The 71,653-nt window shown below is 43.7% G+C and overlaps 1 protein-coding gene across 1 annotated transcript; it reads left to right on the top strand.

The window, feature by feature from the left end:
• The first annotated feature begins 24,223 nt into the window (after nucleotides 1-24,223).
• On the top strand, nucleotides 24,224-62,683 carry ADAMTS5 (ADAM metallopeptidase with thrombospondin type 1 motif 5). The gene is made up of 8 exons (XM_058043475.1): nucleotides 24,224-25,075; nucleotides 34,181-34,313; nucleotides 45,820-45,987; nucleotides 49,623-49,906; nucleotides 51,027-51,210; nucleotides 51,758-51,933; nucleotides 52,592-52,767; nucleotides 56,092-62,683. Exons 1-8 carry the CDS (start codon nucleotides 24,224-24,226, stop codon nucleotides 56,654-56,656), a joined length of 2,538 nt encoding a protein of 845 aa, XP_057899458.1. The 3' UTR covers nucleotides 56,657-62,683.
• Nucleotides 62,684-71,653: the final 8,970 nt, after the last annotated feature.

Genomic DNA, 71,653 nt, shown 5'->3' with positions numbered 1-71,653 from the left:
GATGATAGAGCCACACTCCTAAGGCTCTGTCTATGCTGAAGGCAAGAGAAAAATATATGAAGAATAAGGCCATGCAGATCTGATTTAACTGTTTTGGTCAGAAATGTGATTTGTGGTTGTAAGAGCTACTCCTTTCCCAGCCCACCATGTTCCCCAGCACAATCCAAATTTAAAGTAGTTTTTGTAATAGAAAAGCTGATAATGCTGCCCTCAAAAGCAATGCCATCTTGGTAACTTTATTTCTTCTTGGAGTTAGGCAGGCTGGCAATTTGAGAAATTCCTTTTAATGGAAGTTATTTTTTAAACAGTAAGCGTTGTCTCCAGTGCAGCTTCACACAGCATTTTTTGCTCATTTTTAGTTTGGTTTATGATTAGTTTTATATTTTTGGTACCTACTTCATTTTCTTGCTCAACGGGTTTTGGTTTTTTTTTAATGATTCTCATCTTCTCTGCAACTAAAAACACTCTCAGAGATTAGATTACCATCAAATGCCCCTTCTTTGTCAGGGCCACCTGTCTGATAAAAAGATTTCTTGATACAAGCCCTGGCAGCAAGGCAGGAGTTAGAAAGTTAGGGGGTTTTCTGGGCCTCCTTGGCAGTCTCCATGCAGCCTGTTTTTAATTTTGATTCATTGAAAAAAAAAATATTCTTTCAGCTTTTTAAAATGCTCTTAAAAGTTTATGTTGTTCTGACTTTCCAGTTCCACAAGTATCCTCGATAATAATTGAAATAATCTGAAATAATCAGAATTACAAGTGATTATTTACTAGACCTACTTTCACTCCAACAGTCATTTATTTGCATATGACTTATAGGCAATAAAACCTGGAATAAAGTTTTAACAAAACCTCCATAACAAATGCAAGCTTTCCTGAAAATCATGTTCTAACACATCCAGTTCTTCTAAGTGTTGAGCTGTACGAAGTCAGGTTTAATCAGGACAGCTCCAGGGTTGCAAAGATTTGTGGGCTTTTTTGAATGTTTCACATTGGAAGTTTTGCAATTATTATTTTTTAAACCTCTGTCTCCTAAAACCATGCATGTCCTGGAGCACCAACAGTAAACAAAGAAAAGTTTCCAAGCATTTAGAATTGTAGAAAAGCTGGAAAACACAGCAAGAATGCCTTAACACATTAGAAACAAACCCAAGAAATTAGAACAAGATTGTCAGTTGATTTTTATAAAATATAATGATTTCAAAGAAGTGAGGTTGCTGCATATATTTAGAAATCTGGTGAATTTTTTTTTTCTCTTTTCAGAGTAGTTCTTTACAGCCTGAGGTTGAAGAACTGGTCCTTATCTGCTAAGCTGTATCAGGAGTGGCATCAGTGTCTGTTTAATGAGGAACAGCGATCTGGAATGGGAGTGCTGCCCTTCAGGTGCCAAAACACCGAAAACACAGGTGTGTGTGTGTGTGGGGACACCTGAGCTGCCCTGGGGATCCCACCTGGGCCCTCTCTGCTGATCCAGGAGGACACAGATTCCCCAAAGGGCCTTGGCTGGTGCTGCCAGCCCTGCAGAGCTGTCCCAGCCACCCAAAGCATTTCCAGTGGCACAGAGGTGCAGCTACTCCTAAAGGTTTGGTTTGGTTTTTTTTTTTTCATTTTCAATGTCATTAATTGGTGTTTGAATTAATCCAGTGATGTGCACATAGCTCCAGGCATTTTATTGTCCAGGTTTATGTGGTTTTTTGGGATGCACTTCTCTGCAAGAAGGAATATGACCTTGTTTCCCCAGGACAGTGGTTGGTGTTGGCCACTCTCTGTCACAAGGAGGGCCACAGTGCCTTTATGTTTTTAATTAATTGCTAACTGCAAAGAAATCCAGAGGAGGAAAAAAGGAATAACAAGAGGAGAACATTTGGAGCTGGAAGGGATGGTGAGAGGAAAGACTTGCAGAAGTAGAGAGGTGAAGGAAGAGAAATTATTCAAATCTCAGGCTCCTCTGGAAGGCACAGCAGAGCAAAGGCTCCCTCTCAGCCATGGGATGCCTGGTGCAACACAACTGCCTCGAGAAAATGTGGAGGTGAAAGGAAGGCAGTGGAAGGAAACAGATAATGCACAGGAAAATGTACCCTTGACAAGGATTTTAGTCAGATTTTAGAAAGTTTTAGAGTTTAGAAAGTGCTTTATTGGGTAATAAGTGCTCAGTAGCAAGCTTAAAATAAAAATAACAGGGCTTTAATAACAGTGATCGTGGAATTGTTATTAAAGGGTTTAAATTGAAAGCTTAAACTCCCCAGCAGAGAAGAAATTCTTCGGCCAATTCTGCAAATACATTTTAATGCTTTTTAAAAAACATTTTTAATGCTTTTTGGCTACTTAACATTAGCTTGGCTCTGTAAGGGAAGGGTTTCTCACTCTCTACATGTATATTGTGGGTGATAGAGGGGTTTTATTTGAACTAAAACTAGGCTGGGTTTCTGGGAAAAAATAAAAAATAAAAGAAGGAAATAAAGGGAAGATGCTGGCAGCCATAAAGAAAACATAGACAGTTTAAATCTGTGGAAACCATACAAAAATGAGTTCTCAGCTGAAAGCATTTGGGGTTTTTGAGAACTTTTTTTGTTGTTATTTTTTTGGAAGGCAAGCACATGTTCTCAGGGTTTGGGTGTTTTCTGTGAAAACTCACAACTTTCTGAAGGGATGGAGGTGTGGGAAACCAAAAACAAAGAGATGCGCTGGTAAATCTTGAGAGATTTCTCAGTGACCTATGTAAATGTTATCTTATACAGCGTGGTGCCTACATTAGATGATTTGGTGACATTTTTTCTCCCACAAAAAGCTCAGGGAGGTAATTTCCAAGTCAGATTAAATGTCAGGACTTATTCTTTGGTCTTGAACAATCTCTTGCAAGGACAACAGATTTGTTTGCAAGCAACTGGAAATTTGAAAGGTAAAGCTGAGCATGATAAACACCATGTCTGCTTCCATTTAAATGTAAAAATTTCTTATTTCTGTGCTTGTATTACCTCTAGTTTGTATTTCTGTGCTTGCTCCTGCCCAGAGCTGCAGCACCAAGGGGTTCTCCTGTCTGCAGATGTCAGGAGCGCCTTGAGCTGTCGGGATATTTGTGATGTTCATCTGCAAAGGGCTGGGTTCCAGCACTCTCCCAGCACCTCAAGCAGTGCCATGGCTGTGCAGGTACTGGAAATCATGTGCTTGGCAGGGACCACGTGCAGAATCCCAGAAGGGGCCGAGCACTCTCCTTTATTGCCTTCCGGGAGTTTCGGGTCACCGAGGACCAGGCAGAGCTGAACCCTTCAGCAGATGTAATAATGATTTTTTTTTATTTTTCTTTTTAAATTATGGAGTCAAAAGAAGTAGCAACACATGTGCTGGCTCCAACATTTCCATTTCAATCCAGCTGAGCTTCTGAGGGTGTTGAGAGCGTGGCCTCTTTTGGACCTTGGAATTAAAAAGAGTATCCGAATAAAGCTTCCTTTTATTAGAGAAGAGAAGCATTCTTTTGAAAGGGTCTCAAATATCATCCTTGGCTGCCAGCACATTTTGGGAAAGACAGGTGAGAAGTGAAACACATTCCTTCCATTATGCCTTTTGCCACAGCGTCCAGCTTTATCATCTGGGCAATTACAAGTCTTTGAAAAAAGAGCTCAAATGCCATTACACTTCTGACTTAAACCAAGAGAGGAGGGGAAAAAAAAATAGAAAAGGTATTTTAAGCTGCACTTTGATAGGACCAGAATAGTATTAAAGGAAAGCAGCAGATATTTTATCACTATTTGTGGCCTGAGTTTCTTTTAGATGATCCTTAACACGCCACAATTTCAGTACAAGAGGGTGAGAGAGGGGAGGAATTCCTGGGGTCTGTTTCAAGTGCAAATAGTTACTTTCAGCTGGGTTTTGCACATCAAAGATGTGCAATTATTTTCTCTAATTATTAAAAGCATGAGATGGGTACATGTGAAAAAAACATGGCATTGGAACATGCTTTGGGAGGAGTCTTAGGGACACAAAATTCCAGTGCTGAAGATAGAGGGAACCTTGAGGAGGATTAGGATCACTCCTGCTATTCTAATCCACATTTTTGAGTGGTTTTTTTTTACTGTTTGCAAGGTTTCACTGTCCCACCATCCCATGGGTATTTGCACAGCCCAGTGCATGTTTCAGTGGTGTTTTTTATGGTTCTCATGCTGTTCCTGGTGCTCAGTGCCCCAGCAGGGATTACCAGGCTCTTCAGGAGGGAGTTCCTGTAAGGGGAGAAGACCTAGGACTGTTCCACGCTGGATGAACAATGCTTACATTGCATACCAGCTGTTCCTCAGGCTTTGCAAGGAGCTTAGACACATCTTAAACCCCACTTTAGCCCTACGATGATTTTTTTTTGCCTGAAAACTGACAGTGACATCTCTGTGCAGGAGCTGGTCACTTTATCTGAGAAATGCTAATATCTGTGTATTAGGGACCTGCTTTTTTAAAGGTTTGTGGTAGAAATGTAATAACCTCAGGACTCTGAAAATGCTCTCCTTTACTGTTACTTAAACCAGTCCTCCCTCCACTTAATTTTGCTGTTCTCCTGCTTATGTTGCATAGATAACAAGTTCCTGTCTGCATTCTTCTTAATTACCACCTCATAGCACCACAAGTCTTGTCTCCTGTGGGGAAAGTTTCTTCTCAGATGAAAAATGAGTCTGTGGCATGGAGTATCTGCTGCTTTTATAGCCTGCCCTTGAGAGCTGTCCCTGCATTGCTTGCAAAACCAAAGCCTTGAACTGGGGAACCTCCTGGCAATGAAGCCAACAGAAGAAAAGTAGGATGGGTGATTATAGTTTTCCTAGCAAAATCCAGCTACTGAGTGGCAGTAGCCTATACTTTTCATTTTCAAGACAAATATCAAGAGTTTTTAAAGCTGTGGCTGTGCCAAGCCCATGCTTTGCAATCTCTCCTCTCTCATCCCCAGGAGATGTAGATGAAACCAAAGGGGATGAGAGGCTTAGGGGCAGGTTGAGGCTGTTGGCCTTTTTTCATTTTAGTAGATTGTAGTTTTATAGTTTTATCTACATTTACACTTATTCAGAAAAGCAATTACATTTGGGGCTGTTTCTCAAATTAGAACTTGAAAAATATAACATCCTTTCAGTTCATAAATAGCTGTGTCTTCTTTAACCAAACTTTACCAAAGTTTCTGTGAAGTTTCTGTGGATCATTTTCGAGGCGCATACCTTTGGTCTGTAGGATTTCTCCTGATTGTTGACAGATATTCCTGGTACAGTGTAACAATATCTGCAAGAATTTTCAAACCTCCACCTCCTTATGTCTGTCAACAAACAGCTTGTGCACCAAAGCCCTTTGGCACATGCAGCCCAGGAACGAGGCAGGGAGCTTGGATGCCTGACTTTCAGTCATGCCTGCATGTGCAGCTGTGTTCATTCTGTCCATAAACAACACAGGGAAGACCTGGGGGAAAATTGCCATAAAAGGGGAAAAAGATTCCCTGACAGATTCAATTGAAATTGAGAAGGAATAAGAACAGAAGTCTGTGTTAGCTGTGCAGGAGTTATTCTTGCCATTGGAATAAAGAGTGACAAAAAGATAGGGGAGAGATAAGAATGACTGCTGGGTCAAGTTTGATGTTGATATTTCTCATTAATTCACATTAATTGTAGCTCCTGTAGGCACTGGAAGGCCACAATTAAGTCACTGCAAAGCTTCTCTTCTCCAGGCTGACCAGTCCCAAAGTGAAGCACACAGGTGTGTATACCTTGGATATAGAATAACTTGTGAGATGTGGCTGTAAAAAGAAAACTAGCATGACATTTTCTGCAGGACATTCCCAGTTGACATTCCTTTAATTTTATTTTTTCTTGGTAGTCATATGGTTTAGTTTTAGGCAGTCCTGTGTTGGACTCTGCGATGGGTCCCTTCCAGCTTGAGATATTCTATGAATTTATGGTTCCATGCCAGGCTGGATGCAAAGAGAGAGAGGTTTTTTCTCCAAAGCACAGCCACAGAGCTGCCTAGTAGGCAGATAACAGAGCAGAGGGGAAGTGCAGGTTCCCAATTACTTCTAGTACAATTAACTGGAAGGAGAAAATTCTCCTGTGCATGCCTAAGGTTTTTTTTACACAGAAGGAGAATTCTCTTGAAGAGGCTTTGCTGGGAGGAGTTGATGTGGGCTCCCAGTGGAGCTGAAAGCTGTTCCACCTGCTCCCTGGCAGAAAGGCAACGTGCATAATTAAAAGCAGACATTTCAAAGGCTAGCAATACCCAGCAGGGTTTGGAATACTGAGAGTAGTGAGGGGTTCTACCTCATCTACACACTGTTTCCACCATTTAAGGACTCTGGAGAAATTAACTGGCCATGTTTGGTTGTTATTAATCCTTTTTACAATGGAAAGAGCATCTCAAGGAAGGTCTGGTGCCAAGAATCTGTTGTTTCAAGCAGCCTCAGACACTGCAAGCCCTCCCCAGTTAAAATTTTGAGGGTTTAATTTATTCCAGAGTCTGGATCAGCACGGGTGGGAAGGTGAAAATCCTGTGTTTCAGTATTCACTTGAGTGGAGCGAGACTCTGTTTTTCTTTCCAGGCTCAGAAGAGAAGCTGATTGCCACAGAATTAGCTCTTCCTTGGGAAAAGGGTTTTATTGGTATCAGAGACAAATTTGTGCTTAAGGTTACTAATTCCAAATTACTTCTTCTTCAACAAAGCCATATTATTAGATTTATGGTTATTTCATCCCAAATGTAATCTGTGCTGGCTCATAAATTACCTGCTTAGAAGAGCTGATAACATTTCTGTGTGAGGGAGTCTAACTTTTTTAATAAAATAAGGGGAAGCAATCAAAAATAAATGAAAATACAATTGCCCACCCACTCTAAGTTTTCTGTACTGGGATTACCAGTCGACAGGAATTATCCTTATTCAGAAATGGAAAGATATTTTAAAAGAAATATATTTAAAGAAATCATATGCTGATGACATCCTTTATCAGACACCTAGTGACAGACCTGTCCTTTTCTCCTAAAAATGTGAGAACTAATCACCAACTAGTAAAGTGTGGTTTATGTTAATTTAATTAATTACCACCAGACAAAGTTCTTCTCTCATTGTTTCTCCTCTCAAGCCAGTCCTCTACAGAGACATGGAACAGATGAGGACTTCACATCTCTCCAAGACTCTGTTTTATGCATCTAAATTAAAGTGAGCATTTTTTGGACATTTTTCCTCTCCATGTAGAAAAATTATACAAAATACGCTTTCCCCATGTGAGAGAAATTAATATTGAACTTCCCATTAGGTCATTTGAACATAAGGAACACTTTGCTTGTTTGTCTGCAAACAATACCATCTTTTCCTCAGAAGGTCTCATTCTGAAATGTGTATAACATGGAGTAAAAGATATTGATTTGAAACAGTTATTAATGTGAATATCTGTATTTCCCTGTGAATAGGGCTGTAGGATCAGGCCAGAACCATGCAAGTCACCATGGAAGGATGGATTATAGGATTGGAGAGGGATAACTGCAGGAACTTGCAAACCCCATTGTATTCTTGATTGCGTTTTGAATCTCCTTTTGTATTAAAGGTTTACAAGTTATAGACACCCTATGAGAATTGCCAGACCGTGCTTTAATAAACAGATATCCTGCTTGAGCAGCCCTTCTACCCAGGCATAAACCCAACTCATTTCCGCTGGGGTCTGATTTCAGCTGAAGTTGGAACCTGTCAGGACAAGGAACAAGACAACCAGGACAGGAGCAATGAAGCAGAGCTGAGAGCTGAGATACTCATGAATAAATGAAGTATACAGGTAATGGATTAAGTGGGTGGCATTCCCGAATGGGGCTTCCCTACTTGCTCCTTTTTCTCTCCACCATCCTGAGTGACTGCTAAAGGCATGTTTGTCTCCATAGTGCCAAACTGAAAATCACACATGTCTGGATACTGCCCAAAGGGCAGCACAGCTTTAGAGCTTGCAGGGATTCACAGAGTGCTGGAGCTCACCCTGCTAAAGCAGCTTCACCCAGAGCAGCTCACACAGATCCAGGCAGGTTTGGAAATTCTCCAGAGGAGCAGACTCCGGTTTCTCTGGGCAGCCTGTTCCAAGTGCTCTGTCACCCTCACAGTAAAGGTTTTCCCCATAATCAGGTGAAACCTTCTGTGTTTCAATTTGTGCCTCCTGGATAAATTCTCCTCTCTCCATCACTTGTATCTAGCTCCAAAGCAGAGAGGAGTTTTCTGTAGCTGCACAAGTGGGGAGAGCACTGATGTTTCTTTCATGGGGCGCTCTAAATGTTGGGACTTATTGCAAAAGTGTTCTTTGGATTTAAATACATCAATAGCAAGGTTCATTTTTTTGTAAATAGCAGGCAAAAATAGGTGGCTGGCTAAGGGGAGTGTTCCTGAGTTTTATGGGATCAATAAAAGTTGTTGTTGTGCAGAGCACTTGGCTTTCTCCAGAGCTCTCTTACAACAGGTTTAATCAGGTTCCTCCCTGCACCAGGATGCACTATGAGTTTGCTTGGCAGCTGTTCCACAAAATCCACTCAAAATCCAGGCTTCCCACTGGAGTGAACAGAGCTTATGGATGCACTTGAGTGCTTTGCTGAAGCAGGGCCAGCCTGGGTGAAAACATCTCACCCAGGAGCCAGTCTCACCTTCTCTGGAGACATTTTCAAGGTATGAGATTTGTATTTTCCTATCAAATGTTGTTTGGTTTGTTTATTTTTTGAGGTTGGGTTGGTTTGGGTTGGGTTTTGCTTGTTGTTTTTTTTGGGGGGGATTTTTGGGGTTTTTTGTTTTTTTTTTTTTTTCAATCAAGAATGATCGCCCCAGAATGAAAATGTATTATATACTCTTGTATATGAAAAATTATATAAATAAGAACAGATGCTTCCAGTGCAGAGGCCTGAGAAAGGCATTTCTTTTGAAAAGAGCAGTCAGAGGCTCTTCATAACTCTCCCCTTTTTGGCTGATGATATGGTTGAGCACGGAGACCTGGGCTGGGAAGCCCCACCAGGCAGTTCCTTCCTCTATAAAACAGACACAGAAGAGGAATTTGATCCAGATCCCTCCTGCACGTTCCACCACACACCTTGGGTCTGAGCTCCAAACCACTGAGGGCAGCTGGATGACTCCACTGCAGTTCAGGTAATTTCCTACCTGGGGTAGGCTTGGAAAATGTCAGAGCAGCATTCCTGGCTTTGCTAAGGATGTGGGCTGCTCCCATTTGTCAGGGCCTTAGAAACAGACAATCAGGGCTGCATTTACACTAAAAATGTAGAGGAAAAATAGGAAAGAAGATGAGGATAAATAATGGGCCCATGTGTATTCAGGTCCCATTCTTCACATCACCAAAATAGAAAGCGGAGCCTAGAAGGAAACAAGATTTATTGCTGGCTTCCTTCTAACAAAGCTAGGACTAATGGCATCCTACCTTTTGATCCTGTTTCTTTAAACCAAGACTGAAATGAGGGAAAAGGAGGAAAGAATCCTTCCAAAGAGAGGTCCCTTGTGCTGATGGGCTCTCAGGCAGCGAGCACACTGAATGCCTCCCTCACTCCTGTGCCTCCAGTTCACACAAAGACTGCTGCACCCTCTGGCATCTTTGGACTGAGGGGATTGCATTTTCCCACTCTTTGGGAACCTGGACACAACTCCACACCTCCTGCAAAACACAGAAAACCCTCATAAACCTGATCATACAACCCTGCTCATACAGCATTTGAATTGGTTGGAGTTGATGGGTAGCAACATTTGCTGCATTATAAAATAAAGCCTAGCTCAAGACTGATTGTAGCAAATTACCCTCCCTTCCACCAAAACTAAAACTTACATTTTGATGTATGTAGAATTCTTTTAAATTGTAATTGACCTTTTCAATTACCTCATTCAGCTGGGTAAAAACTGTTTGAGTGGAAACCCTGGTTTAGGTGAGTCAGTAAATATTTGTCCAACTAACAGCAGTAAAGGAAAAACTAGGCAAGTTTGCTTTTGTTTAGGCAAACAGAATGATAAAAATAAAATTGTGTCATGTAGGATTAATGGTTGGTGAAATCTTACTTCTTCAAGGTGAGGCAGCAGATCTGTCAGCACTGTCCTAATATCAAATGCATGAAAGAAAACATTTCAGTATCAGAGCAATAATATTAATAGGTTCAAGATGCTTTCAGACTTGTCATTTGATCTGCAAGAAAACTCTTCTTGAATGGCTCAGGCACGAAACGTTCTTTTGTTCCAAGATTTGGAACAAATTGAGGCAGAGATGCGGGAGAAGATAAAATGTGATAGCTGAGATCTTCCAGGACAACAAAACAGACTCTCCTTTTCACAGGTTTGCCATAGTTGTCTCTAATTTGTAATGATAAATCCCCATTGCTGGGATTTTCCAAAGCATGCCATTTCAAGGGATTACCAAACCTGTTCCTAAATTATTTAGGAGTTATACAAAACTCCACATCCATTTGTCAGTGACTTCCAAGGGCATTTAGGATTTAGGAATGGCCTCAGGCACTTCTCTGGAATGCAAGTGTGGAACCTGTGGGGATGGTTTTGCTGCCATTTCACAATTCCTGGAGGTCATTTGTAGGTGCTCCAGCTCCCTGCAAGTTTGGATGCTTATGGCATTTGGATGAGGATCTGCCAGATCCAGCTCATCCAGAATAAGCCCAAACCCCAAATTTTTCTGTACATACAAGAGACACTGGACATTTCATGACCACTTTGCTGTGTGACTTCAGCTTGGAGACTTGGCTGGTTTTCCAGAAAATCTCTCATCAAGAGTTTCACTCTTTTAAATTTATGTAAGCAGCCGTGAATCTTTTCAGGTACCAAATCCGTATTTATTTTTAACTGACAAACTTTTATTGCTATCGTGCTAAAAAGCAAGAAAAAGAACCAGCCCTTAAAAAACCGAAGCAAACAACCAACTCACCAAACAAACAAAAAACCTAGAAATCACAACGGTAGACATTAAGCTGAAGGCAATTTATTTCTTTTTGTGAAGTTATTGTTCAGTAATTGGTCTCCTGCTTTCCAACAATCAGCAATTCTTGCTCCCGGAGGTAGAAAAGCTGGAAAGGGCAGAGCACAACAAATTCACTCAGCCCATTAGCAAAAACTTTGCAAAACTATCTCCCAGCTTTTCAGGAGCTTTTCAGCCTTTAGTGAAGGGAGTCAGAGACAAAACAGAAAGCAAAGCAAACACAGGTTGAACATTCACGGTCACTAAACAGTGTTAACAATCATTAAGCATTGCTGCCTGAGTCAGTAAAATACCAGTTGTGTCTCAGATTAAAACTCTGCTTAACAGCCTTTTGGAGGACATCCTTTAACAGAATAGGGGCTTCGTTCCTTATGGTTTCATTTTTGAAATTTTTTTTTTTTTTTTACAGTATCAACATGATGAGAAAGACACGGTCAACCGTGGGCCTTATTTTTCAGAGAAAAAAAAACAAGCAGAGAGGTTGTCCTGCACAGGGCTTTAAATCCGACATTTTCATAACTATTCAGCAAACCTCCCATGGAAAGACTTCCCACCACCACCTTCCTCCTACTCCCATCAAAGTGTTGTGAAAAAAGCTGGTAAGTGATGACTTTAAATCCTATCCCAGCAAAGAAAGTAGGCTGCCAACAACGAGGAGTTTTACATAAAGTTATCTTTCTGAGCCTCAAACAAAACAAAGCCTATCTTATCTCCACATCCATTTACATGCTGTCATCTGGAGTGGTTTCACGTTGCATTTTGTTTGAAGAAGCAGGAAAAAAAAAAAAAAAACACCCAAAAACGTTTTGCAGGAATTTCCCTTATTTGAAAACGACCTGATTAGTCCCCAAGTTTGCATAGATTTCAGCCCAAAACTCAGGTGCAGCGAGGCAGGGCCGTCCTTTGCTTTGTTTGCCCATCTGTTTCTGTGCACGGGGGAATCGTGGCAGAGCTGTTTAAATGCAAATGGTGCCGAGAATATGGAACAAGTTACCCGAGCCGGGAGCCAGCGCTCAGCGGACATGTGTTCAAATTACCGGAGATTTGTTCCTCTGCTAGGCAGGATTGAGGGATGAAAATGCAAAACCATGGGATTCAGCTAAGCTAAACAAAGGAATCCATGCTACGTTTTGGGCCAGATGCCTTTTTCCTGAAAAGATTTTTGCTTCCAAAGGGTTCAGGTGCAAACTTGTTGTCTGCTGGGATGGAGAGCCGAGAACCCTTGGTTTTGGTTTGGGTGTGACACGTCACTGCAGGCAGGGGGGTTTCTGCCTGGGTTTCTTCTGATTCAAGTTATTTTATTTATTTATTTTTTTTAATCTGCAAAGCATGTGCACTAGGCAAGGAGTCCTACAGGCTGTGGCTGAGGCCTGAGTGGGTGCAAAGCAAGGCAGAGAGAGCTGGTGGAGGTTGTTAAAAACCTGCTTCATGTTCAGCTGTAGCCTCTGTAGAAAAATCTGCTGGGCCTAATCAATGGGTATGGCATAGCAGAAAGCAGAAAAAGCCCCTCTCCCCTGTGTGCTTTTATTCTGAGGCAAAATTCCTCTGACATCCACCTAGGAACAAAACCTCGGATCACCTGAGGACTGAGCTTTACCTACCAGGCATCATCTCAAGGCAGATGATTGCAAGAGCTTTGATACTTTAGCTGAAGCACAGAACTGAGCTAACATGTCTGCAGGACTTCTAAATTAGAGCTGGCTGGTGTCCAGGCACTTGCAAGCAGGAGCAGAGGAGCCTCAGGTCTGTCTGAAATGTCCTCTAGATGGATTCTCAGATAGGATGCTCTGAAGTGTTGCCTCTTGTGGTTGCAGTTGTCTGTGTGGGTGGCTGAGCTCTCTGAATCCCATCTTGTGCAAACAGCACCTTGACAGTCCCATTAACAATACAGAGAGTTCTGGGTTCAGCATGAAAACCCTTCTTTTCAGAGTGCCTCAGATCTGAGGGATGGTTTGGAGGGGGGAAAAAAGAATCTGATTCAGACCTTGAAAGGAATTCATGTCTTTGCCACAACATTTATTACTGGGAAACATTACTGGGAAACATTACTAACTTTTACTCTAAGAGGTATTGACCAATAACTCTCCCAGTGTTTTCCTGGTAGCACAGCAAGTAAAGGAGAAGGAGAGTGTTTTGCTTTCCAACATTAAAAAATGAAATAAAATCCCCCCCTTACTTGCTCACAGAGTGCCCTCAAATCTGCAGAAAGAGCCTGAAACTCAAACTAAGGGCAGAGCTTGCTAGAATCCATAAAGCCATGTGAATGCAGGGCACTCACACCACAACATAATGAAAACCATCAGAAAACCAACTTCATGTGGCTTTCAGGGACCCACAGCATCTGCTGGCTTTGTTTTGGAATTCTGCCTGTGCCCCATTGGAGTCACTGTGTCAAGAGAAGAATGTGAGGGAGTCCTGTGGGCCTGCAGTGCAGGAACAGCAGGAACATCCCAGCTGAAGCATTCCAGGTGCTTGTTAAAGCAGGGTGAGGCAAACGAGGGAGGAGAGAGGGCCACAGGGGTCACACTGCAGGCAGCAGACAGTCTGATGGGCCTTGCATTTGCTGCAGCCATTCATTTCCATATGTGCATGAGTGCTGCATTCTTGCAGCATTCCTTGGCGGTGGCTTGGAATGGGGACTGCTCCTTATCTCTGTAAATGAGCACACAGATCAAAAAAACACCAAAAGCAATCAAATATTGCACCTCACTCAGCATTTGCTTCCAAGGACAAGTACAGCTTGTGCACAGTGATGAGCAGTGAGGTTTTTGTCAAGGACTTGCAGATTTTCCTCACCCGCTAAATGTTTTCTCCTTGTGCTGGTTTCAGCTGGGGTAGAGGTAATTTTTTCCCCAGTGGTGGAAGTGGGGCTGTGTTTTGGGTCCGATCATACAGAAATGGATTTGTTATTGCTGAGCAGGGCTCACACAGAGCCAAGGCCTTTCCTGCTTTTCGTGCTCCTGGGAGGAGGTTGGGGGTGCAGGGGACACAGCCAGGACAGGTGACCCCAGCTGACCAAAGGGACATCCCAGTGACATCCTGCTCAGGACATAAAGGGTAGGGAAGAAGGAGGAAGAGGGGACATTTGGAGTGATGGGGTTTGTGTTCTCAAATCACTGTTAGGTGTGATGGGGACCCCTGCTCTCCTGGGGATGCTGAGCACCTGCCCATGGGAAAAAGGGAATTAATTCCTTGTTTTGCTCTGCTTGTGTGCAGCCTTTGCTTTCCCCATTGAAGTGACCCATGAGTTTTCAGCTTTTATTCTTCCAATTCTCTCCTTGATCCTGCTGACTGGGGAGTGAGGATGTGAGACTGCTACAATGCTCTTGACTACAAAATTGCTCTGACCTCATCTACACAAAACTGCAGACAGACTGCTCTAAGTAAGACAAAAAACCCTGCAATTAGAATTTACCAAAATGAGCTCTTCAGAAGATGCAAACAGGAAAGGACAGAAGGACAGGGGGTTTTTATGTCTCTGTGAAGTGCAGGAGGGAGCCCTATAAGTGGAAACGTGTCCAAGCAGCCAAAACAGGGCTGCAGTGAGGTCATGTCTTTGTCAGTGGCACTCAGGAAGGCTGACTTCACTCTGAGGGACCCCGAATCCACGTCCTACACAGCAGCCCTGGGCCTGGGAGGCAAAGGCTGCAGCTCACAGGGGATGGGGAGGAAGTGACTGTACAACCAAGAACTCTTATTCACCCTCATTACGCTGTGGTTGCTCAGGGTTGTCCGTGTGGATTGGCTGAGGAGCAGAAAATATGCAGCAAATGTTGAGTGGATTGGAAACTGGGAGACCTCAGTGTGTGATTGTGAAGAGGCAGCATCAAGCAGGGCTTTCCTTCTCTATAGCAAAACACACAATTCTCAGCACAACGCAGTTTAATCATTTTATCAGTAGCCTGCAAACAGGCAGAGAATCGTGGAGTCATAAAATGACCTTGGTTGGAAGGGACCTTAGAAATCATCTAGATCCAGCCTCACTGTGGTGGATAGGGACATCTTGCACTGTCCCAGGTTTCTCAGAGTTTCATCCAAGCTGGCCTTGGACACTTCTTCCATGTGCCAGGGCCTCCCCACCTTCTCAGGGCAGAATTCCTTCCTTTTATCTATTCTGTCCCAATACAGGGCCCCGAGGGACACCACTGGTGACTGAAGAATAAAATCAGAGTCACATAAATTATAAAATCAGCTTTGGAGGCAATCTAAGCTTTACAATGGGCTGGACACTGGCATGAAGAATTTAGGATCCTGATGATGAAGTCTGGAGCAGAGCAGTGCCTCTGGAAACAAAGGCTGTCGTAAACCACGACCTTAGAAGAGGAACATTCTCTCCAGAGAAGCAGGGGCTGTGCAAAAGCAAAGGGAGGAGCTGCTGCTGTTGCTCAGGTAATGAGTTCCTGGTGTGGTCTCTGCCCAACAGAGTTATGGAAGCCAAGCTGCAGCAATAAAAAAATTAGCTTTGTCCAGCAGCAATATCCACAGCTTAGAGAGATATTTTTGATTAGCTGAAGCAGGCCAAAACATGGATTGAAGTATTAAAAAACTGTTCTTTGCATAAGCACAGGGTCCTTACTTAAGGATTCTTTACCTTGTGCTTAAGCCTTGCAAAGAAAGGGTCAGAGTGTGAGCTCTTATCTATAATTTGACTAACTAGGAAAAAAGAAGTAGCAGAGTCTTCAGCTTGGCAGGAAAATGTTTAATAAGGTGTGATGTCTGGGCCCTGCAGCTGAAAGGATTTCAGATGGATGCCATTTTTTACCAGTTAAGGTTAATAAGCATTGGAACACCTTTCCAAAAGCTCTCATTTCTTCCCTGAAAATACCAAGTTTTAATGAGTCAAGTGGCTCAATCTGAGTGTTTTGGGTGTGAACACATGGCACAAACATAGTGGCAGCACTCATCTTCCTCTCACCACAGCAGCTGGCACCTTGTGGGACACCAGGTGCCTTACTGGATGGAGTTCCAGCATGGGGAGGGGAGGTTTCTGTTGGGAAAGGTCATGGGTGGGACATTGCTTGGTTATGTTTTCTCTTAAAACATGTCACCATATGGTTTCCATGTTTGGAAGTGGTTGAACTCCTGCTCTGAGCAGAGGAGAATGGTTCTGCTGCACTGGGGATGGGTGAGTTTTTATGAACCATGGAAAGTCGTGCTGTTCACTGGCAAGGGCTTGAGTACACACATTTGTCAGTTCATATTGGAGCACATAAACCCCAGTAAACATCAGGAAGGAAATAAGGTTGCTGGTGTGGTTATGATCTAGACCATGACATGAACGTTGCAAAATGTTCCCCTGGGAGAAGAAAAATCTGAAAATATTGCAGGCAAGAGAGCAGAGAAGAGAGAGAATAGGTGATTTGGGAAACAGCCTTGAGGCTATGATGAAATCCCTGCAGCTCAGACTATGAAGGAGAGCAAAAGTTTGGTTTGGGTGGAAAGTTTCTTGCCCTGTTTGAACGCCCTGAAAGGTGGGCTGGGTGTTTTTATATTCCTTTGTAAATCCATTTCAGGCCACAAGAGGTTTTGTAGCATGATGTAGAGTGGAAGAGTGTTTTAGTTCAATGGACCTCAATATTTTCTCCTGCTGAAGGTCAGGATAGATGGATTTTGAAAGGACCAGCTGTTCACATCCACTCAAGATCAATCTGTTCTGTGCTCTGCCCACATACCATATCTGTTAAACACTGCATTTATTTATTTCTTTTTTCATTTCTTTGCATCATAGCTGCTGAAGACTTCCAGGACTCATACCTGATGATATTCTGGGTGTGCAGTAAGGAGGGAAATAATTTCCTGTAGCAGGAATGCTTCCACTGCAGTATCAGGTAAAAGAGCTCCCCCATCCCTTTCAAACACACACCCTCCCGGAACAATGGTGAAAAAGGAGTCGTGATATTTATCAATTTCCACCTTTTAACTTCCTGAAATGGAAACCCTAATGACAGCCCATGCAGGCTGTATGGTCAGGAAAACCAGACAAAGTCTCCCATTGTACCGCTCTGGTTGTTACGGGAGAGGATCTGCCTGCTTTGGTGTAACAGGATGTACTGCATATTTTGTATTTTTGCCCAGTGCTCCAATCCCTGTGGGCTAAACCTTTTCAACAGCAGCAATAAAAGAAGAAAAAGACTGAGGCCCTTCTCTTATACCACTTTTCTTTTCGGGGGATATTAAATACAAAGAGTTTCACTCTCGGTGGAAGTTGTCCAACTGACTCCAGGATACTGTGTAATCATTAGGAACTGGAAAAACTCAAACTGCCTGTCTGTAGTGGCTTGGATAAGACCTGCTGGGAGCCTTCCAGAAATGAATATTGCAGCTGTGATGGGACTTGTGTTTGGGCTTTTCTTTCGGGGTGAATCGCGCCCTTACGCCCAGGGCCAGCCTGAGCCTAATGCATCATTTGAGACCCATTTAAGCCCTTAAAATAAGACTAAAATAGCATTTAAATGTCACAAGGACCTCCCAGCCCTTCTGAGGGAAGTGAGTGTGCTGCAGGGTATGTGCTAAACCTTAAAATGTATGTGCTGATCATTAACATGCCTGTGCTAATCATTAAATGGATGCTCTCCACTGCTAGAGACAGGAAAATATATCCCAAAAGCTGCATCCCTCTCTTACAGATGGAACATGGCTAAAACCTTTGGAAAGGAACCTTGTGCAGGGCTCAGCTGACAGTGTTCCTCTGAAGTAGCAGGACTGGCTGCTCCAGGAAGGGAGATCTGGACATGGAAGAGGTGGCTCAGGACGTGGCACCCGCTCCGTGCCCCTTTGGGAGGATTTATTTGGTCCAGCTCTCTCTGTTCCCTGCGTGCTCTGGGCCAGGCAGTGGTGCCACCTGAGAGCATCCCCCCCTTCCTCACAGGACCTGCAAAGCCCTTCCTTCCTTCCCCCAGCTTCAGGCAACCAGGACTGAGATGGAAAAATCTGTGCACAAAGCGACCAGAGCTCGATCTCTGAAGTGGTGCAGCGTGTGTGTTAATGCCAGGTGAGATCTGGCAAGGGAATGTTTGTTTTAAATTTCCCTTTAATCACTCTTACAGTTTCAACTTTGAAGTCTAGGCAAGTACATTTTCTGGTTTATGCCTCAGATGACATGGAAAAAGATATTCCACCTCCACTCCTGGAATATCATTTATAGATGTGCAAATTCATAAAGCTATGCCTCTAACAATTTGCCCACATGGAACCATCCCAATTTGCAGCAACTGAGAACTTGACTGAAAAAGAAAATAATTTAAAAAAATAAAATATTTGAGGCATTTATTTTATTATAATTGCCCCAGAATTTCAGATCTGGCTAGTTCAGAATATAGGATCTATATCCAGGCTATGTGCTAAAGAAGGGCTGGGAGGACAGGGAGAAGCTGAACATACACATATTTGGAAAAATATTTAAAGAAATAATGACAACAAGTGCTAAGGTTTGGAGGGGTGCAGGAGAATGCAGATTTTTTTAAGCTCTGTTTTTCTACTACAGATGTTCTGCTAACTAGAGCAGAGATGTTCAGAGACCACATATTGTCTGTAAAATTCTAAGACTGAGATTAATTAAATGTCTGCTGCTCCTCATATAAACGACACTCGAGAGTGTTTCAGGCTTTCTACTCCTCTGAAGGAACAGCTGTAGAATACATCACACGCATTTCTTGCACCCTTAAAATGTATTTTTATAACAAGTGTCATTTTTTTTACAAGCAAAGTTTAACATTTTACCCTTCCTCTGATTATCTTGCTGCTGTTCAGAAAATAAAAAAGGAGAAGGGTCTGAAGCTTACTCTGCTAACATGTGATACTTCCTGCAGAGCACTGCCTCCACCCAGCACGTGTTTTTAAACAAAATTCACGGTAGGTTCAATGGTCACAATTATTCACTTGTGTTATGGCTTGTGTGAGTCCATTTCTTGCAGCAGTTCTTGGAAGGTGAGGACCTCATTCCAGCCTGTTTTCCAGGTTAGTGCCTGAAAATGTAAGGAATACAATTTGTCATTTGCACCTCCTCCTCCTGCTGACTGGACAATCCCACTGCTTCTTTTGAGCCATCAGCTCACCCCTCCCCTGGATACCTCTAAGATACGTATTTTTATTACATGATATATTTTAATTCATGTCTAATCTTGCAGAAATCTCTTTTTCTCCTCCATGATACCTCAACAATTTGATTTCTAGCCAGGCCTCAGACAATTTCCTGTTTTAATTTGATACTGTACCCACAAATTGACAATATTCTCATGTTGTTATAGTAAAACAATACAGTAGTTTAAAAGCGCCCAACCCGTTTTAACTCCACACTCCACTTGGAAATGGCAGCTGTGGAAATGGGAGAGGGCAAGGATGCAGAAGTTACCTCAGTCTCCAGGAAGCACCTGGATCCCAACCCATTTGGCAGCAAGGATGCACCAATAATGGTGGTGTTTTCCTATTTATCAACCACAAATCCATTTCAGTATCAACAAGCAAGCTGAAGTCCCTCAAAGCAGCTGCCAGGAGGTTTCCATCTGAGTGGGCTTTCACAGCATCCAAGCCACAGAAAGATACATGGTCCAAAAAAGGGGCAGTGTTGCATATGTTGCTATCCTAGGGTGAGGGTTAAAGGCTGTATAACTTATTCCAAATGCTGGAATATCTAGTCCTTTCCAGAAGACTAGCCTAAAATATTAATCTTTAGGAATTCTTTGCAAAATTACTTATAATGAGTATTTTATTTACTAGTGAGCCATTTAGAAATAGCTTTCTTCAGGGGTTTTAATGCATCACTGAAGGGAAGCTTTAAGATGAGCAGACTTGAGCACTGTAATTATTAAAACTTCTGACAAGATCAACAAACCATGGCCCTGGGCAGTTCCAGGGATGAAGCAACCACAGTTTCTCTGGCAATCTGCTCAAGTGCCCTGCCACTCTCAGAATATTTTTTTTCCCCCTAACATCTAATCTAAACATCCTCACTTCTGATTTGAAGTTGTTCACTGTTGTCCTGTAGTTACAGGCTCTTATAGATAATCTTACTCCATCTTTCCTCTACGTTCCCTTCAGGGACTGGAAGGCTGCATTAGGGCACCCCAAAGTCTTTTCTCTCCAGGCTGCACAATCCCAGCTTTCTCAGCCTTTCCTTGTTGGCACAGCTGCTCCATCCCTCTGATCATCATCATCATCTTAAAATTTTCTATGAAGTTAACAGAAGAGACAATATCAGGAAGGACAAAGCTGTCCTATGTTAAGAATTATGTTCCTACAGGTAGATTTTCGAATAGGGCCTTACCCAAACCTGGGTCCATTCCCAGCTATAGCCCTATGTTGATCACAAGTCTATCAAATGCTGATTTTTTGGTATTTAGAATGTGTTGGGCAGGCCAATTTCTTGGGTTTGATTCAGCCTTCTTGTAATTTTACAGAACAAATGTTACTCCCCACAGTAATTGCCATCTTCCCTGTGCAGTGACTTAGAAATGCCAGACAGTCCTAACACCAGAACAAGGAGAACTGAACAGAATTATTTTAATTTCCAAGAAGGAGTGATTCAATTAATGGTGAAGGACAGGTGCTGCTGGGTGGGACATCCCTGCTAGGCCTTGACTGCTTGTCAGGGGGCTGTAGGCAGATCTTGGATTCATGGTTTTCTAACCCCTTCTAATGTGCCTGAGCACTGGAAACGAGGTGATGTAAAACAGATCCTTTATATATATAAATAACTGCATGGACACCTAAATTTTCCAGTATCTCCACATCTCTCAAGTTGCTCCTTCATGTGAGTGTTTGTAATGCTTAGAGCAAAGTTTCTTTATGTGACTGAAACACTCTAGGATCAGGAATCCCCTGCTGCCCAGGCTGTTATCTGCAGGATCCTGAAGGGTTTCACAGACAAACTCGGGGTGGAACACAACTTTAATGACAGCAGCTTGTAGCTCCCAGACTCTCCAGAGGATTGCATCTTCTTTCATCAGGACTGAATTTGATCCAAAGTGTACAAGAGTTGTGTTGTGCCTCAAAGCTAATTGAGGATTTGTGGCTCTCTATCTCTCAGTTGGGAAAGGTCAGCCTTGAAATTTCCAGGTCAGAGCTGCTTGACAAGGATTTAGTGTCATCCACAGCTTGGGACATGCTAACAGGATTTCTTGTTTAGAGGCAAGTGCTCTAACTGTAAGAAGAGGCTAAGAGGGCAAATCTGCAAGGAAAGAGATGATTCATTCCAGTGATTTATCCCTGCACTTCCAGGCTCTCAGACTCAAAGATGTTCCCTCTCCTTGCACGAGGCATGACTGACCCATCTTTCCATTACTGCACTGCTGTGCTGACTTATTGCAGTTCAGGGATGTAAACAGGACAGATTTCCTAATCTGTGGGGTTATTTGCACAAAATAATTTGTACCTTCCTGGAAAGCCTGGATCCTTGCTTGGTGTAACAGGGCAGCCCAGCCAACTGCTTTGGTCACTTGGGAAATCAAAGACAACTGCAGAGATGAGCAGTGGGACACACCATTTAATTATCACCAGCCTTTCTAAGCATTCCTGTTTTTCCAAGGTTATATGGCCGGACAGTTGGAATTGGGCTGCAGCCTGGGAGAACATTACACTGGCCTCTTGTGCACCATATCCCTTTTCATTGACAAACTAACACTTCTTTAATGAGATGTGCTGAGGTTGTTATCCAAAATACATTCCTTATCCCAGATGTCATCTCTAGCACCTCTCCCAGGGGTATCTGGGTGTTTGGACCCAGACATGTTTGCAAATCCAGGGCTTGATCAGGTCCCAGTGAAGTCAATAAAAATATTGTTGGTGCTGAGCAGACGTGCATTAGGCTCAAAGGAAAAGTAAAACCCATCCAAGAAAATTACAGGTTCTTTTTTCAATCAAAATATGTCTTCTCTCTCTCTCTCTCTTTAATTTTTTTCTGCTGTTTTAACTTTATAATGAGTTTGAGTAACTGAGAAAATGTTTAAATTTTAGAATGTTGAATAGTCCTGGCCCAGTGCCCAAAAAGTTAATGTGACCTTCCTAATACATATCTCTTATTAATTTTGAACCTTACTGACTCCAGTGAAGAATTTTTGGGGATGACAGAGCACTGAAATGTGGAAAAAGAAATACCAGGAGGCTGAGAAGTGAACTGTGGTTCACAGGCATCACCATTTCCGGGAAAATGGAAAAAGAAGAATGAACACTTGCAAAACTTTGGTGAGTTAAACATTTCATGAGCACAACCTCAGGGTCATGTTAATGCAATCATTTACACGGGAATATTAATTCTTCAAGCTTTTGTGGCTTCAGTTAAGCTGTTCCTTAGAAAAATGGTGGAGTTGCAAAGCAGTCCCTGGAAGCCACAGGGGCATCTGTGCATCCCACCACCCATCCTGACCCTGCCAAGCATTACAGGTGTGCACATCATTTTCTTCCAGAGCGGTCAGAGGTTTATTTGCTGCTTGCAGGTGAGCATGAGGCTGGAAATGTGCATCCCTGCAGAGTCCTGCAGGCAGAGAGCACCTGTTCGTGGCACTGTCCTGGGACGTGCAGAGGAAACACGGGGTAAACAGGCACTTTTGTTTGTCGCTGTGGGGTCTGGACCTCAGCAGGGGGAAATCAGTCAGAATCCTCAGGGGACCCCTTGCTGTCACCTTCCCAGAGCCGTTCCAGCCCAGGGAACGGGGCATTTGCCGTCTCCACCCATTCCATTGGCAGGGCTGAGGCGCAGAGGTGACAGCGGTCCCCGGTCCCTGCCGGAGCCCCGAGCAGGGGGCGAGGGTGGCACTCGAGGGGACGGGGTCGGGGCTCTGTGCGGCAGCGGGGGACGACCCAAGGGTCCGAAGCGATCCCGAGGGTCAGAGCCAGCACGGCCCCCTCCCCGCCCACCGTGCCGCCGGCTCGGGGGAGCCCAGCCCGCCCCGGAGGGTGACGGCTTGCGGCCCTGATGACAGCCCACAAAGACGGGAGGGAAGTTCGGCGCTGCCCGGGGCCGAGCGGGGACACGGCGGGACCCGGGGGCTCCACCGGCCCGGCAGAGCTCACCTCTCCTCCTCCTGGTGCTCCCCGAGCCCTGCGAGCCGCAGCCCCGGCAGGACGCGGGCACATGCCGAGCCCCCCTTGCTGCGGCTGCCGGCGGTGCGGGGCAGCTCGCGTTTCTCACACACACAACTCTCATACACACACACACACACACACAAACATCTCTCTCCCGCCGGTCCGTCTCCGTGCTGCGGCCCCGCTCCCTCCGGCTCCTCTCCCTCTCTCCCGCTCACTCTCGCTGCTTTCTCCTCCCCCCGGAGCCGCCCCCCCTCCCCCTTTCCGCCTCCCCTCAAGTTTCTCCTTCTGTCTGATTAAATGAGAAGGAAGTGTGGGAGTGGTGGTTTTGAAGCTCTCCCTTTAAGAGGCAGCCTGCAGTGACGAATTGTTGAAATTGCCATTGCAGGATGGCATTCCGCTATAAATTCATTGTTCCACCTCCTCTCATCTTCACATTTCTCTCCCTTCTCCTCTTGTTCACATCGACAGACTGGGGATAACAACAACAACAACAGGAAAGATACAGGGAGGGGGCTTTTACAGAAGTCCAGGACGTTTTACGCTTCTTGGGCTTTTTTTTCCTCCTTTTTTTTTTTTTTTTTTTTTTTTTCTTTTTAACCATCTCACCGGAGACCATCGAGGCGGTTTTGGGTGCCTGAATTTCTTCTCTCCCCTTCTCCTCCTCCTCTTCAAAACAAAAGAGGGCAAAAGAAGGAAAGGAGCCCACCGGAGCCCGAGAAAGTGCCGAGTCGCAGCAGACCTGCTGCTGCTGGTGATGATTCGGTGACTACAGCAGAGAAGTGGAAGGGGAGTGGGAAGTGCTCAAACTTCTCTACTTGCCGGCTCCGAGCCGTCTCTCCTCCTTTTCCTCTCTCCTCACTTTGCCTCCCCGGCAGCAGCGATTTGGGAATTTTTTTTTTTTTTTTTGTCTCTCTCTCCCTCCCTCTCTCTCTCTCTCTCTCTCTCTCCCTTTCCATGTGCTCCCGGCTCTTCCCTGCAGAGAAACACAAAGTTCACACGCGAGCGGCTTTTGTTGACATTTTTTTCTCTCCCACTCACACTTGACTTCGGGAGGGAGAACTTGAGAACTTTTTATTTCCTTATTTTTTTCTTGTCCTTCCTTTTTCTTTTTTTTTCCCCTTTCCCGCACCTCTCCTTTTCTCCCCATCCCTTAACCCCGCTGCCGCGCTCCGCCGGCCGGCTCCCGTTATTCCCATCACCATCGCCACCACAATAATCACCAGTCCCGCCGCCGCGCTGCCCCGCGCCGAGGCGAGGATGCTGCCGGCGCTGCTGTGGCTGCTGCTGGCCGCCCGTGCCGCCCGTGCCGCGCCGCCGCCGCCCGCACCTGCCGAGCCCGGCGCGCCGCCCGCCCGGCCCCCCGCCCCCGGGCCGCCCCGCGGGGCCGTGCGGCGCCTCGACCCGACCTACGCGGGGGGCGGCAGGGCGGGCTACGTGCTCTACGCCGGGGGACAGCGCTTCCTGCTCGACCTGGAGCGCGACGGGCCGCGCTGCCACTACCGCGGCACGGTGGACGGCAGCCCGCGCTCGCTCGCCGTCTTCAACCTCTGCGGCGGCCTCGACGGCTTCTTCGCCGTGGGCAGCTCCCGCTACACCGTGCGCCCGGCGCGCCGCGCTCCGCACGCTGAGGCCGCGGCGCGGATCTACGGCGAGGGCCCGGCCCGCGCCCCCCACGTCTTCCGCAGGGAGAGCTTCAGCTTCGAGACGGTGCCGGCCCGCACCAGCTGCGAGACCCGGGACCCCGCCAGGCCGGCGGGCGGGGACGGGCGGCGGCGGCGGCGGCGGCGCTCCGTGTCCCGGGCCCGGCAGGTGGAGCTGCTGCTGGTGGCCGACGCCTCCATGGTGCGCAAGTACGGCAAGGGGCTGCAGCACTACCTGCTCACGCTGGCCTCCATCGCCTCCCGGCTCTACGCGCACGCCAGCCTGGAGAACCACGTGCGGCTGGCCGTGGTGAAGGTGGTGGCGCTGGGCGACAAGGAGAAGGGGCTGGAGGTCACCAGGAACGCCGCCACCACGCTCAAGAACTTCTGCAAGTGGCAGCACCAGCACAACCGCCTCGACGACGACCACGAGGAGCACTACGACGCCGCCATCCTCTTCACCCGCGAGGTAGGCACGGCCCCGGCCGTGGGCATGGCCAGGGCAGCGAAAGGTGTCCCTCGGGCCTGGGGTGGCCGGGCTGCCGGGCCTCCGGCCACCCTGCTCGGCTTTGCCCGGTGGTTGCCTCCCCACTCGTGGATCCGGCTCGTCCATCGGGCAGTGCAGCATCTCAGGGACCGGCACCCACTACCGGGCATGGCAGGGGGATTGAGATTTGTGTGTGTCCCCTGCCCTTTGCTGTCACCCCGCTGTGGGTTCACCAGTGCAGTGCTGGGACCCCAGCCCGGTGGAGAGGTGGGACCTTTGGTCGTGGGACTCAGCCTGACGTCCCTTTGCTTCAGACTTTGTTCTGTCTGTCCATGTGAGATATTTAACACTCTCTGCAGAGGCGGTCCAGTCGGGAAGGGCTGATAGCGCTTCCTCGCCTAAATTAGTCCCCAAACAAACCTGCTAGGGAAGGTGGTGGAGAGCACCTTAAGAACACAGACGTGGTGCTTGTGGAGCACATCGGGACGCTGTTTGCAGCGGGGATAGCTGCACCGCGCTGGAAGCCAGCAGCGCTTGTGGTTCAGGTGTAGGACGTAAGTGCAGCCCGCAGGTAAACAGGGCTGCCCAGGCTGCCTGACTCGGGCTGGGTGGTGGCAGGGGCTGCGGTCCCCGTCCTGCCCCCCGAGCGGGTGCCCCCATCAGCTGTGCCTTGGATCTGCTCGTGTTGCCCGTGCAGAGCCGTGCCTTGCTGCTCCACGCTGGGTTGTTGATTAATTGCATTGCCAGAGGTCGTTAAGGGACATTGCTCTGGTAGACATGTGGCCGAGTTTATGCAATGAAGTTCTGTAAGAATATCCCTTCAGCGGTTTGGGTTTGGTGTTTTCTTTTTTTCCCTTTCCCCAAGTACGAAAAAAATAACTGCATGACTTTCCGTTCATTTGAGTTCTCCGGCTTTGCTACATGGTAGGAGCCTGCCAAAAAGGATGCTTTGGATGGTTTGTGGAAGGAGTTGCTCCAGAAGGGAGAAAAAAAGCGCCTGGCTTGCTTTTATAGCTGTAAATAGTTGAAACATTAGGTTCTGTGTCAGGCATCACTTGTACAACAGGAGCCCTTTTTAGCAGGTTAAAGCCCATCAGTGCAATTTGCAAGCTTTCGGTTTTTTATCGCTATAACCTGAATGAAAGCAGGCTACCTAGACTGGGTCAGAGTGTCTTTGGGTTTGCTGTAAACATCTTTTCCAATGGCTTATTAAGCCTGGGCCAGAATCCAGCACTTCTCTCTGAAGAGTGTTTCTCTCTGCCACTATTCCCACTTATTTCCCTGGGCTATATGACAATTCTGAAACACTTAGGGTGGGGACTGTGAACCTTAAAGTCGATTATTAAGAGATAGGATGTGACTTTAAAGTGCAGTTGCTTTACAGCTGCTTAGCTGTAATTCTTTGCATGGACACCCTCCTGCCAGAACAAGAGGGTGCTGCTAATCAGTAATCCGCTTTCAAAGACTCGAGAGCAATGCATAGAATCACCTCTCTGGGCTGTAAGTAGTGCATAGAATAAACAAATCACCACGGTTCCTGTGCTCTCCTTGCACTCTTGAGATGCAAATGCTGCTTGCACTGCTGCTCGGGGCTGCTTCATGAGAAGAAAAGCACAGGCTTGTGTTTACTTGGTTTACATTTTAACAGCTTTAACTCTGGGATTAGCTGCTCGATGCAGTTCAGGACAACTTAATCTGCTTTAATGCTTTGCTCTGTGCACACGGACATTGTTTGGCAGTGTTTGACTGAATTAAGAACCAGACTGGAGTTTCGTGCTACATGTGTTCATGATGTTCTTTGCAGAGAGTGTGTGTGAGCCCACACGATTTTTATATGCTTACCCTTGAAATGTCAACATGAATCTATTTGCTCCCCGCGGAATGTAAACACGAAAAGGGTTAAAGGATGAAAAAGCAGTGGAGATGTTTCCTGGAGAAAACAGCCCCGCTTTGAACTACAGGAGAGATTTTTTCCAGTTTAGCTTTTCAATGAGAGTGGCAGCAGTTGGCAGGAGAGCGCCGCTTTTACAACTCTGTTTTGGATGGATGAAGTTGGTTGCTAAGCTACAAGACGCCGAGCCGTGGCTGCGTGTTTTGATGGGCTCTGAATATCGTCATGCTGATTTTTGAGCATCCAGATGTCTCTTTCTAAGTGCCTTGGGTTTCAGGCACTGGGCAAACGTGTGAGGTACATTTTCCATCCTTGTTTACTGACTGAGGCCACCTTGAGCTTCGTGTTGTCAACAGAATAATATTTGCAGATCGTTTGGCAGCTGAATGCGTGGCCTCAGCTGTATGGAATTGGCTTTGTGTAGATAGAATCTGCATTGTGCATGGCTGATGCCATACAAATCCCTCAATAATAATTATCTTTGTTCCGGAGTGACATTTGGTTGGATGGTATTTTTTACACCAAAACAGGGCTTTATTTGAGTTCCCATATGAAGGAAGAATCCCGACAGAATTCAACAGTGTTGCTTCATCATTTTTGCTTGTTTTTACTTCTTTAAAGATAAATTAGTAACCATTGGTAGCCTGAGAGTGCATTGGCAGCTCTCCTTTTTTATTAAATTAGCGGTGGTTCACATTATAGAAGTTAAAATTATGGTTGTTGTCATCATCATCATCATTCATACTAGGAAGTACTTCCTATGTAAAAAAATTTAGAAGGAAATTCACTGATTCTGAGTTAAAGCCGGCACTTCTTCTGGTCATAGTCTGTATTTAATTGGATAAGGGCTTTAAAGCAATTATTCTGCAGATCACAGTAAATCAATATGAGCATGAATGCAGTTTGGGGTGATACAGGCAACATCTTAAAGCTGGTTTTAGGCTTTGTGTTGCTTATCAGTGATGGCAAGGGTCCATTAGCTGCAGTGGGTCCTCTGTTTACTCTGTAAATGCAAGGATAACTAGAGTTACATGTCTGGCCATTGTGAAAACCTTAAGTGGATGCAGAAATCATCTGTCACTAAATATTGCAGAAATTTAGTTGGGTTCCCCAGTGATTTTTTAAATCTGATAATGAGAAGTGTATTTTCCCAGTGGTTACAATCTGTAATTTTGACCCATGAGGAGCAGGATGAAGCGTGGCAGAGGTCTGACTTGACAGTAAGCAAACGTGATAATTTTCTGATATTTCTAAATTTCCTCAAGGCGGCTTGACCATAAGAGCCTTAGAGAGCACATGGTTGGATTACTTTGTGGTTGAGTCCTTGGCAGCAGCTGTAAATCTTTGGGCCTCATGAATCCTGGAGCATCCTCCATGGGATATGGTGGTGCAAGGATGCAATTCTGGTGGCCAGGTGAGTCTCCTCAACCCCGTAGAGAAGTGGCTTTTTAGTGGGGAGGAGGAAGAGCTTGCTACGCCTTCTTTCTCTGGAGATTACATCACTTGTTGTCCATGGCAGTGAAGTCAACAGCAAATTTAGAATTTAGTGTTTCATCAGTTGTTCTCAGTGGCAGTGAAGTCAAGAGCAAATTTAGAGTTGATTCTGTTTCAGCCCTTTTTATAGTGAACAGTTTGCAGGAGCTGGAAGCAGATCATCTTCAGATTTTTATGGGTGCAACAAAACACTTGCCAGATTATTTGCCACAGTAGCAAAACAGATTAGATGGGACTGCAGTTGAACTCACAGTGTTCTTTTTCTGTGGTCCAGCCTGCTCCGCAATTATCCTCTAGGATCCATCCAGTCTATTTCATTAGTGGCTCTTAGTTAAATTTCAAGTGAACTATTGAATGCATTTGGACAAAATCCAGCTCTCTTCCTTCTCCCCCCGTTCTGAATCATCCTAAGATTAAAATAGATGTTTCTCACAGTAGATACAGACATTAGGAGCAAGGAAAAAATCCTTTCTTAAGTGCTTGTTAGCATCATCTGTGATAGTACCATCATGCCTGGCTCGAGCAGAGGGTTCATGCTAGAGCCAAAGGCCACTGTCCTGCCTTTTTCTACACAGTAATTATATGGGCCTGGTGTGTTTGATTTAGTTTAACTGTCCATCTGGCAGTGCTGTTGAAATTTAACAGCAAGCTTTGTATTATCTCAGCTCTGTAGATTATAATTTCACTGCATGGAGCACATGCTTTCTTTGGCTCTACTTCTTTCTTCTTCTTTTTTTTTTCTCTTTTCTCTGTTATCATCTTCCAACAATTATTATCCCCTAGCAGTAAAACAAGTCACTGTACTAATGGTCAATAGAATAGATTTCACTGTTAAATTAATACTCTGAAGAAATTGTAGTGTGATGTGTGTACCAGTTTCATAGTGTTTTCACCAACTTTGTTGCACATTTAAATAATGTCCCTAGGGAAAACAAAGTGGGACCTAACTGATAGAGGAGAAGTTTGATTCACCCTGGTCTGGAGAGATGGTGTGGAGTTTCCCCTCAAAGGAACTGTGGCTTAGGCAGGTTAAATCACACATTTTTACTTGGTCATCACTCACCAGTTTCATAACTGAAACTTCTCCCCATGCAGATCCCAAATGCTTTATTTGCATTTTGTCAGTATTTTAAAATAACCTATAGTTTGTATCACTCTGCTGTTTGTTTGTCCTTTTTTTTTTTTTTTTTTTTTAAATGCTCAAGCCCCAGGCTCATATTTATGATATGAACCCCAGAAACAAATTTACTCAATTTTTAAGCTAAACTGCTGGGGAAATACATTTGGGTTTGGCAGTTATCACCATTGTGGTTTTCCTCAGAAGGTAACCAGGCTCTGGCCACCCTCTCAAAATGTGGCCAAGGGAGGACAGAGCAGCAACCCAGCGAGCCTTTCCTCACCCAGGATCCTTTCTGCTCACGTGAACATTGCATTTGAGACCCCGTGTGCCGTTCCAGGCTGCTGTGACATCAGTGAAAGGTCACCCACCTTGCCGAGGGGCTGAAGGAGGGTGGATGTGTGTGTTCCCAACACCACCCGACCCCACCCTCCTGCCCAGCCTGCGGTGGGAAGGCTGCTGCTGCAGGAAATCGGAAAGTCGTGCCTAATTCCTTCCTCCGCTGCAGGGATTTTAGGTCTGTATCGCCCACCTCCCAGGAGAGGTCCTTAACCAGGAGGTCGTAAGCTGTTCCAGGTGTTGAGGAAACTTTCCACCCCTCTGACCAAAGGTCTGTCACTGCTTAGTGAGTAATTCATATGGTGAGAACGAGGGGAATCGTGACCTGAAGCCGCTGAGTGGAGCGCAGCGCCTGGAGCAAGGTGGTCTGGGTTCCTCAAGCATGGAGAGGAACTGTTTCTGTGATTTACCACAGGCTGTTCAGTGGGAAGGAGGAAGGATGAGCAATAGGGACCAAGCATTTCAGGGAAACCTTGGGCTCAGGGGCTGCTCCAGGAGGAGCCGCAGCTCCCTGTGTGCTTGGCAGGAGCCTGACGTAGACCATAAAGTGCTCTCCTGAAAAAGATGCTTCTAGTTGGCCTTGTCCTTGGAAGGAATTTGTAGCTGTATCATGTTCTTAGTGGGAAAAGGCTTGAGCTGATGAGCTGCTGCAGAAGGACCAGTGAGCAGAACTGTAAGGGTTTTAGATGTGCTTTACAAGAAGGTGATGTGCAGCTTGACCTGCACAAAGCCTCGTCCTGTGGGTTCTTCTCATCCTGATCTGAGAAGCTCTGTGGGCTCGGCCTCCCTCAGGGCCAAAGGTGGAGAAACATCTGAATGAAACATCTGAACCCCAGTAAGCAAAGTGCCCAGCTGTTCCAGCCTGTGGAACTGTGGCACTTTGGGGCCCACGGGATCCCAAACTGCAAGCCTGTGAGGGGTAGATAACTCAGAAGACCTGAGGACATGTTCTTCTGCCCTTAAATCCCACCAAAGTGTCCGTGTTAGTGCTCACATGGTGTTTTGGATCTGGTCAGCGGGCTCTGACCTAATCCCACGTTTCACTAAACAGTTTATTCTTGTTTTGAAACCTACTATAGAACACATTTCAGGTGAAATGAACTCCCTGCTCCAGCCAGGACATGGTGACAGTTACCTCCCTTCACAACAAGGCCATGTACACATGGCAGCCAGCCAGCTGCTCCTGATGGATTTGGGATGCCAAGAAAACTTGGCCTCTAATGAGCTGTCTAATTAACTACTAGACTTGTGATGTACAGCTTAGTTTTACTAAGCCATTCCTTTGCCAAAGCTTAGCATCACTTGCCTCCTGCATAGCAAATGCATTGCCTTGTCATTCTTCTGTTTTGAAACTGCTGTAAAGCAGATCAAGTGCCATGCTGCTTTCCTTCTTTAGAAATAGCAAAAAACATTCTTTAACTCTTCTGCCACTGTTTCAAGGCAATTGAGCATCCAGATCTGAGTAGCTGATTAACTTTCTAGTAGAAGCAAAAAAAAAAAAACAGAGTGAAATATTCATTGGAAACTGGTTTTATGGATCACGAGTCCCCTCTTGCCTCGTGCTATAGCTGGAGTATGAAAAATTGAGGCTACCTACACAGATTTTTTGAGATTGCATCATTACATTGAAGCCTGCTTTTAACACAAAGTTAAAATATTTTCCAGGGAATTAAAACCTTCTACTGTACTCCCAGAAAGTTTACTTTATGACTGCTTTCCAGGACTGCCCAGGAAAGCAAAAAACAAATCTAACTATTGATTCTGGTAATGAATAATCCATAGTCAATGTTTGATGGCTAAGCAGGCATGATTTTCAGTAACATCACTTGCAGTCAAGCTGTTTGGAAGCTGGTATTGGTGAATTGACCCAAAAGCAAATTTTTCAGAATATTTGTCTCAGAGATGCCATTTGATAGGCTGCAGTTCTAGTAACAGAAATATATTCCAGTTCAAATTACGCAGAGGCAGGAGAAGTAAAGTGAATGAGATAATAACAACATAGAGGAGCCCTCAGTAATTCGCCTAAATGATTATAGATAATGTCAGCCTTAGCTGCATATGAGCATCCTCAGGCAGCCACTAAGGGCTGGAATTGGCAGGGAAGCTGTTCTGGGGATGTCTGTGGGCTGCCCATCTGCTGCTAGAGCAGGGCATGCCATGGCTGTGCTTTGGGCAGAGCATGCATTGAGCATCCTGGTTTTCCCTGCCAATTCCAGCTGAGGTGAGATTCTGCTAACATCTCTGCCCTAATATTCCATGTTCCACACATCCTGTCAGAATTAGCTCCGTGGAAGTATTTTTTAGTTATATTTGAGTCATCAAACCTGGTGAATCATTGTGAAGTCTGGCTGTGGTTGCTGGTGTAAATTCCCAGTGTAGCTGCTTCTTGTGTGCAGATGGGAGTAAATCCTGAGTGGCATGAGGCATCTGGGTGCTGATACCATTGTGCCACGCTGGGAGCAGCACTGATGTCAGTGCCTGTGTAATAATGACACCCAAATACCAGAAAAGACTGAGTGACATAGAATCAGCATGCAGAGACAAAGCCTGAATTAATGCAATTTATACTATTTTGGCACTCCCAACCTGTCTAGCCCTCCTCCAGTAAGCTGCTTTCTGTCTGATTTGTGTGCTTTTCGGTGCTTGTGTAAGAATTTCAGTTCAGCTGCTTGTGTGGATTCAGGGCTCATTGCTCCATCACAGAATGACAGGATAAATCTTGTTGGAAATGACCTCTGAGATCATTGAGTCCAACCTTGTGCTAGACCATGGCGCTGAGTGCCACATTCAGCCTTTCCTTAAACACCTCCAGCCCCTCTGGGCAGCCCCTTCCAATATCTCATCACCCTCTCTGTGAAGAAATTCTTCCTAAATGTCCAACCTAAACATCGAGCTCTTGTCCCACTGATAGTTTCCTGGAAGCCAGAACTGAGCCTGAAATTTCTTCTCCATATATGTAATACTACTTTGTATTTTTAGCTCGAAAATTTTCTTTGTTGGGAAAAAACCCACCTTTTTTCTTTCTTGGTTTTTTTTTGTGTGTGTGTGTTTGTAAAGAGATGCTCTGTCACAGTATCTGTGCACTAGGTGTGGTTTTCTTTGACTTCAATGGGGTTTGAATCCTGTGCTTTTCCATGTTTGCCTAACCTGTCATAATCAGTGAGCACTGCTGCTCTGAAGCCTCCTATAAGGTGTCTGTTATTCAGGTGGATTAATTATGAAAGGCTTCATAAAAGGATGTCCTTGTAGAAAGAGATCTGAAGGGAAGAACAGAATCTTGAAAATGAAGGGAAAAAAGTGCTCTTTGATCATTTTGATAATAACATTTGTCATGGCTTAAAAATGACAATTTCATTCAACCACAATGAAATGAAGTGTTCCAAATAGCATGGCTCCTACTTCTCCTTCTCATCTAAAAATATGTATATGTGCACATGCACCCTAATATTCTTCCTTCTGCTTCAACAGAAGCATGGAGAAATTGCTGCTGGTGATAAAAACACAATGTCTTACCAAAGTTGAAAGACAAAACCTGATGCTACCTGCATGGTTTTTGGAGACATCCCATATCTACATGTGGGAGGAGTGGTTAAGTGGTTGGGATTTTGCACTTTCTCTGACTCTCAGCAATCTCTGAGAATTGCTTAATACTTGGTGTATTATTGGGTAAGACACTAGTAATTGTACTGCTTGACAGAGGCGGAATGAGGTTTCACATGTAGCAATCTCATTTCTGTTAAATGAAGATATAGAATTGGTTTCAGAAGAGCAAGGTGATCTCTGGTTCAAGGACTGATCAGGAAGCTGAAGCTTTCTCTGTGCATTGATTTACCTTCTGTAAATAAAGAGAAATTTCTGCCTTTATTGTCAATGAGGAAATGCTTCCATAGAATATTTTCAGCACCTACCTCAATGCAAGTGTGAGCATCGCAGTGATACAAATTTCGCTAATACAAATTCAAATTTACCTAACAACAATTAGCTGCAGCAACTAGCACCAGTTAGCTGCAGAATGTATCCAAAACGTGTTAAAGTCCATGGAAATATTCCCACTGACCTTACCAGGGATTGCCTTGCTGTGCTTTTAGCATCTTCAGCTGTAACTTACACTGATATTTTCATCCAGGACCTGCCATTGGCAAAGGCGCCTTTAAGTGGTTGTTACTGCTGGGTGTAAAAATTCATTGTAACGATTTTTTTTTTCTTTTTTTTTGTTTTTGACTTTTCTTTTCCCCTTCCCGGGCAGGATTTATGTGGGCATCATTCCTGTGATACCCTGGGAATGGCAGACGTTGGGACCATCTGCTCCCCCGAGCGCAGCTGCGCGGTGATTGAGGACGACGGCCTCCACGCAGCCTTTACGGTGGCTCACGAAATCGGTATGCAGCGCCTTTTCTGTTCCCCTGCCAAGGCAAACACTCCCAACAGCTGCATTAGGAACCAAAATACCCCGCAATTAATTCCAGATTTCCCCCGGCCCCGAGCCCCGCCTGGGGATTAGGGCTGTGTACATGTGCACTTGAGGGTTAACTAATAAGGGATCAGAAGGCAGGGGAAGGCGCACAGTAGGTGTTTCCTCCCTGACAGTGGCCTTGCTAAGCAGCAGTTGAAGTGAAAATTCAAAGGCTGCTGCTACTGCCCAGAGATGTCAGTGCATGGCCCTCCTGAGAAAGCTTTTGGCCCGTCTGTTGTAATTTGCATGCCCTTATTTATTGGAAAATAAGCCACATTTTTCAACTTGTTGCATGTGCTGTTGTTAGGAAGCTTTTTTCCTTGTATTACCAGCACAGAAAAGCTTTTGTGGCAAAACCCAAAATAATTCCAGTATCTCTGTAAGTGTTCAGAAATTGGTTTTAAATCCTGTAATAAGTGAAATTTAATTACTTAGGTGGTAAAGGTTTGGTCACAAAACCTGCTTAGCTTTGTTTCAATTTCTACCTCAGAGGACAGCAATTAAATTAGAAGTCTTGCATGTACCCTTCAGGAGGGTTTAAGATAGAATTAGTGACAGAAGAAAGTTTGTGTTCTGGGATATGAGTTATTATTATGTCATGATATAACCCTTCAAGAGAGATGCTGCCATCTTGATAATGTTTAATTTGCTGATATTTTGTGAACTGTGTTCACTGGAAATACATTTGCTATAAGACTGTTCACTTTGGAGAGTGAACAGCAGTTTGAAAGTGGAGAATGTTTTTTTTTTTTTCTTTTTTTATAAAATATTCTTGGAAGGAAATAACAAGGAAAGGAGAACTTTCAGAGAGAGCCAGCTGCTGAATTGCCTTGTACCTCGTGCCAAACCAAAGTAAAGTTTGCTTTGGGAGTATCATTGCAGTGGTTCCATTTTCAAGGAGCTTGCAGGTAGAGCCTGAGATCTGGGTGCCTTATACATATGGCTGAGGAAACAGAGGTCACCAAGGATGGAAAATGGCCTGACTTTTCAGTGACAAGTGAGCCTATCCCTTCTCCTCTTATGCCTCTGCAAAGGAATTGCATCAGTGGTGGCTGGAGAAAGGGTCAGGCATTGCATCAAAACATGAAATACTGTGGCAGGATGAGTCCCCAAAGCAGAAATTTTATTTTAGTAAGCAATAATCTCACAACAAAAGAAAAAGTCCTCTGGAATCAGTAACTCAGTGCATTTAGAGAGAGCTACAGCAGCGTAGAAAGAAAGATTCACATGGGATGTGGATGCTGTGAGTGAGCCATCACAAACCTGGGATGGGTTAAATGGCAAACTTAGCCTGTCATGCACGGCCAGAGTGCTGGGGACACTGCTTGTGTCCCTTGCACCTAGAGGGGATGTCTCTGCTGAGGGTCATGGATAGGGGTGGGTGAGGAGCCCTCTTGTTGGTGGATCTGATGTGTGAAGAGGAGAGCATTGTCTCTCCTGCCATTTTATCAGCAATAAATATACTTTTAGATAGACTAAAAATGAAAGAACACAGATCAGTAAAGATAGGGGTGAGCAGCAAACGTTCACATTGTTACCTTGAATTCCACACAGAGAAAATATAAGCAAAAGTGAATTATTTTTAGTGATCTAGAAGCACATTTTGGAGAAAGGCCATTTACATACCTAGGCATTTACAGGAATCTCTAAAAACTATAATTTTCAATGTAAAAAAGGCATGAATTGAAATGAATAAATAAGAACTCTAATGGACATAAAACCTCTAGTTTGAGGCTGTTTAAAATAACATCCTCTTTTTTTTCCCCTCCTCACCAGAAGTTTTTAAGAAAGGAGGGGTGTCAAGTCACAGAATGATCTTTGTGTGTGTGGCCTGAAGTGGGAGAAGCTGAGAAGAAAACACAGCTAAAATTGCTTGAGTACTTAAATTAAATCAAAGGTCAAGAAAGGATGAAAAACAAAAGTGTGGCATGGATACCCTTTAGTTAAGCACTTTGGGGAAACCTTGCTGTATTTTATTTGGAGACCAGATTTCTTCCTGCAATCCAGAAATCTCCAAGTTCCCCCTGTCCTGTGGGCAGGGTGTAACTTTAATTTTACAGTGGCTCAGTTCCTCAGTCAGAGGGAATGCTCTGAGCCTGAGATGTTATTTTCTTTCCCTTGGAAGGTCAAGGTGAGCCCCTGGCTGAAGCAGAGTCACTCTCAGGGGTTTTTGTGCATGGGGAGCAGATGCAGCATCTGTAGCATGGACTTGGTCCTCAGAGTGTCCTCAGTGTGACTTCCAGGGGATCTGAATGCTCTTTCTTCCCCCCTGAAGGATCCAAGAGCGTTTTCCAGGCTCAGATTCTTTCTCTGGAAGGCAACCAAAGTAAATTGAACTGCAGCTCAACCCGACAGGAGGATGCACAGCCCGGGGCTCAGGTTGGATTGGTCACAGGAAGGCAAAAAGCAGCTTTGCTGCAGAACAAACCTGCTGCTTCTGCTGCCAGGGTTCTGCCACATCACCTGGGAGATGTTTGTTTTATTTCTTCCAGATAAAATAGGTGCATTTTGACCCGTGGTTTTTGAGGGGGAGTGAATGAATGAGCAGCAAAAGGCAAAACCTCCACAGGCTTGTGAAGGAGAGCACAGGGAGGAATAGATGTAAATTCTTGGTATAAATGATTAGCTGGCAATAAGAGGTGGAGATCTTTATATAAAGTTTGATAAGGTAGGACCTAAATCTTGTTCTACTTGTATGTAGGAAAATCAGTAATAGCTTGTCTCCAATGTCAAATGGAAAAAAGGAGGATAATGCAACAAAAAAACTGGAAAGAAACCTTGTAACTTTAAATGTGGTAATCCAGTTTCTCCTCAGAATACAGGGGAGCAGCGCTAATACGTAAATGTTATTTTGCAATCTCAGCCTGCCAAGACATCCAGCCACTAATAGCAAATCCATATCTGGTTATTTTCTAGCAGGGGGCATGCTGCTGTCAGTGGGACAGCAGTAGCTTCATTTTCTCAGAAATAACCCCCTGGATTCTTGCCTGAAGTCATCACCTTGTTGTGGCATATGGATGTTTTTTTTTTATTTCTAGCAGCTCCTTCAACCAGACCTGCAGAGCTCTGCAGAGCTGTCTGAGCTTGGGCACAGTACACAGGCATTCTCCAAGCCTTTGTTATCAGCAGCCTATTGTCTGCATAAAATGATGTTTCCTTGCTTCATGCACTTCCCTGCCGCTTGGGGACGTGTGGAGGAGAGCAGTAAAGAACCCAGGATTGCTCATAACCTCAGCAGTTATTTAATGTTTTTCATAGGGCAGCACTACATTGCTTCTCCATTGTCCCTTATTAAAATAACCATCAGGAAGCCAAACCAATGAGATTGGCACTGGACTTTTGGATCAGAGATTTGTTACTTTGACAGGGCTGAATTACAAACAAGTGAAGGTCAGCATGATCCAGCACCAGCCACAGGCACAGTCAGTCAGCTGGGATTACATTTGACATATTTTGTGATGGGATGTTTCCATGTTTTGCAGCTGGTGCTGTGTTTGAGGTACAGTCATGGTCAGAGGTTTGTGCTGGAGTCCTACTGAGTTTGGCACAGCCTTACCACCATCCTAAACAGTTTGCCATCTACAAAAGCAAAATGAGAAGAGTTCATGGGGGGGATGTAAGAGGAGCTGCTGCTTGTTTTATCAATAGGACATTTCCCCAAATCACAAAGGGAATCCCAGGGAAAGCCAAGAATTAAACCTGGGTTTTGATCTAGAATCTCCTGAGTCCTTAATAAGAATCTGGTCCTTAAGTACAAAAGCATCCTTCCTGCAGCCTTCAAGCAGGCCAAGCTCCAGTTCAGCTCAGTGGGAGTTACATGGGTCTAACATTTTAAATTATATTTATCTCTGTTCTTTCCATCAATCTTAAGAAACTTAATTTTTTAAAAAGAGGCAATACAGCCTTTTTTTCTCAGTGATAATGTTCATTTGACCTTTTGCAATGTTCCTACTCCTCTGTTACACAAACACTCAGGCATGCAGTTACTCCTTCTGTCCTCCTGAGTAATATGGTTTACTGATGTTCTTTCCAAGTGTTTTATTTTTAGGCTATAGCTTTAGCATTGCTGCGTGGAACTAATTAAACCTTTGTTCATTAGTTGCCTTTTATCTTTCACATGTGACTTTTGGGGGAGGCAAGGCCGAAGGGTGGGATAAAAGCAGCCTTCAAATACGTTTTAAAAATTGCTGCAAAAATTTGCATAATAAATCATTCCCCATGTCCACCTGGGACAGCACAAGGGGTAATGGCCTGAAATGCAGCAGGGGAGATTTGCTTTAAGCATTAGCCAAAGCCATGTGAGCAGGGCAGCTGAGGGCAGGAGCGAAGGGCTTGGGGAGGCTCCGGTTCTGGAGGTTCTCAGGAGCCATCTGGCTGAGGCAGCTGTGGCTCAGGGGATGCTGATCCCGCCCCAGGGCACAGGGATGCACAGCATGCCTTTCCAGGGTCTCTGCTCAGCATCGCTTTCTGTGGTTATGAGGAGTTATCACAACATCCTCCACAGCTGGGCTGTGTAATGCCTGAACCCAAGGGGCTGCACAGAAACTAAAACTCAGAAATCATGGAATGGTTTGGGTTGGAAGGGGCTTTAAATATTACCCAGTTTCACCCCCTGCCATGGCCAGGGACATCTTCCACTATTCCAGGTTGCTTCAAGCTGGCCTTGGGCACTTCCAGGGATGGGGCAACACAGCTTTTCTGTGCCAGGGCCTCACTGCCCTCACAGCCAGGAATTTTCTTCATATATTAAATAATGGGTTTGATAGCAAATCATTTCTAGCATGACATCATTCTGTGGCCTCTGTCACCACTGGGGACACAAGTGTTGTGAGCACTGTCAGCAAAATGTGTTAGAGAGCACAATTTTCTGTAAAAAAGGCATTTTAGAAGTGAGATATTGCTCCTGGTATCTCTGCTCAGGTGGTTCACTAAAATCCATCAGAATACCATGAACTGTGAGTAGGTTGGAGCTGTTCATTCAGAGCCTGAGCTGTGTTTGAGCTGCAGGCCACTGAGGAAGGAATACCATGTCTAACTTTTACAGCAAACTCTGATTCTGATTCCTTCAATAACAAATGAACCTGAGAACAACGTGTGTGATACTTAAAGGAGTCTTTTGATGTCCGTAGAAGAGTCAAAAAATCCTCCCACTCCTTGTTTTGCCGCATGTGCTCATTTTGTGTACACTCAAAAGTAACTAAAGACAGCGATCTTTCCTTTGCCATGTTGTGCTGAACATGCAGCCCTTTGATTTCCAGGCTGTCAAGATAAAGCAGATAAAGACAAGCTTCAGACCTGACAGCTACAAATCTCCTGGAGCCTTTCATTTCAAGGGGGATGCATTGCCAAGGGCACAGAGTCTCACAGCCACATGAGAAAAACTGTGGAGGTTGAGTCTCATATTAGGTTTCCTTCATGACAGATGAAGTTTAGGCAAATATCCAGGTAATCACAATTAGGCAGATTTGCTTTCTTAAAACAACAAAAGAAAAACAAAGAGTACACTCATTTAACTCTTCTCTGCTGACATACATCAGGAAAATTGCTTGATTCCTCCTCTTTGAACCTTTTTTTTCAATGTTCTGTCTTAATTTCTTGCTTGCAAAAGCTCTCAAATTAAGCCTTCATAAACATACTCCTTTTGATTAAGAGTAAAAGGTGGGCAGACAAAACTAAGCCTTCACAAGAGCTGAAGGTGGGGCAGAAAATTAAGCTGATGTCTCAAAAAGCAAACATCAGCTGTCTAAAAGGTTGCTGGTTAAAATTTTGAATAAAAATTCTTGGCTTGCCCAGCAATGTTTTTATTGCCTTATAATGTTATATAAAATATATCATTGCTCCACCTGCAGCCGACATGGTGCTTAAAGCAAGCTGTAAAACTCTGTGTTTTGCCTAATATTTCACAGCAGTCATTATCAAAAAATATGTTATGGACGTGGTTTAGTGGTGCATTTGGCAGTGTTAGGTTTATGGTTGTGCTCAATGGTGTTTTCCAACCAGCCTAAGTGATCTCTGATGTTATGATCCTATAAGAAGTTCAGTGTTCAGCCTGGGCCTCCAGACTGCAGGGTAGAGTGGGATTGCTTTCCTCCTTGGCAGGTAGATAATACCAATCCAATAATGTAGGTTTTGTGGAGGGAGGCTTCTGGTGCAGCAGACAATGCAATTTTTACATTCTTGCTCTGTGTACTCCCACAGATCCATTCATTTACCATGAGCTGCTGTGAATTGTGTTCTTTCCAAGCTGCTCTGAGTTGAACAGGTGTGAAATAGGTGTCACCAGCTCCTGCTTCTTCACTAAAATGAATATTTCTCTTCTGCATGCCCCATTAATTAGTGCAGTGTGGCCCTCCAAGGCCACATCTTGTTAATGATTATTTTAAGTCTGTGTGGACACAGTGGTCTCTGATTGCCTGGAAATTGCCTGTCTGACAGGGCTGATGGGTCTGTGATCTCCCTCAAGTCTGTTACAACAAGCCAGCTCAGCACAGGTTTGTTTTGTGTAAAGTCTGCAGCACTGGTGGGTAAATGTCTGATTGGGGCTTTTTTTTTTAATGTCTGCTCCTGAGAAGAAGCTGCACTCCAGACTATATTGTTTCATTGAGTCTGAAGAACTCTTTTAAGCCAGAAATATTAAAAACTGCCTCTGGGCTGGAGATTTAAAAGAGAGAGTGATTTTTTAAATCCTTTTTCTTTCATAAGTGGCGGGTAGCAGTCAAAGAAAAGAAAACTGGAAGTAAAGTTCAAGAATAAAAAAAAAGAGGAATGTCTAGTTTTATATTCTATGCTTTTTTTTGTAAGCTTGTGTAATTCAAATCACTTCTGTTTATTAAAAAAACCACCAGCTTTATTAATTGCTATTGCTTAGGCCCATCATGACTTCAAGAGGATTCCTGAGCGATAGCAGCATGAAGTTCTTAAGAAGGAGTCAGAAACTCACAGGAGTTAGGAAAACAGCCCATGCCAGAAGAAATGGTTTTGTTTTGGCAGAGTTCCCGCGTGCGATCGCTGTTCAGCCAAGGGGAGAGCAGGAGGCTGATGCAGAGGTCTGGGCTGGTGATTGTTAGCCCGAGGAATGTTGAGCCAGGAGCTTCCTGAGCCCTGATCCCGCAAGAGCCAGGGACTCACAGGGGAACCTGGGCAAATCTCTTGACCTTCTTTTGCTCCCCAGTTGTCCCAGCTGGAAATGAGGTGAAAGGCACGACCTCACTGGCAAACACGTGCTTCATCTGAGCTGAGCTCCTCTGAGAAAACAAATTACAATGCCTGCAGCATTTCCAGCCTGCTGTGTCACCTTGCATGTCTCCTGTGGTCAGAGGGAGTGCAAGAGCTGCTTTTTGACGTTCTGTCCAAGTTCTTGTCCATAAGCAGGTGGCTTTTTTCCAGGAGACCCAGCTTGGTTTGTGCTTTAGCAAAGCTTGGCTTGCTGTATGTTGTGGATATTTTCTGTTTTCTTGTTTCTAATGCTTGAAATGCCAGTGAGAAATGTATGACAGTAATTTTGCATGGTGTTCACTCAGAGAACCTCTGCAGATAGTCTAGAACTGTATATTAAGAAATATCCAGGCTCAAAGAAGTGTTTGGACAATGCGCCCAGGCACAGGGTGGGATTCTTGGGGCTGTCCTGGGCAGGGCCAGGAGGTGAACTTGGATGATCCTTGTGGGTTCCTTGCAGCTCAGGATATTCTGTGATTTTGGTTTGTTTCCCAGTGTTGCTGGGAATAAGAGATCTACTTCACCACACATGCAGCACAGCTCTGGCGCACTCCTGATTTCCCTGCAGGGCTCTTGTGTCCTGATCCTCAGAGAGGATCAAAGTTGTAACTGACTCTGAAACATCCCCACCTTGTGTTAGGGATATACCCCCCATTCCTGCAAGGTGTAGGGATCATTTTGGAACCCTTTGCAGCTATTATTTCCTGCTGGCTGTAGCAGGTGTTGGCCTTCAGCAGGGAAAGCTGTGAGGGGAGGATGTCAGTCACTCCATTTGGGTTGTTGGTCTTTTTGGAGTTGGAGGTGAATTTACAAGCAGGCCATCTCCTCCTTGGCTACAAGAGGGCAAACCCTGCCTCCCCTCCATCTGTTTCCTTCACCATTTTGTGCATTCCTACAGCATAACTTAACTAAACACCATCCTGCTGGTAAAATTGTATTATGTCATTTTCACTCAGTGGGAGCTGTCAGCACCAGTAAGATGCTTCATTAAGTAGAAAACAGCAGATAATCTACGAACCCATTCCCAATCAGTCATCGTTTTACACAGCTGCTGGGAGCCTTTTCTTTTTCTTCAATGGCTCAGTTTGACATTTGTACTGGTACAAAATGGGTTGGGGCTAAAATTGGCATTGTTTTCAAAAGTCTTCTGTGTAAGATTTGTTTTCACAGAGTCTTGACTTCTGACCAGAGCTTTCTCCAGAGCTCTGCTTCCATGCAGGGTCACTTGAAGGATCAGCCTTTCCAATTTGGAAGGGAAGCACCCCACCAGAAAATGCCAGAAACCCCCCTAATGTCATGTAATAACATAGCAGGGTTATGCATATGAGGGGTGGTGGGAAGAGACTTCTCGAAGTAGGAAGGAAAGTGTCCCTCCCTTAATTTTTGGATGCAGAAGGATGAAGGGTACAGGTGTTAAAGGACACTGCTGTTCTCACTTCTGTGCTAAAAAGAGCAAACCTTAGCCAGGCTGTATTTAGAGATTACACAGTTCTGTGACATTTTGAATTTTGATTCTTTTTAATGAAATGCAAAACCAGATTGCAGCATCATTGGGAGTATGTCATATGCTTTAATCACTTCTAAGTCTGGTCAGAGTGCCTTAAAAGGCAAAGTTAGAACAGGGAGAAATTTAGGTTGTGGTAGGAATTAGGAATTCTAGCTCCATAAAATCCTTTGAGAGTTGCATTCACAGTGTTTGTAAGTGAATGTAAGTGTTTGTCACCCCAGGACACATGCATACAAAATTAACTGGCAAATCAGTATGGAGAGCTAAAATCCATATATTTAATGGTATTATCCTCACTAACATCACAGGGGGCTAATTTAGAAGCCCAGATACTGACAATCAGAATTATGTTTTTTAGAAATTATTCACTACTTACTGTTTCTTTCCTTGTCATGATGGATTTTTTAAATTATTTTTGAAAATTTTAAACATAATGAGGGAGAATCACAAATACTTTTAGAAGCTTCTCCTCCAGGAGGCTGAAGACTGCCAAGTAAGTGACTTGGTTCTTGTCATGCACTGGAACAATGGCCTGATTTAATATGACAAAGTAAAGGCTGCTAATGAGGTGTGTCCTCAGCTCACCCCATTTATCACTGTAAAGCAGAGAAGTTATGCTGCTCTCTCATTAAAGGTGAATTCAGTAGCCTGACACTTTCCAGGAGATGACCCTGTTTCAGATTCCTCTGCTTTTGCCAAAGTATTTGGGATGAAATGTTCTGTGCTGAACAGTGGTCTGAGAAGCATTTCATTTTATTTATTTACTCTGAAATTCTCCATTGAGGCTGTCCAGGCTTTTTCTGAGGAGGGAGGCTAAACTGCAGCAGTGTTAGGAAGAAATCCTCAGTCTCTCTGCTCAAAGTGAAGAGCTTGGCATTTACCTGCAAGCTTCCTCATATCCAAAGGCTATTTTTTATTTGTCTCTAGGAAGGAGAAAAAAAGAAAGAGAAACACAAGAGCCGCCCAAGCTGCAGGAGCATTAACAGGCTGTGAATATGGGCATTGTATTGTTTAGTTATTCCATGGGATGTCCTTAGCAGAAAATGAACAGTCCTGAAGAGTGAAGTACAGTTATGCAATAAAGGGTTTTGTCTGGAGAACAAAACTGCATCTTACTTGGGTGAAGTGCTGCAGAGTGGTGTGGGAAATGAATTTGTAGAGAATTTTTGAAGTCTGACAGAAGGTGGAAACTGTCTTCTGATAGAAGATGGAAATGGAACTAGAAACAAGTTTCAAAGGATGGCCTTACAAATAAGACTGGATACTTTAGAGAAATAGAACTATGAAAGATGCATTGTAATAAGATTCACAAGGGGTAATTTTAGATGATTGGTTTTAAGGCATTTACAGCATGGTGTGGCAAAAGCTGACAGGCCAAGAAACACTTACAGTGTATTGTAATTAGGAAATAGTTGGCTGCTGATTGTGATAGTGTGAATTTTAACATCTGTATTGTCCCACCCTTCACATGAGACTGAACATGGAATCAAAGCTTTTAAAACATCACTAGGTCAGAAAAATGCCTGATGGATAGAGTGGTACCAGAGGCTGTGACAAACTTCAGTTCTGGCCTGCAGGACTGAAAGCTCCATGTCACAGAGCTCTGGGTAGTTCTGAATGGTGCTATAAAATGCTGAGCACTCTGAAAAATTACATCCTGGAGTTGCTGGTGTGCACCCAACTATCATTCATATCCCACACTGAACCAGTGTTGAGTGCCATGGGACGTTACTGAGCCAAACTCTTTGGATCAATGCTCCAGCTTTTTTTATTCACCCAGGGCTGCTTAGTTCCAAGGCAAAGACTTAAAAATTAAACTCCTTTGCCACTGAGAGACCCTCATTGCCTTATTTCACAAACATTCTGCAGTGAGGTAATTTCTACAACTGTGAGCAATCTTGGATCAGTAAATACAGTGTAAATACAATGTGTTAAATGCTCAACCCACTTCCAGAGAGTTTGTTCTTTAGATTAGAAGTGGTGCACTGATTATTTGGTTACTCTGTCAGAGGAATCTGTCAGTTTGAAATAATAATCTTAGCAGTGAATTATTTTGCTCAACAGCAGCATTTGTCTGGAATGAAACAAAGCTGTTGTCATCTCTTCAGAGCAAGTCTTTGTATGTAGTGCTGTATCAGATTGAAACTTGACATGTACCTCCTGATATTCAGTGTCTCAGTGCAGCATAAAAACAGCTTTATCTGGCCTTATATAGGAAGTATTGCCAAACAAAAATGGTTTCACTTACCTGAAAAAAGAAAAGGCCAAATCTTGCAGAATGAGTCCCTTTCAGGGCATCAGACTTTTTTCTGCAGTGGCTTTTATGGGAGGTCTTGTCCTTATTGTTAAAGCACTTGGTTTAGCCCTGCATATCTTATTAATCAACTTCTGGCTTAAGCTGAACATTTTGAGCAATAAGTTCAGGCTTCAGCTCTTTGCAGCTTTATTCCCATTCATTCTTCTACCCTTTGTTTAGTTGCATCATAAATTATTTTATTTTTAGCTATTCAAAAAGATGTAGCTCCTTTCTAGACAGTTGCAGAACATTTTCACAAAGTTTTTCTTGCCGAAGGTGATTTGTAAAAACAGTAAGAAATCAATTGTTGATAAATATAAATGAGTACAGTTCCCTTCCCTCACATGACTGTTAGCTCCAGCTGGTAAACTCTGGATAGTCATAGAATTGTATTTATTTGTTTCATTTCCACAGGGCACTTGCTTGGGCTTTCCCATGATGACTCCAAGTTCTGTGAGGAGAACTTTGGCTCCATGGAGGACAAGCGCCTGATGTCCTCCATTCTGACCAGCATTGATGCCTCAAAACCCTGGTCCAAGTGCACTTCAGCAACTATCACAGAGTTCTTTGATGATGGCCATGGTATGTGTTATCACTCCCTGTGTCACCTACATGCTACTTCTTACTGTCAGTCTGTATTTTTTAATAGGAACACTTTATGGTAGCTTATTTGCTGAATATGACATTTACCCCTCTGGGAATAAGGACAAAAATTTCGTTTTCCAAAAGTAGAAATGAAAAAACATAGTCTTCAGCTTCACTCTTTAATGAATTTTAAAGTCTTCACTGTGCTCCCAAAGCAACTGCAGTTATTAAACAAACCACTCAAATTCCAAAATGCTGAGATAAAAATGACATAATTGAGTGAATGGATCAAGTTGTTATGGTAACCAAAATGCTTATGGATAAATGTATGGTGTGTCTGCTAAATGTAAAGATTTGCTCTTAAATATTTTGTTGGCTGATTTCAGTGCTCTCTGAAATATTTTTCTCTGCATGACTTAATTTTTTCTCTCCATTTTATTAGATCCATTAATCTGTACTATCCTGTTTTATGGCCCATATTGCTCTGGCATTGATTTAATATTACCAAATTAATTTCCACAAATGAAGAGAACTTTCCCTTTTGAGTTACTGAGGTAACTCTTCCACCATCCATGAATGACCTCTCAGAGAGTGTAAGGAACTGTTTTCTCCTCAGTTCATGAGTAGCTATCATTTAGGTGTGTGGTCTTCAAGAGTTATTGCTATGATGAAATTATTCATAGCAATTGAACCTCTCATCATGTAGGTCCATAAACCTCTGAGAATTAATTGTATTGCTGGTGCTATTGTTGTGATTTCAAATGCATATTTAAGGAATCTCTTTTTCTTGATGAGAAGAAGAGACCTTTTCTAAGTAACAGTCTTCTTTTCTGTAGAAATTTATAATTTCCCAGTTATTTTTTTTAAATCAGAGATCTGTCCTAACAGAATACAAACTTCCACCAGGTTGAAGTGGAAGTCAATAATTTGACTTCAATTTATTTGAAAACTTGATGTGACAATCAGTGGCCTCAGCAGCACTGGGGACATGAGTGGTGCTGAATGACACCACAAACTGATTTTGCTAGGCAGTGAAACACCTGACAGCTGAGTGCACTGCAGCCACCAGCAGTACATGAAGCCAGCTGAGTAAATTCCAATGGAAATGTCTGGTCCAAGGTCAGCCAGGGGGCTGGGGAGGATCAAGGTGCTGATTCCCTGTCTCCTGTGGCCTGCTCTGAGAACAATAAACAGCTCTGTCATGGTATCACCATTTTTTTTACACTCATGATATGACCCCAGACAACAGTTTGACATTTAGGAAGAAAAGGCTCGGTTCCTGTCCAGAGGAGAGTGACATTTATATCCATCTGCTTTTAGCAAAGCCTTTCCAAAGGTACTAATTGCCTTTATTGTCATGCCAACCAACAGGCTGTGGGATGGTTGCTTGTGTTCAGTCCTAGTGCTCTGTGCAACCTGGAACAAGGACTGTTTGTATTTTAATTAATTTATATCCTGCTTATCTGCTTCCTGCACAGATCTTGTTCCGCCGCCTTTTTTTCTCCCAAGATATATTACATACAGCATTGAGAGAGATAATGAGATGGCTTAATTAGCACTGTCATCATCCAACAATGTTGCTCTATTCCAGGGCACAAAGATGTTCTTTGGTGCCCAGGACAAAAAAAAAGGAATAGCAGTTATGTATATGCTCTGGATGTTGAAATGTAATGGAGAATTGAAGCCCCCTCTGCCCTCCCACCAGGGGCCATGACAAGCAGGAGGTTGGACCAGCTGGTGGCAAAAACACCTGCAGCTCACTGCACCCTGTCCAAACACAGACACTGCTGCAGTCTACCCGTAGAAAGATGTTTTTTTTCCTGTGGGAAATCCTATGGGGCCTTCCCTATCTTCAGTTTTGAATTTATCGTGTGAGATCAGCTGGAGCACCTGGCTTTGTAGAGATTGCACAACTTCCCTCAGTTAAGGAGAAGTTTGGAACTCATTGCCCTGTGTTCTGGAGGGGAAAAATGCTACATTTGCTGTGTGAGCCTGTGAGACTGAAATAACTGATAGATGGGTTTATGCAAGGGGAGACTTTCCTTTTTCTCTAAATTTGTATTTCCAATCAAAGTGTTATTGTGGTGTTTTAAAATACTGAAAAATAGCTCTGCTTGGGAGTTTGATAAACTTAGGCATAGGTACAAAAGCAGTGTATAATACTGAATATTGACATGCTACAGCCTTCCCATCACTGCCCTCACATTTCAGTGGAATCCTCCCTCCTCACAAGGTATATGAAGGAGGATTTCCACAGCTGTTTACTTTTACAAAGTGTACTTTTGCCAAAACTTCAGCAAATTATGTCCAGAAACTCCAGGAAAAACCTTACTCCTCATCACATCACTAATATTTTACACTATAACAACCCAGGGTATTTTTAATTATCTTTATGTCATGACAGCTAGCATTGGCACACCTTGTCTGCATTAAAATTTCAACATAATCCAGATGAAATAGAAGGCTAGGGTAAATCAGGGTCAGCAAATAGTACAGGTTTTACAAGACAGTTTTTGGTTATAAGTCATCACACAGAAAGAATTTCTAATTTGGCTAATTGGCATTAGTCTTTAGAAGGACAGAACAGTTGCACTAAGTGTGTGTGTTTTGGAAGGAAAAGACAAGCTGTTGAGAAATGGGATATTTAGTTTGCTTAAACTCCCTGCCATAGCTTGAAATTCTATTCCATTTTGTGTAAATAGTGAGGGTTTATAGATAGGCTTTTTTCAGCCATGATGCAAGTGAAGAACACTGGTGTGGGTTCCAAAGTGAGGTAAATTGTGGTGAGTTATTTTGGCTGAGGATGAGTGAAGCTTGCCCAGACCACATATCCCTTTCATGAAGTGTAAAAGAGGTTACACTGAATAAATAGTTCTGCATGTCAACAACTGAGGTTTTCAATAGTAAAAAAACCCCAGCTATCAGAAGATACCTAGAACATAAATTTGAATTCTCATTTTTAGAATGTGGCAGACAAATCTTGACCACTGCAGACCTTAAAACACTAATACAAATCTCTACATTAATGCAATTTTTTTCTTCCTGCTATTTATGGGTTTTTGTATAAAATGGATAACCGTTTTCAAACTAGTTCCATAAGCAGCCAAGTATCACTCCTGACAGGGAAAGTGCAGTCCAGCTTTAGTGGCAACGTTTGTTTTGATACCCAGCTTATATTTTTCCTTTAACCTGGTAGAAATTTTGATTTTTCGATCTGTTTTGTTTGGGTTTTTGGCCTCATTGGCTACAAGTCTGTGCTTTTTGATTTTTCTGCCATCCTGATTTAAAACTCAAATTACAACTGTGCTTGCTTTGAGTCTTGCTTACATGAGTCCAGCTCGCTCCTTAAATTGCAGACCGATAAATAGCACGGAATGTGTTCCGAGTCTTGTGTAAAGGATTGAAAGGCCAAAAGGACCTGGGGAAAACTCATTTACACCTCAGGCTGGGAACAGCCAGCTCAGCAGTGGGGTTAGAACACAGTGGCAGCAGTTTGACTTTGTGAAAACCTGATGCCACCTCAGAATTTTCGTATCACCATCCCTTGATGGAGGCTCGCTGTTGCAAGACAATATTGCAGGGAATAGAGCAGTAAAAAAGCGAGTACAGACCACCTTGCCTTGCTCCTGCAGGGAACTGCCTGCTGGACCAGCCCAGGAAGCACATCGTGGGCCCCGAGGAGCTGCCGGGGCAGACGTACGACGCCATCCGGCAGTGCAAGCTGGCGTTCGGCGCCGAGTACACCGTGTGCCCCGGCATGGACGTGTGCTCGCGCCTCTGGTGCGCCGTGGTGCGCCAGGGACAGATGGTCTGCCTCACCAAGAAGCTGCCCGCCGTCGAGGGAACGCCCTGTGGCAAGGGGAGGATCTGCCTCCAAGGGAAGTGCGTGGACAAAACCAAGAAGAAGTACTACTCGGTGAGTTACCCCGGGGGGAATTGGGAAAGGTGATCCCTCGGAGGGGCTGGTTTTTGTGGGAGTCAGACTGAAACCTGCCGTGTTCTTTAGCATGTAATTGGGGTGTTGTTGGTGAGGGGTGTAGGAAAATAGCTGCTGAGGTTCTGGAAGTGTATTTCTTCCTTAAGGAAAGCCTTCGTTCCTGGAAAACTGGATATAGTGATTTTGCCATTCAGTAAATCATGACTTTCTGACCTGGCACAGAAAACAAGATAAATCTCATCTTCACATTTAACTTACAGCCCTTATCTGAAAGGCCCCAGGTCCCTAATTCTAATGAAGAAAAGGGCAGATGAAATTAGTCCAGAATATAAATTCTGGATGAGGAAAAACTTGTGCTTCCAGTGACAGAGAACTCCTGTCTACTTTATACATCTGAAGAATTCCCAGGCTCATGAGAGCTGTCAGCTACACAGTTCAGATACTTCTAAATTCTCTGTGTAGACAGTAGCCCCTTCTGTTACACCCACAGAAGAGATGAGGACTTGTAGATCTTTGAGAAAATATTTGCAAACTATGGGAGCCATTCAAATCAAGATACAGCATTCCTAACACTTTTTAAATTGATTTCTTTACCCTTTTTATGGATTTCTGTGCTTCTACATGATATTGCAATACTATAGCCAATGTAGCAAAGTTAACAACTCCATCTCTTGCCAGTAATTCCAAGCAATACCTGCACATCACAACAGTTGGATTAATATAATCTCAGATTAGCAGTATGAGTATATTCTGGGAGTTGAACTTTTGGAGCCAGTTTAAGCCTTTTTGGTAGGAATAGCAAAAATAAGAGAGCAGCCCATGAAACCGTGGGTGTGTTCTGTGAAGAGGCTGAAGGTGGCTGTGTGGAACAAGGCCCAGCATTGGCTTTGCACCCACAGTGCAAATGAGATATCATTGTGCAAAAGAAGATAGAAATTAACTTTGCTGGGAGAAGGAAGTTTCCTAAGACCTGCTTTCCCTGAATGGCCAGCTGAAGGAATTGCCTGCAGTTGAGGAAAGCATTAGCAGTGACTTTGAGGTAACAGCTCCATTCATGCTTGGATGACGAACTCACTCCTGCTGTTCCGTGTGTTTTCAGGCCTCAAGCCATGGCAACTGGGGATCCTGGGGCCCCTGGGGCCAGTGCTCCCGTACCTGTGGGGGAGGAGTGCAGTTTGCCTACCGGCACTGCAACAACCCAGCCCCCAGGAACAACGGCAGGTACTGCACGGGCAAGCGGGCCATCTACCGCTCCTGCAACGTCACGCCCTGTCCTGCCAATGGTGAGTGCCCCTGCTCCACCCTGCCTCCCTTCACAGACACCCAACACTGAGTGTCTGCCCTGGTGAGTGCCCCTGCTCCACCCTGCCTCCCTTCTCAGACACTGAACACTGAGTATCTGCCCTGGTGAGTGCCCCTGCTCCAGCCCTGCCTGCCTTCACAGACACCCAACACTGAGTGTCTGCCCTGAAACCACACAGCAGGGGCTCACTGTGGCCTCCCCAGGTTGTGTTTATCAAGGCAAGACGTTCAGCGTCACTACAATATCCTAATTCTTCACCCACGCCTCGCCCTGGGTGCTGTAGAGAAAGCTAAAAAAGTCAGTCCTCTAAAATTAATCATGCAAACTTTAGGCCTTTACTGTTTGTTATGCCATTGGGAGATTTCCAAGCTAAAACAGTAGAGGGATTTGGAAGGCCAGTTCTAAGTAAAGAAGTGGTGTGACATAACTTAAAAATGATGTAGGAAAGAAATGGGAATAATAGATGGACATAATGATATTTGCAGCATGGTCTGAAATAGCCACTAATGATGTGAATAATTCCACAGCTAAATCCTTCCGACAAGAGCAGTGTGAAGCAAGAAATGGCTATCAGTCTGATGCAAAGGGGGTCAAGACTTTTGTGGAATGGGTCCCCAAGTATGCTGGAGTACTGCCTGGAGATGTCTGCAAGCTCACCTGCCGAGCCAAAGGAACCGGTTATTATGTGGTATTTTCTCAGAAGGTAATGGCAGCTCCAGTCAGGGTTTCATGCTCCAGCTTAGAAGCGTCCTATATATTTTAGAAATCTTTCTCTACAACCAGGGAAAAGGAGTTAATCATGTGATGCAAATATTTAACAGTGTGATCAGATTTAATGGGTTGATCCAGTGGTTGTAACTTAGGGCCAGAAAATGAGATAAGTTTTTCCATATCTCAGTATGTGAATGCATGAAAATTATGGGCCTCTCTGCACTAGTTTGTTTTCAGTAGTAGATAAAGGGCTTTCTGCCTGGAGTTTTCTGTCATTATGGGGTGGGGTTTTCTGGAGGAAAAAGTATTAGGAGAAAAGAGTAGGTCTAACCCTGAACTATGTTTAAGGAGTCCAGAGTAACTCCTAAAGAACCAATTAGCATAGGATAGTTAGTGGCACAGATGTGACTTGTGGTCAATTTGTTCTATCAGATGCAATCCAAACTGAAAGTTAGTTGTCCTTGCTTTTGTCCTTGTGCTACATTGGATCTGCTTTTTTACCATCAGTATTAGAGAAGCTCAGTGTGGTCTGTCAGGGGAGGCGACCTGCTCCGAGCTGGTGACTTCAGTAAGGAACTGGGTTTTGCCAGGTGGATCCAAACCCACAAATCTCTGTGGCAGTCTGAAGCAGGTTTTATTTGCTTGCCCAGGTCACCGATGGCACCGAGTGTCGGCCCTACAGCAACTCGGTCTGCGTGCGAGGGAAGTGCGTCCGAACGGGCTGCGACGGCATCATCGGCTCCAAGCTCCAGTATGACAAGTGTGGGGTGTGTGGAGGGGACAACTCCAGCTGCACAAAAGTCATGGGAACCTTCACCAAAAAGAGGTACTGATCTCAACAGCAAGCGCATCTTGTTGTGCAAGTCGTTACTCTGCCGCGTGCTGCTTGCTTTCTGGCTCTAAATGCAATTTGCTTTCAAATGGGGGAAAAACCACGCTGCCTGTAGCTTATTGCAGTTTCCAGATGTGCACAGCTGGCTCCTAGCATTATCCTGAAATTGGCAAAGCATCAACTGGCAAAACACTGCACCCTGCTCATTTTTGACACAAAGTGCCAGTGAAGCAGGAATAGCAAGTCATGGCACTTGCAATCTTGCTGTGTCAGATGGATTGTGGTTCCTAGAGGACAGAGGAAAAGGAAGAGAGAGGTGAATCAGAAAGTTGTTGGGATCAGAATTATCTGCATCTCTCTGAAATTTTGCATTTCTCATTTGTTGCTGCATTAGCAAGCTACACCCTGAGAGTGCTTTTTCATCTCGTCTATTTTGAGTGGCAGCGAGGACATCCCACCTGATTTTGTGACACACATTCCTTGTATTAGAAGTGCAGAGAAGCAGAGAGCTGTAAACACCTCCCTTAACAGCTGAGAGAGATTATACCCAAAAATTCTCTTTTCCCACTGCTGAGTATGTGTGGAGTTCAGGTAAATAGATGAGATATCAGAAATATCATAGACTTACTCATGACTATATCCCTTCATATCCCTTCATGTCCACTGGCGTATTATCAATCTCCAGATGGATTTTTTTAAAGTCAAAATATTTATGGCATTTATCCACAAGCCATTTTTCTCTCAGAGTTCACATTCTAACTGTAATAAAGCTTAATATAAATAAAATAAAAGAAACTCCTGCCATGGTTTTCCCTCACCACTCTGGGGCCAGTACTGATAGACCAATCTCAAGGAAGTCCTTTCTGTCAACTGATTTTTTTTCCTTCTTCCATTCTTAAAATTCATAGAAAAAATTGGATTTTTAATCATCATGTATACATATTCCAGAATCTCAAAGGACTGAGCTACACACAGAAACTTTTAGTGGACAGTTTCTATTCAAAATCAGTGACTCTGTTAAGCATCTTTGATACATGAACTTGATTTTTTAACTTCCAAATTCTTACATAGCATGTTGAAAGCTACCAGAAGTTGAAATCTGACTCCTGAAATGATCTTTTATTTCTATACATTTCAACAGACTGATTAATAGCAGTCAAAAAATGGCTTGGAGAGTGAATTTATTCTAAAAATAAACATAACTAATCTTCTTCTTGGTAAACCAATGATTGCTCACCTAACGATGCCAAAACATCTCTGCCAAAAAGAATGGCTTTCCAACCAAATTAGTAATTATATAAACCAAATCTTTTCCAATTTGTAAATACTGTGATGTCTGGGAATGTCTAAGTGAAGTTGACAGTGGGAGATATAGTTCATGTGATTTGGCAATAATCAAGGCCAGGAAAAGTGTTAGAGGGGCTCCATGAATTTCAGGGAGGCCAGATTTGTACCACAGATACACTCGGAAATGGAGAGATTTATTATAATTATCCCTGTGAAGTTACCATCTTATTCCTCAAATCATGTCTTTAAGTGTCATGAGACTGGCCAGAGGGTAAATTTATGTTCTAATATGATTTTGATTGGATTTGAGACTGCAGATTTATTTTTACTGGAAAAGTTGTTTGGGGCGATTCTTCTCTACGAGTAATTGGCGTTAAAATAAACCCCTGATTAAAGTAGTGAAATCTTAATTGTCTGTAAACTGTTTTTGCAGTTTTGTTTGAAAGGGCAGTGCTGGTAGGAAAATCATCTTTCCTCCACTGAAAAGTGACAGCTCCCTTGTTGCTGTTCACTATAAACTTCAACAATCTGTACATGGAATGTATAGGGAAATTTAAATGTACAGGGCAAAACTAATGTTTGTCATTGCAGACAATTGCCATGACAACATTTGTTTGTGCTTTTTGTTTTTCTTTTAAAGCAGGCAAAACAGAATCTTCTGGGAAATTTGCTTCCTAGGATTTTTGTTTAAAAAGCTGTAAAGCCAAATTATCAAAAGTTGGGAAATAGGGGAATTAATCTGCACATGCTTCTCTGTGCACATGGAGAATTAGAGCTCTTTGTGCAGACAACTTGAATTCTCCAGGACTGATTGTAGGTTTTGAATAAATGATTTAGTAACTTTAATGACATGCTTGAACTTAGTTATTCTGGCAACTCTCATGTAAAAATATTTGTGCAGTGCTGTAGAGCAGAGTCCCCAGCCTGGGATTCACACCATACTGCTCCAGCTTTATGGAGGTGCTAAATCAATGGAGTCTTAAGTCATTGTCCCATAATTGCTGGAAATAGCAGGGGATCAGCACAAATGTTTCATTTGTAATATCTGCAGTCTCTACTTGTGCAGCCAAAAATTCTCAAAATTAGCAGTCTGTTCTTTAAACAATCCCAAAGGAGATGCCATCACTTTTATGTATTTTTCATGTATTTTCTCATGAAACCTTTTAGATATGAGGTACTTTCAGGATGGCTTTTTCACGGGTTTAGGAATGAAAACACATCTCCAGTGTCCAGCTGGTAGCTTACAGCTATGTAAATCCTTTAAATTGTTTTCTATATATCAGTAAAGTTAAAATAACATACTTGAGATAGTGATAAATTCCAGTAGACTTGCAGTTTTGAATGCTTGTCACTTTTAGTAAAAGAGTTTAATCTCTTTTTCTAAATCCCAGTTGAGATAGTTCATAACTAATAGAGAATTCCATGGTGGCACAAATGAAGCCTTTGGGTGCCCCTCTTATTAGACATTTGACAATTAATCTTTGGCTTTATAAATTTCAAAGTAAACAAATTTTTCCTCGGTGATCAAGACTATTTTTAAATGTTCCCAAGGTACCTCTACCCAGCTGTTCCTCTGTTTGTGCTTTCCTTAATCATCATTATAGCAAAGACAGCAAGAAACAGCTGTAACCAATGCATATCTCATTATCTTTTCCTTGGCAGGCAGCGCGTGCATCGTATTTCATATCTCCCACCCTTTGCTGAAATCTATAAGCTATCTGTTATTTTTCATTCCTCTGGTATCTGACCCACGTCAAACTGTCCCTAAAGCTAAAGATTAAGCAATCTGCAAGAAGTGCAGTAGAAACTTCTTGGGGAACGTGAAGAACAACACAGCAGGCCAAGAGTGGAACCTGGTTAAATTAATCTTAGGGAAAATCCAGGTGGCCTGAACTGAAATGAAGCAAGACGTTCTTGTCTGTAAGTTGACTGAAAGATCTGTTCCAGCCTGCTTGGTGCTGTGATTCTGTGTCACGCCAGTGACTTTGTGAGGCGTTGCAGTGAGACTCTTCCTTGTTTCCCTTCCTCCAGCAAAGGCTACACGGACGTGGTGAAGATCCCTGAAGGAGCGACCCACATCAAGGTGCGGCAGTTCAAGAGCAAGGAGCAGAGCAGGTTCACGGCCTACCTGGCGCTGAAGAAGAAGAACGGGGAGTACCTGGTCAATGGCAAGTACATGATCTCCACCTCGGAAACCATCATCGACATCAACGGCACCGTCATGAACTACAGCGGCTGGAGCCACAAGGACGACTTCCTGCACGCCATGGGCCACTCGGCCACCAAGGAGATCCTGATCGTGCAGATCCTGGCCACCGACCCCACGCAGCCCGTGGACGTGCGCTACAGCTTCTTCGTGCCAAAGAAGCAGGCCCAGCTGCCAAACTCCGTGCCCGGCGGCGGCGGCAAAGCGCCGGTGCCGGCGGCGCAGCCCCGCTGGGTGACGGGGCCCTGGCTCTCCTGCTCTCGAACGTGCGACACGGGCTGGCACACCAGGACTGTGCAGTGCAAGGATGGGCACGGGAAACTGGCCAAGGGATGTCTGCTCTCCCAGAGACCCTCAGCCTTCAAACAGTGCTTGCTGAAAAAGTGCTAACCTGTACCTGTGGTGCTGCTGAGCTGCTCTCCAGGAGGTTTGAGTAAGCCGCTGTTGGCGTGCTGGTGTCAGGTCTGCCCACACAGACAGGAGCAAAGGCTTCAAAGTACTTGTGTTCAGTCTCTAGTTATGGGCAGAATCTGCCTGTTTGGACCAAATGAAGATGTGCACTGCTTTAAATAATGGTAGGGTGGTCTAAATACGTCAAAGAAAGTAAGGTTAAAGTTGTTATAAGCCCTCTGTGTCTGCAAAAACGTAAAATAAAATAATGCAAAAGAAGAAAAACTAGTGAATGGAGGATCCTGGGATATTTGAAGGTTACAGAATCATCTCCCCTTTTTTCACCTACCTCTACTACAGTATGTCCTTAGGAAACGTCACATGTCCCCATGATCCCACAGTAGCTTATTTTATACTGTTTTGTAAATAATTTTCAGTTGGTATATCACTTTATATCACTTCCTTCTATTAAAGAAATCAAAAGACAAACTACATAAGCAAAATGATTGACCAAAGTATATCTGCAGCCCTTGTGGACTTGGTCCATCCTTCAGAAGGGGCCACAGATGTTTTACTGGAAAATGAAGAGCTTGCTGCTGGTTTTAAAAAGTGATACCTTTTGGTTTTGACAAAAGGAAATACGTTTTCACGGTAGGAATTTCCTGACAGTATATCATTCATGTCTGACAAACCCTGTGTTCCCACCCCAAAATTCTCAGGAGGAGCCTTGCAGCTGCTTGCAGAGCAGGGAACCCCCATTGCTCCAGCAGCAGGAGCATCAGCAGCTCCTCCTCGAGTGTGTGTCAGGCGTGCAGCAGAGGAGGAGCTGGCTGCAGGAGGCGTTTGTGTATGTACTCTGTGCTTGTAAAACTCCCTGGTTCCAGCTGTGTCACAGCCTGGCTCCTCGTTGTCACTGAGCAAGAGCTGCTCGAGCTGCTCCTCTCCATCAAGCAAAGGCATACTGTGCTTTGCAGAAAACTAGTTAGAGAACCCAAACTTACAGGTGAGGTAATCAAGTGTCTTCTAACTCAGATATTCTGAGGCTGTGTTCAGCTGCTTTCTCTGGTATTTTCTCTATGGCTTCTGCCTTGAATTTAACAATGTGTAATGTACCTACATCTTTTCAAGAGGCTCTCAAGGTCAAAAAAAACACAGCAAGCAGTTAATATTTTATCACTGTTTTGTCCATTGTGTCTAACTCTGGTATTCATCTTACCAGCAAAAGTTTGTAACTATTTGTCTTTTTTTTTTTTTTATTGTTTTGTGTGTGTTTGGGGTTTTTTAAAGCTATAGAAGGCATTTATGTTTTGTATATCTACATTTAAGAGGAAGAGGGGTCACTAGGAAGTCAAACCACATCAGGATGTGGAGGACTTGTCCAATATCAATAAGACTGTTTCCACAGCACAGGCAGTAGCTGGTGACAGTTTTCCTTGGCAGCAATTCCTGAATCCTGTTATTGTCTTGTGGAAGTTCTGTCACTGAGGCTGGGCATTTCACCTTGTGCAGGTGGAGGCCTGAGAGCAACCTTGGTAAAATTACTCTCTAATATCAGCAGGCTTTGAGTTAGACCATAAGATAACAGGTACCAAAATAAATGGTAAAAAAACCGCTGATGAACGTAGAACCCCACCTTTTACTCCTTTGTTCATCCACACAGGAGAGCAGCAGACTGCAGGAGGATTTTCAGACAAGCCTCAGCTGTAAGTCAGTGGTACTTGAGCACTGAAACACCTCAGGCTCTTCTGAAAATCCCAGGCATGAAATCAGCAGGGAAAACTCACTGCAGTGTGGAGCAAGAAGGGCAGGTCTGACTCCAGGCTGACACAAACATGTTTTTGCAACTGTGGCATGTTTGTGTGAACTCTAAAAAATCATGTGATGATTTCAAAACAGCATAGAGTTGCTACATCTACAACTGTGAAATCTGGAGAAGGATCTGGTTTTTTACCCTGTTTTAAATAAACAGTACCAAGGGCAGGGCCTCCTCCTCTGTTAAATGGATTGCCAACAAATGTTATTAATCAGCTTTCAGAAATGGTGTGGCCTTCTGTTCAGAAGTAGATCCTGTGCAAAACGATGCATCTTGATGAATACTCCCCATTTATTCTTGATCCCAATCTAAGAACTGAGATCAAGGCTCGGATGATTTGCAGAGTGTTAAAAACTAAACATGTATGCCTCCTCTGCCTGTTAAAATAAGATCACTTTGAAATGCCTTTTTTTTCCTTCTAAGCAATCTAATTTTGATGCTTATATATGTATTACACATGTTGTAGAACCTCTCCAAAAAGTCCATAACAAATAGAAACCATCATGAGAGGAAAAAGATCAGGAGATTGAATGTGTCTCAGCATAGACAACATTTGTCTCAGCATACAGCTGCTGCATTAAGTGGTGTTTGTGTTCTGTCATAATAGAGACAGAATGTGCAAGTATTTGTGTTTGCATCATGGTAATAATTTATTATATATTCAGCAGGCTGAGTAAAGCTTTTGGATGCTCTCTAGGCATGCCATATGTGGGTGTGAATTCAGAGCATCCTTAGATCAGGAGTATCTTTTAAAAATGAAAGAGTTTATTTAGAAATAAATATGAGAACAAACCACTGCAGTGATTTTCACCAGTGTGGCAATGAAACAAGTTCACACAAGCAAAGATGTGAGGAGGCAAAGGGGACAGACCAAGGCAGGACCTGAAAAATGTAAGATAAAGGGGAAGCCAACACTTGCTTTTTCAGGTGCTCCTAAATCAGAGTCCAGTTCCAAACCTCGCCTGTGGCAGTCATGGCTGTCCCGTGTACCTGACGGATGAGGAATTGGTGCAAGGTCTGTTCTCAGCTGAATCCTGTGTCACTCACACTGTGACATCATTGTTTACATTTCTGCCCAGTGTTGCACAGCTGGATTCAGAAAATGCACCGAGGGGATGGAAACCTGGAATTCTGCTCTTGGCACAGCCAGGAACCATCTCAGTGTTCAATTCTCTCTGACTTTGGGACACACTTCCAGTGTCCATAGGTGAATTTGGACCCCTGAGCATCAGTGGGGTTTTCAGCATCTGCTTTTCAGGTAGGATATTCTCATTAGGAAAAAGCCTGGCATCTTTGGTTTGACTGTGTACAAGAAATTAAGTTTAGCTGCCCTCCTGTGGAAACAGTTTTATCACAAGGGGAAGAGGGAATAATCTTGTGGATTAATAACAACTGTTTAAAAAAAAAAAGCAACACAGCACTGAAAAAAATAAAATAATTTATTGTTTTTACAACTGGTATGTGAATGGATGTAATGAATTTATTTATTCTTATTTAACAGAGTACCAATTGTGCAAATTCTATATTTAAAATGTTTTGCTATCATCTCTGTCTCTCTTTCTGGCTCTCTTTTAATTTATGCTTCGGGTTTGTGTTGAAAGTACACCTTGTGAGTTTACATAATATATGGCACTGGTCATTTTTTTGTATGATTTTATTTAGAAGACTTTCTGCATGGAACAGGAGTATACGTGTATACACACATGTGTAGATGTATATTCTTTTTGCTGCCACCTTTTCCTTCAAGAAGTTGTAGCTTTTTAATTCCATGACACCTCGTGCTCCAAGCTCCTTGTTACACTTTAAAAAGCTCCCAACAAGCAAGTCCCAAAGGTCTGCAGACCAAAAAAGCCCTGAGTGGCTCCTGAAGAGTTCACAAAACAGATTGGTGTCTCAAAGGCACGAGCAGGTCGTGCTGGAGGCCTCAGTGATTGACCCCCAAAGCTGATCCTACCCCTTGCTTTAATTGTAGCAGAATTTCAGTAACTGGGAGTTGTCTCCATGGGAGTGAAGTTCCTCTGAGTTGCCAGCACTTTTCACTCATGCAGCTTCTTAGGTTTAATTGACAACACTAAAGAGAAAACTCCTGGGTGTCTCTATAAAATAGCTTGACAAACATATGGTTTATGAGGACTGAACCATTAAAAAAGCTGTTTTTTCTATGTTATCACTGTTTATATACATATATAAATATGTATATACGGGGCTATAAAAAGTCAAAAGCCCAAATTGGAAGGCTTTGCAATGTTTTATTTAATTGTGTTTCAGCTCTTTGCACCACATCAGGCAAAATTAGATTTTAAAAAACCAGCAAAGCATGTTTCCATGAGAATAATACCTGTTTTTCTTCCAGTTCAGCTAGTGCAAACCTCAAGGGAACTAGAATTGTGTGCAGTGTGAGGGGAAGAATGTGATGTGGACAAACCTCCAGCTTTTCTGCAGTAAGTTCATTGACCAACACAAATGACTCTGCAAGGGCAGTACCACAGCCTGCACATAAACACTTCCACACTGCTGGAAGTCACCTTGCTCCGGTGTTCTCCTGAATTAAATTCCAGTTCAGCCTCTCTTCTGCCACCCAGGCACTGCCCAAGGCCAGTCAGCCTCGAGGCTTTGGAGGAATTAGGGAAGGCCCAATCCAAAACACAAGCCTGGGCTTTGATTATTTTAAGGGCAGGCTTTGAACAGGGTTTATCATTAATTGTGGGCTTTCAGCAGTAAGTTCAGGTGAATGTTTCTCCTCACGCCATGCTGTTGTCACTGAGGAAGTGGAGCCTATAGCAAGAGGCAAAATTGGATTCTCTGGGCATAGGCTGGAATTTTCAGGAAAAAAGAAAGTTACATGGTTTGGAGGATTTTTGCCCTATTTTTCATGAAGTCATTTGATTTTTATAGAGCTGCCAGAGTGCCTCACTGTATTCATACTTACCACATTCAACATTTTCAAGGGCTTTTTTCCTATGGGTGCCCTTATATTAACTTATGTAGTTAATATATAGTTCAATTACATAGTTCAATTCTTGTATCAAACAGCATTGCAAATGCAGATACTTCTGGTTCATTACATGCACCAGAAATGTCTTTTAATGCAAGAGAGATAATTGGGTCCTCAGCTGGCACCCCAAAAGGGGCTTTGGGGCTTAGAAGGTTTAACCACAAGCACAAGTTTTCAGTGATAAAGTTTGAAAAGCCCTAAACACAGGTGAGTGGTGTAAGAGCTCCTCCCCACACCACACCAAACATCCCAACACCATCCCACTGCTCTGCACTCTGTGAGTCACAGGACAAAACTCACAGCATCTTTTGCTGTGGAAGTTGTGTGTGGAGCTTAGAGTCAGTGTAAGGACAGTAAAATTCTCTCCACAAACACCAGTCTGGCACAGATCGTGTTCAGACACCCGTGGCTAAGTGCAGGTGCATATTCTGTGTGTGTGCTTGTCTGTGTGAGTACTTGGGTTTCCATAACTCCCACTCCCAGGGGGAAAAAAGTTACACTGGGTTTAGTAATGCCTACATAAATTTAGAGTTACTTCATGGCATCATTTGGCTTTGCTAGAGGTGCTTCAGACTTACACCACTGTGACAGCATAGTTTTTTCTTTATTTATAGTAGCTGGTTTACACAATTTATCATGTGAACTGTGAAATCTGCAAATAGGTTATCTTATGAAATATAGTGACAGGCATACAGGCATTGTTAAAATCCCATCAGATACAGGAAATATGCTGAATTAAGTAAGTTGGAGACAGGGTATAATTCTGTAGAGCAATAAATTTAACTTCTATTGCCAGGTCATCTGCTTAGCATCAGATAAGAGAAAATTAACAAGGTATTGCAGGCAAGACTAAGGGGAAAGCACAAAGTTTGGGTTTGCTTAGGTTGCTTCATGTGCCTCTTTGTGCAGTGTCGGTGTCAGCATATTGTGGGAAGTCACTTTGTCACCTGGCTGAAATACCAGTACCCTTTCAGAAACCAACACGTGTTACAAAACTTATTTTACATCCTAGTCTGTGTCTAATCAGAGGGAGTTAATATTTTTAGAGCACCACTATGTCAGCCAGTTTACAACATAAAAATATGTTACACAAACTATAAATTCCTTTGAACTGAACTGTGCAAGGTCTACACTGTACAATGACACACAGAAGGCCAATATTTTGTTTTGTAAACTATTACATATGTATAATTTACCAGTTGTAATCTTAAAACACTTGACTCTGTGATTTCAGTAAAAGTAATAAATACAAACTGTATCATAGGTCCAAAAGATTTGTTTATATGGTATATATTTGGGGGCCTCTATTTGCTCTTTGTGCCCCACTGCAGGCAGATGAGCATAAAGATCTTGAGCATAAATTTAGGACATATTCTTTCTATATGTGAACACTGCATTTTAGTTGTGGTGGGGTGGAGTTCTAAAGTGTTTTGGGGAGTTGTGAAACAGCAGGAAAGTACAGAAGGTGGAGTTTCTCATAATTATCCATCTAAAGCAACCTCAGAGCAATAAAGACCTGCCAGAAGGGATGGTGTTGGTGCACTCTGCATGCTGAGGTGGTGGCACAGAAAGGTGAGAGGTTTTTTGGGGAGACAGAGCTGCAGATACTCCAGTTGAAGTGTGGCTCTTCAAAGGCACTGTTACAAAGATTTACTTTTCTAATAGAACCTTATAATTCATTTTCCATGCTGATTTCTCGCTTATCCTTTCCACATTCCACAGCACTATGCTGGGAGCTTTTCTTGTTCCCAAAAATGGTGCTTTCCAAAAAGATACTCTTCCCAAAAGTAAAACCAAACTCATCTTGTCTAAATCTTACCCATGTGTGTGGCTAATCTATTGATTGCTGGTATTTTTAGGAATTTTGGATTTTGACTTTTATTAACTTATAGATTTTGCTTTCTTGTGTTTTACAAATTGTGAATGAAATTGGTTTTTATATACAGAAACAGTTTATATATGCCCAGGAACATCTTTCCTTCCTAGGCTGTTAAATAATGGCAGTGCAGCTTTACAGAGCTGTCAGTACCTACAGAGGTGCCCAAGCTCTTTACAAAAAGTCCTGTCACCACAGGGATACATCAGTGCCTCCTCCCCAGCTTTGCATAACAAGCTGCAATGTCACTATGATCATGGCAGGTCCTGTCTCCCCAAAATTCCATTTTCATTTCCCACTTCAGAGTTTGCAGTAGCTCAGAGAAAGCCATTACTGGCAAGGGAAATCCATTGGTGTACAAATCAAATGGAGCAGACGCAGCATTACAGACTTCCCCAAATGTCCAGCGCTGCCATAATCCAATTACTGTGCAGGGACTGTTCTGTATCAGGCAGATGAACTCATTCTCTCTTAATGCATTTTCCATCTCATCATACTGTGACATTTCACCTCTTCAGAAACTATCTGTAATTACATGTGAGGAGGGAGATCTTTATTCCCAAGATGCTTAACTTGTAGATCCAAATCTCAGTTTTAGGTGGGGATGCAAGATGGATTTGATCCAATTTCAGTATTCAAACCAATCCTTTTTTTTTTTTTTAAGAAAAAAAAATTTGGAAACCTCCAAGTACATCCAGTAATCAAACTAAAAAATGTACAAATCTTTCCACATTGCTTATGCTGTTACCTCATTCTCCAGTACTCTGTGAAGTTTAAAGCCATAAATCCATCATACTTAGACCACTCACCATTATAAGCTGACCCAAGGACAGGGTTGAAGAGTTAGAGCATGGGAAAAATAATTTAACAAAAGCCAAGGAAGAAAGACTCTTTTCCACGCTCGGAGGGCCAGGGCGGCAATCTCTTTGCTTTCCCCTGATTATTCTGGGGAAAAAACCCACATCTAAGAGAAAAGTCACAGATGTTTTCTTAAGAAGCTGCTCAAGAAGTGTTTGTTGTAGCAGTCTAAGGCTGAGCTTATTAAAACAGCTATTTTGGCCATTGCCACCGTAGTGACTGCTCTAAGTGTTGCTAAAGAAGTACAGTGAGACAAGGAAGTTGGAAGAAATTCTGGAACACGTAGGTGTGGGAGAAAGAGGGATGAAGAGCCCTTACTCCTTTTGAGCTTTAAGCTGCTGGGTAGCAGGTGCTGTGCCCTCTCCCATTGGGATGCCTCCCATGCCTGTGGAACATTTTGCTTATAATCAAAGGCCAAATGCCCTGGTGAGGTTTGCAGATGTGAATTCTGCCCTACTACCCACATAAGGGCCATACATATGTGTTAGTGCACATAAACTACATTTGGGGGGAGAAAAAAGTGCAAATTGCACCTGACTGGCCATGCAGTTGGGAGGCCCATTGGAAAGCAGCCCTGTAAAGCCATGGAGGGACCAGAGAGGAACATCACAGTGAACACCAGTGATGCTTTGAGTTTCAGCTTTCATATTTTCCAGACTCTGTACCACATTGGTATATAATTCTGAACTTCATACAAAGTGCTAGTAAGCTCTCCTCCCAGTTCAGTCAGACAAAATAATCCTTTTCCAGGCCCAGAACCAAGGACACCATTACAGCTTCAGGCCCAAAAAGTGCAAACAACAGTGAATTGAGGGGAGCAAATGTGGGAGGATGGGACTGCATAACCTGGAGCTGTAATTGGACAGTTAACCCCAATATGGAAATGGACCAAAACTTATAAAAGTGTAAACACTTGTGACACGCCGTCCATCTTAGGTCCATCTTGGGTAGAGCCACGACTAGGCTCTTGTACTGCCCAAAGTGCATCCTGTGAAGGCCTTTTTAATAAATATCTACTTTATTCCTTTAGCACTGTCCAGCCTCAGTTCCAGGTAGCCTCTTGAGGCATCACCATGACGGTCCTGTCGTGCCCCAGAGCACCGATCGGGGAGCTCACATCTTGAAATAGTTGAGAGCTGGCAGCAGGCCACCCGTGCAAGGGCTGAGATGGCAGCTGCCCAACAAACAGGCCTAGTTACCTACTAAAGGTGGTCTGTAACTACAGGGGAGCAGAAATTCCACTGGAAACTTTCCGAGAGCACTTTAAAGTGGTCGATCTGAGGCCGGCCCTGCCCACTGGAACTGGGCCTTCGGCGAAGGCCTCGCTGCGCTAGGCCGGGTTTAGTCCAGAACAAACAGCGCTGGGCGCATTCTGTGTGGGCTGGGAGGAATGTTTTCTCACTGATATTTATGTGGCATGCTAAGATCTGACAGCCATCCAGAGGGGGGTTTGGGGCCAATTTTTCATTTTAAATACAGGCTGCACACGGAGGAAGGAAAGCAACTTGCAATGGCATTGCTTGTGAGGGGTGATGGGAGCGGCAGAGCCGAGACGGGCTCCGTATGGCCAAGCAGAGATAGAGGTTGTTTCGACAGGAATTTGAGCTATGAAAGGATTTAAGGGGAAATTACCAACCAGTCTGGCATTCGGATGCCAAAATACACAGGCAGACTTGGCTGCACAGGCACGCTGTAATGCTCCTCAGCTTGGTTTCAAAGGGAGAAGGGAAGCGGCAGGACCTGGTGTGGAAACCTCAGCCTCTCCATGCACGCAGAGAATAAAAAATCTCCATTACGACACCACCCCTTTGTTGGGATCAAATCAAACTCTAAAGAAGTCTACATGAACAACTTTTCCTTCAGAGAACAGAAGAAAGAAGCAAAGAATACTTTGCTTCCCACTCCATCAGAGTATTTCATATTTTGGGATGAGTTTGTTGTGCATTTTTGGCTATTTTTTCCCCCAAAATAGGCCAGGTAGAGATGAAGCCAGAACCTAAGGCAAGTTGTGATGTTGCTGTGGAACAGCTTTGCCTCCAGAAGGTCTCTGCCTGCCTCAGCCTGCTCAAGGCTTTCCCAGCATGGCCCCAAACTCAAGCTCCTCTTCCCCAGAGCCCACATCTTCTACCCCTGGAGCCATTTCCTTTGGCTGCATTCATAATGTGTATTTAAATCATCACCTGGTTTGCTTTCAGAGCTGGTCAGGTTTCTAGAAATATGGAAAAGAGGATGTCTAATACCAAGTAGATTAGGGGGAAAAAAACCACATCAGAAAAAAAAAAAAGAATTTGGGAGGTGTAGTTACTTTCATTTACAACTACAAAAGAGAAAAAGAAGGGGAAAGCTCCAAGAAGAAACAGTATCTATGAACTGTATCTCTTCTCTCTTGAATCTGGATGTAAGCCATAACAAGGCAGTATCCAAAACCTTTGGAAAACTCAGGGAGTTAATTTAGATCTCACAGAACTCAATATCTTGGGCTAAGCTTTAAAATATAAAGCAGAACAGCTAAAATAAGAGAATAGAGCAGCAACAGAGGAAAAAAATACTTTAATTTTCAATTAGATACAGCAAGGAGGGAAAATTAACTATGAAAGGAGCCCAGATGGTTTAAGATCATTTCATACAAGGCTAAATGTAACAGATAAATATAAGGAAAAAAATTATTCCGAAAGGATAAATATGGATTTCCATTAGAAGCAGTAGCTGAAGAGTTCATAGCTCATTTTTTATGAGAACATGGATATTGTTACTAAAAACCTGCAGCCCAGACAGGTCTAACATTTTAAGCCTTTTTAAAGCCCAGTTCATTTATTTAATTAGATATCCCAGGAGGCTCCTGCTCCTGCATGGAAGCAATGGTAGCTGCTGCATACATTACAATCCTGAAGGGATGGGAGTGAGTCAGTCACTCCTGATGTACCTCTTTATGTAACAGTGGCTTTCAGAGCAAAAGGTTAGCAGGGAAAAGTAGAATTTCATTGTACACCTGCTCAGGCCAGGAAGATGCACCTCAGAGACACAGGATTCAGGCATCAGCTTGATTAACACGATTAACCCAAGGGTTAAAAGAAAAAGCCTGGGGTGAGGCTCCCTGCTGGAGGTGCATCATGGCCAAGGGTTGCAAAGGGCTCCTTGAGGGACAATTTCTGTGCTGAGCCCAGAAATTTGTGAGGATGAAGGGATAAATCCTGCCTGGGAGCCAGTTCTTGAGCAGGGCTGTGAGGCCAATTCACCTGACTTGGTCCTGTGAGTAAATCATTTGGGACACAGCTCAAAGCACTGCAGGGAAGTAGCTGGAGGACCACAAAAACTACATTGGTGTCTATATGGCAACAGACAGAGGTTATTTTAGCAGTGTGAAATGTTTTCAGATTCCAACAGCATGCAAATAGTGCCAGAGTAATTTGCCAGTGACAATAATGTGTGGTGTAATGCTGAGGATGAAAAGCCTTCAGCTGGGTTTGACCCAGTATAAACCATCCCTGGGTTCTACTCCAGTTGTTTGTAGTGTTTATCAACTATATCTGGGCTTTTTATCTGGGTAGTATCCATCACTTGAATAGAGATAAATATTAAATTATGTCTACAATTAGATTGACACTTAAAAATGTAACTTTTATTTCTAAATCATTCCAGTGAATTTGTAAATCCCATCCTTAAAGCTTTTGAAAAACATACTCTTTTTTCACTCTGCTATATAACACCAGAGTGTGGCTCCAGCCAAAACCTGAAATCCCACGCAAGGCAGATTATGTTCAGCTCTCTGGCTGTCTGTGTATTTTCCTCTCCTATGTACCTTACAAGCCAAAGCCTGAATTTAGCCCTAAAAGCATATCCTGAGCATACACTCAGGAGACCACATTCAGGATCCTGCCACCCATCATACTGAACTGATGGATTCTACCAGGACTGGTAGTAAAACCATCATTTCAAAACAGGCTCTTTACTTAAAGAGTTTTTTTCTTTTTCTTTTTTTTTTTTTTTTTTTTAATGGTATAGTAGTTATGGCAACTGCTTCCTGCCACCTCTGCTGCCAAAAGCCACAATCCATCCATGAAAAAGAGCTCCTCCATCCAAACACATTTTTCAGTGGACAGCAGCATTCCCTGGCTGGAGCACACTCTTCCCTTCCCTTCTGCCAAACAAAATGTGTAACTAATGTGAGCTAAGAGTGAGGAATTAAGTGAACTCCTTACAAATGACTTTGTGTTTTTACACATACATGCAAGAGACAAGAAATAAGAACACCTCTCAGGGAGGGTTTAGGGGGAGAAAAGGGTGGTGAACCCCCAGGGCTGTTCAATGAAAGAAAATGTTTTCCTTTCTTAGAACACATTTGGAATTCAAACTCTTAAAAGTCTTGGCATAATACTAATTAAAAAATTGGTGGGTTATTTCCCCTTTCCCCTTAGTTTTATTCTACCTCCGAGGTCAGTGGCAGGATTTCTCAAGTCTGGGGTATTTCCTGCACAATGATCAAAGTTTGCTGTATGAATTTGAAAATAAAATGTTCCTATTCTTTGCTAGTCCCATAACTCTGTTTCTGTGGGCAGTTCTTCCTGGTCTTGACACAAATGGTAAGTCTTAAACTTCTTGTTTGACAACATGGTTTTAGAAAAGCTTTACAATTGCTTCTATAGGCTGTATTAATAACGATTATTTTCCCTCCCTAGGTGTAATTCCAATGCAGAGCTATGTGGATTTTGCTTGTCTTTCCCTTGCTTTGTGGGCTGTGACCTTTCACCACTCAGAAAATAATTAGTACATTTTCCAGCAGATAGCTGGACGTTTTCATGCCCTCTTATTATGGGAAAACATTGTAACAGAGCACTGGAGCAAACAGTTCAATGTGCTGTTCTTTCAAGCCCCTGCGCAGCAAATGAATTTCAGTTTACAAGAATGTCAAAAATGGAGGGAATCAAGAATCAGCAGCTGCTTATAAAGCAAGAACTCTCTAATATGGACTGAATTTTGAAGTTTTCTCAAAATGCACCACAACCATCATGATTCAAGTCCCTTGGAGGTTTTTGGCTGCCTGTGAGAAGATAAGGCATGGGTTCCAGGTCTAATTAGGCATTGCACGCATTGGGGTCATTAATGATTTCCACCACAGTAGCTCCAGCCTATGAGATATTTTGCAAGCAAATGGCAGAAGCACAGTGTGGGCACCCAAACACACATGCAGTACACAAGCTGGAAACCATGGGAAACAGAAGGGAAGGTAACAGCAGAGACACGGGTCCAGTCCAAAATTTGAGGTCAGTATTATCAGCTTTACTTCCAGGTTCAGCAACGCATTGCAGCTACAGGAGAACCAGAAGAAATGAGAAGGCAAAGCTCATTCATATGATGCCATGAAATAAATTGATGTTTGCATTTCCAAGGGTTGACTGATTAATTCATTGCTTGGATTTTTTCCCAAGTAAGTTATGCTGGGTTGATCCAGGCCTAGCCTAGGTAAAAGATAGTGCTGCCATTCAAAGCCTAATCCTAATGCCATATCCCCAAGTTCCCCTTAACTGTGAAGCTGAGCTGCAAGATTTCAGAATTTGTCTAGGCTTGCACAGATCAAATGAAGTGGTGACAAATAGGCACCAGAAGATATTCTTCCCCCTGTTTCCCTGCTGAAGCAACTGGAAGACATAAAAGTCATAATTATCCTGGTTTAAGTCACACAGTGAGCAGAACCACAGCCAGGAATGTACCGTGGCCTTCTAGGCTCCAAAATAGTGATATAAAACAACTGTTCCTCTGTTACCAGGATTTTTTACAGCTGCTTTCGGCATCAGGTTTACATTCACAGTTATTTTTTCATTCCAGCCACCTCTTGCAGCTGCATCCACAGAAGCAGCTCAGCACTGCAGACAGGAGAACTGGCCCTGCCTATAGAACCTTTAATTAGTCAAACCAGGTACCTTTGCTAATTGATAGAGAATCCCAGAATCACAGAGGTGGGAAAAGACCTCCAGGGCCAATGAGTCCAAGCTGTGTCTCATGCCCACCTTGTCCCCAGCCCAGAGCAGAGTGCCTTCCTGGGACACCTCCAGGGATGGGGACTCCAAACCTCCCTGGGCAGCCCCTGCCAAGGCCTGACCACCTTTCCATGCGGAAATTCCTGCTGATGTCCAACCTGGCCCAGCCTGAGACCTCTCCCTCTGCTCCTGCCCCTGTTCCCTGGGAGCAGAGCCTGACTGCCCCTGCCTGTCCCCTCCTGTCAGGAGCTGTGCAGAGCCACAAGGGCCCCCCTGAGCCTCCTTTGCTCCAGGCTCAGCCCCTTCCCAGCTCCCTCAGCCTCTCCTGGGGCTCCAGATCCTTCCCAGCTCCGTTCCCTGTTCTGGGCTCCTGCCCCTCCATGTCCTTCTTGCAGTACAGGGCCCAGAACTGCCAAACGTGGTTTCTTCTGCAGCTGACTGAGGCTGCACTCGATCCCCTCATCATGATCATCAATAAAGATATTAAACAGCACTGAAGACATCAAACAGGACTGAAAAGCAGGCAGCTAAGAGGTACAATGCTTGTGGCTTTTGCCCCTGACCTTAGGATCAAATGAACAGTGACCCACAGGCTCTTGCATCTCCCCAGTGGTCTAGGGCCTTATGGATGGAAAATCTCCCTTTGACCAGACAAATCCATCCCTGGGCTCAGATTGCTCTACAAGCTGCATTATGGAACAATGGCTGACTTTTCTGGGAGTACATCTGTGAAGACAAACATTGCTGTCATAATTTATTCCAGTGGCATGCTGTCTGCCAAGGCTGCATTACACTGCTCCTCTTATTTATTTATTTTTTAAAGCCTGAATATATAAAATAGTTGCAACTGTTTAATGGACTTTCAAGAATGTAAAAAAAAAATATTTTGACATTGGAGAAGGGATTTCTCCCAGGACTCTTGGATGTGGTTCTGAACAGTGTTTATAGGTGCCTTTTGGATTCAGCAGGGAGAGAATGGGAACTTCACTTAGGCTCTTCTTCTCAGCCTGCCCTGGATGTCCATAGTGGGTCAGCTGGACTGCACATTCCAAATGTGTGCTCCTTTCCAGTGACAAAGGGACAGGGGGTTCACATGCAGACAGGCACAGTGCAGATGGCTCAGGCTGAGTGAGATCAATCTCCTTCCAGGTCTCAAAGGGCTCAAAGTGCTTGGGAGCAGTATCCTGTTTCCAAAGAGTTTTCAAGTAAGAACTCAGTTCCAAATGGCCATAATTCTTTCCAAAAATTGACTGGATGAAGGCAGGTTTGTTCTGCAGCATTTTTTTTCACTGAGCTACCATTGTGAGAATTAGTAATGTTCCAATTCAGCCTCTCTCCCTCCCTATCATCCCTCCCCTTGACGTCTTCCAGCTCTTACTTCATTGCAAAGTTATCTTTGAGCCCAAAGTAAGAAACTGTACCTCCTCTCTGCTACAGAAAATATCTGCAGTGCATTCAAATCCCCTCAGAACATGAAGGT

Source organism: Melospiza georgiana, chromosome 2 (genome assembly GCF_028018845.1).
Source record: "Melospiza georgiana isolate bMelGeo1 chromosome 2, bMelGeo1.pri, whole genome shotgun sequence".
Lineage (NCBI taxonomy): Eukaryota > Metazoa > Chordata > Aves > Passeriformes > Passerellidae > Melospiza > Melospiza georgiana.
The sequence above is the reverse complement of the archived record's forward strand: the minus strand, read 5'-3'. Positions and strand labels throughout refer to the sequence as shown.

Coding starts and splice junctions, on each gene's coding strand:
- ADAMTS5 (XM_058043475.1), top strand. CDS start 24,224: ATGCTGCCGGCGCTGCTGTGGCTGCTGCTGGCCGCCCGTGCCGCCCGT. Junction 34,314..45,819: donor TACGGTGGCTCACGAAATCG/GTATGCAGCGCC, acceptor TCATTTCCACAG/GGCACTTGCTTGGGCTTTCC. Junction 52,768..56,091: donor GGAACCTTCACCAAAAAGAG/GTACTGATCTCA, acceptor CCCTTCCTCCAG/CAAAGGCTACACGGACGTGG.